Here is a 72089-nt window from a genome sequence, read left to right as displayed (position 1 = left end):
CAACATCCCACTCAATATGGCTTATACTAGCCGAGACTCTTCTTTATGTGTACAGATGTGTGTGTGTACAGATGTGTGTGTGCAGATGTGACGTAATGACGCAAAGACATGCTCGAATCTCCCGAGGAAATCCACCAGTACCACTGGAGTTAAAAACATTATTACAAGCTTACCGCTTTGAATCGAGCTACGGCAAGCAGAGAGTTTTGAACACTGGCTGGTTATGTATTTGCTCAATTTTATTTTTGGATCATTTTTAACCCAAAAAAAGTTACAGACTGCAGCTTTAAAGATGCCTCTAGATAAAAAAAAGTGACTTGCTATCAAAAGCCATGAAAAAGCATTCCAAACAGATTTTGAAACTGACCTAGACCATTACAGATGAAGACTGCATAAGATTTGGTGCATAACAAAGATTTGTGTTGCGATGAGAATCAAACTGTGAAGGGTGAAGACCAGCGTTGAGGTTAAATCAGCTCTGACACTGTGTGTCGGCTCATTAAACGTCCAGTCTGTGGTCATCCGGCTGATCCAGATGATGCAGGTGCAGGTCACTATATAGTGAGTCAAGCATCGATCTGCTATGATTGTGATTCATACGGCAATTTCCTGAGTGTATTGATGCAGCGTGAAAAATCTGTGTTGCATTGCGGGTGAGATGAGTAAAGAGCGCTTCCGTATAATCTATCACAGACTGGTGAGTTTATGATTACATTTAGCACACGGATACATGGATCCTCCACTCCATTTTAAAGTAAGTCCCTTTGTGAACAAAGTCCTTCACAGTCTACGACAATCTCTGTGTTGATGCACTAGGAAACCAAAAAAAAAACGTTTGAAACGTTGTACTGGTCGGGTCAAATCACACGGTCTCGTGCTTCAGCTTAAAGCTGTGTTATTTTAGTATTATTATAGACTATTTTGAATATGCTTTTATTTTTTTACATTTTCATTTACAATTCTATTTTTAGTACGTTTGGTAACACTTTACTTGAAGGGGTGTGCAGACTAACATGACACCTTCATAATCATGACATGACACATGTTATGAATATGAAGGAAGTTTTATGCATGTTTATGACAACTGTCATTAAGTGTCATTCGCTCAATTATGACATTTTTAATGCAAATATGACATTGTTTGAGATGTCTTTGTTATGACACCTTGACATAAACCAATACATCATAACCTTACAGTGTCTTTGTCATGACAACTTGACATTACTAAGACAACACAACCTGTCATAAACATGACATAGCAGATTAATTATCAAACTTAAGGAACCACTTAGCTTTATTGGTTAACATTACATTAAACTGTCAGGTGGTTGGTTTTGACATTGGCTGTCATGAAGCCATTATAACTGTTTAATGACAAATTCAATTTGTACCACTGTAGTTGAGGTCAAGAAAAATATTCATGACACATTTATAATTGCCTTATGACAGCCAGTGTCAAAACCAACCACATGACAGTTTAACTTAATTTAATGTCAAGTTGTCATGACAAAGACACTGACGGGTTATGATGTTATGGTTTATGTCAAGGTGTCATAAAGACATCTTAAACAGTGTCATATTTACATTCAAAATGTCATTATTGAGCGAAAGACACTTAATGACAGTTGTCACAAACATGCATAAACCCTACTTCATATTCATGACATATGTCATATCATGGTTATGAAGGTGTCATGTCAGTCTTATGTACACCCCTTCAAGTAAAGCGTTACCGTACGTTTTAGTTATTTTAATGTCATTTTTACATTTCTATTCAGCTTTATTTTATCTTTACATTAGCTTGAACGTATTTCAGTTAATTGTCAAGGCAACATTTCCCATTGTAAGTTTTTCATCTTACAGTAATAGTTTTAGTTAAAGGCACGGTTAGTAAGTTTCGCCACTAGAGGTCGCTTATTCAAAACAAAGGCGTAGTTTGAAGACACCGTGAATGAGCGTGGGATCATGGGAGTTTTCGTCTTCACCTCCACAGCCGATGGAAACATCCGACGGGACTCAACGCAGAAATCACGTTCATGATTCAGTGTTTATTAATAAACATATCAAGCTGTGTTATGAAGATTTATTGCCCATTTTCAGTGGGAAAGTGCCCAAGCAACAATTGCCAAGCAAAGATTGCCCAGCAAAATTGCTCAAAAAGTTTGAAACCTAAAGAGTCACTGAAGTTCATCAGCATTTTACAGTTTTATTTAAGAAAAACTATCGTTATATCTAGGGCTGGATATGGGGGGTAACGCGGGGGGACGGAGTCCAGGGGGAGAAGGTGTTCCAGTTCATATTGTTTAAAAGAAAAATAGGGGAAATTAAGGGATTTCTATGTTACTCTCTCAATAGACAAAAGTATTCTCGTCGCTTGATAAACTTAAGGTTGAGCCACTGTAGTCACTTGGACTACTTTAAACATTGTGTTCAGTAACTTTCTGGTTAGTTTCAAATACAAAGAAGCCTATGGAGGAGTGAGACAGCTCTCAGATTTAATCAAAAATATCTCAATTTGTGTTCTGAAGATGAACGAAAGTCTTACGGGGTTGGAACAACATGTTGAGTAATTACTGAGAGAATGATCATTTTTGGGTGAACTAACCCTTTAACTGTCATGAAAAAAGCATCAAGAGTCAAATAATGCAATGGCCCTAAAAACAGGCTTAATTTTCTGTTATGAAAATATAATTTCTTTGTGCGATTCACCTTAATTCCAGGACAGTGTGCGAAGAAGGCCTCTGGACTCTGGGAGTGATAGAGCGAGCCGTGACCCACGCAGCCCCACGGAGATCTGATGGTCAGCTTCCCACAGTCAAACATGTTCCCCGAACGGTACCGGTACTTGGCCGCTTCATTCACAATCTACAACAGCATAAAAAGATCCACGGAAAAAGGGATTTACATTTACAACTCACATCTGTGTGGAAGAAAAGACGGGCTCCGCAACGCCAACGCGGTCACATCCAAAGCTCCGCTCATAAAATGCTTTAGTTTAAAAGGCGATTTTTCCTGCCATCGTCGCCAAAGCTTTTTAAAATTAACAAAGCGTGGAGCCAGGAAATTCTCTTACAATGCTCGACAACAACGGCCAGGAAGGAACAATGTAAATGAGGGTTTTACCGACTCTAATGGAGGCATAATGATATGATAATGAAGAGAATAAAGCATGTGAAAGAGCTTCCAGAAATATCAGATATTGTCCAGACTCAAATCCTTTGCTCACTGGACGGTCAGATTTCGGATGTTGAGAGACTACGTGGTGTGAAATATTCCCCCATTATTGCATCTGGTATTCGGTTGCCTTGACAATGAAGGGAAAACTCATCCATCTTCAGTGAGGCGAGGACACACGGAAAACACCGGCACCAGACAGACAGAAGCTGGACGTTTCCTCCTACAGATCGACCAGCCAGCGTCTCACAAACACCACACAACTACACACTGACTGCCTGACCGGAAAGAGCTCATGCGGGCCACATACAGAGATCATTGCATCTTCCTATGAAAACATTAAAGCGCTTTTTCACTTTTTCTGTTTCTGTTTGAGCATAAAAAAAAAGATTTAACGTTTGAAAATTAAGGAAATAAGATTATAAATATCAACATTGTAATTTTAAAGTTGTAAAGTAAAAATCATATTTTTATTTCATCTTATTTTACAGTAAAATATCAATAGAAAATTTTTGTTTTTATGTAGTCATTTTATATACTCTTATTTAGTAATTATTATTATTATACACTCACTGGCCACTTTATTAGGTACACCCGTTCAACTGTTCGTTAATGCAAATATCTAATCAGCTAATCACATGACAGCAACTCAATGCATGTAATGCAATGCAACTCATTTAGGCATGTAGACATGGTCAAGATGACCCGCTGAAGATCAAACTGAGCATCAGAATGTGGAAGAAAGGTGATTAAGTGACTTTAAACGTGTCATGGTTGTTGGTTCCGGACAGGCTGGTCTGAGTATTTCAGAAACTGCTGATCTACTGGGATGTTCATGCACAACCATCTCTAGCAGAGTTTCCGCTAGAAAAAAATGGTGCCGGTCAAAGTGGTTTCGTGGCAGAGGTTTCGTTTTACCGACATTTTGATGATATGCCGGCAAATATCGCCTCTTAATTAGTCAAGTTTAGGAAAACTGGAGGCAGGCTATGTAACTTAAAAATTTACACAATCATGCCGTATAGAATGCAACATGTTATTATTAGCCTAACTTTCAAATAGACGGAAAAAACATGAACGTCCGATTGGCGTCAATCAACACCAATTGTTTTTTACTATGGTTTCAGACACATTCACTTTTTGAAACATTGAGGCACGGATGTACCTAATACAAATAAATAAAACATCTCCAGTTAACTAGCAGATCATTCATTTAGTTCGCTATTAAATAAGAGATCTAGCGCTAAAATCTGTTGAAATCAAGCTGAGCGCTCGTGTCCGCTGCTATCAGTTGCATGGACGACGCGCTGCGCGAGTTGCGCTATCTTCACTCGGACGTGCGTTTCAACCTATCGCCGTGGCTGAGACTCTATTCATTCCGGTGAAATCACAAAATAAAATGCACACAAACGTGTCCCTGCTTGATATAGGCTGTAACCACTGATGAACATAGGCTATTCAGTTTTGATGAGAGAAAAAAATCAAAATTGTAGCATATACGAATGCGCGGATTAGAACCACTGATCTATATAATGAGATGTTCCTGATTCACCATCGTCCGTCGCGTCTGGCCACTGAAAAAAGCTTTTAAGGGTAGCCTGCCTGGGCCTGGCCATATTTGAAACGTCTCACTCAATCGTTCGTTGTTCAGGTCTACATTACAGCCGTTTTAGGCGTGCGCTTTATTTGAAATGAGGCATGCGATTGCGATTAATAACTTTCAAACGGTAGAGCCTGTTCCTTTATAACATAGCCAAAGGTCGGTGCATTTTTGCTTTATACATTTTAGGCTTATTCACAAATTCATTATGTTAGGGGGGCGGGATTATTATGCAATTTTAATTGGACAATTTGACCGGAGAGATTGAATTTTGTCGGACATTTAATTTTTTCCCGGCCAATGTCCGGTAATTACCGGACAACGGAAACCCTGATCTCTAGACGTCTAGTTTATGTCAGAATTTGGAGTAAACAACATGAGAGTATGGATCCATCCTGCCTTGTATCAGCGGTTCAGGCTGCTGGTGGTGTAAATGGTGTAGAGGATATTTTCTTGGCACACTTTCGGCCTTTATTACCAATTGAGCATGGTTTAAACGCCACAGCACACCTGAGTCTACCTGTTGCTGACCACGTCCATCCCTTTACGACCACAGTGAACCATCTTCTGATGGCTTCTTCCAGCAGGATAATGCAGGTCACAAAGCTCAAATCATCTCAAACTGGTTTCTTGAACATGACGATGAGTTCACTAAACTCAAACGGCCTCCGGATCTCAATCTAGTAGAGCATCTTTAGGATTTGCTGGAACTGGAGATTCACATCATGGATGAGCAGCCGACAAATCTGCAGCAAGTGTGTGATGCTATCATGACAATATGGACCAAAGTCTCTGAGGAATGATTCCAGCGCATTGTTGAATCTGTGCCATGAAGACTTAAGGCAGTTCTGAAGGCAAAAGGGGGTCCAACCCAGACCTAGCAAAGTGAACTTTTTGGGTGAACTAAACCTTTAACTAACATTATAAATGTACTTTTTTAAAAGAAATATCCATGATGGTGTTTATAAAGACCCTAGTAAACAAGCTCACCTGATCAAACGCTGGGTAAATGTAGTCGGCAAACTGAATCTCTGCAATAGCGGTGGCTCCTGCGACGGCTGCACCGATCCCAAACCCCACAATGCCTTGCTCACACAGCGGGGTGTTAAATACACGGTCCTTACCTGTGAAGAAAAGTGGTAAATGTCAACCTACTCTGGACTTATACAAGTCAAAATGAGTATGTTTTTGTTATTGACATCTTCAAAACCAACGACAAGATGCCAGCTACAAGCAATTTGTCGACACCAAATGTGAAAACGGCCCATGACGCAACAAGGAAATTTTCAAATCACAGCCAATCGCGGCAGATGAACAGTTAAAACTCAAAAGACATGCTTTGTGTTTTCATGACCGCCATGATTCAGCAGACGGTTTGCTTTTAAGGGATATTTATGTGTTTTTTACATTAGTAGCTACAGGGCAGGACTGAACTAATTAAAGCACCAACCTCAAAACATAAAATCTGCTGAAAATATTTTTTTTTCATAATTGAATTATATTGCAAAACGAAACAGGACAAACACACAAAATCAGGGAAACTCAAAAACACAGCCTGTTTTTCGCCTCCCCTTTGATGCAACCGAACCACATGAAACGGACTGTATATTTAGAGTGGAAAGTTATTTTCATTCAAGCCAAAGCACATGAGCGTATCCTCCTCTGAACCTTCGCTCAAACATGAATCTACTGAAGACGTAATACTTCTGTGAAATCACACATGAAACCATTTTTATACAGAATAACAGCGGTTACAGGATTGTTCTGGGTTTAATTCAAGTTAAGCTCTATGGGCCGCATTGGTCACATGCTGCTGATTACCACACTAAACCAGTGACTTTGAGATTTAGCGGCTCCATGTCAATCTTTCTTTTATTTACGGATATGGCGAGACACGCACGGGCGAGTGCCGCAAATACGCAATTTCCCACGAAAACCATCCAACTAGATTTAAAATACAAACATTTATAATAGGCTTACCATAGTGAATTAGGGTAAGACAAAAACACATTTTGGAAGAAGGATTGATGATGTCTTGAAAAAAAAAAAAAAAAGTTAAATAGTGTACCCTTAAAGGAGCATTGCGGAAGTTCTAGGGGTGTGACGAGACGCTTATCTCACGAGACGAGACACGAGATTGAGTTCACGAGAACAAGATTTTTGCACTATTTTTCAGAAATCCTCAATGACAAAATTCATGACTGGAAAAATAGTATGCAGGTGCATTTTGCAATGTTTAACTAATAATCTTATAAAGTAGACCTGAAATGACATGCATTATGAGTACGAATTATCAAATGCATTGAAAGAAAACAAAATACAAGCACTGTAAAAGGTTTTTATTGACTGGTTTTTCTCTGTATGATTTCACATTAGTCTCTTCAGCCCTTACTGTACATTTAAGAGCTTTCAGAACTTCTGATTGAGGCTGTGTGTGACCTCCTAACTGAACTCCTTGAAGTCTTATTAAGCGCAAACAATAAGTGCAAGTGCAACCATAATCAAAGTTAGCACACAGACTCTTTATAATTGTTTTCAAATTGCTGTTTTATTTTGCACCGGCAGTTATAGGGTTAATGCGGTGAGTTTGGAAAAGGTAGAGAGAAACGAGGCTGGTGTGTTTGTCTCCACAGTTGTTCTTGCGTTCCGATTATAAGTTCAGAAACAGAGCCTCCCTTGTCTGTTGTCCTTAAGACATTACAGTACTCTCTCAATATTTTCGAAGTGCAAACTGAGACCATAGCCGCAAATAAACAGTCCAGAGATGGGTATTAGGAGATGGACTATTGTATGTTCGCGGCCTAATTTGTGCGCAATGCACATCAGGGAGCTTGTGTTTTACTTTCACTTTCGTGATCGCGCGTACTCTGTGTATAGGGAGCAGCGGTGCTGAGCGTGCATTCTACAATAATACATTTATCAGACGTTAGTCTATGTTGCGCAACGAATCCTCCGCCATCCTCACGCGATCAGTGAACTGTGATTCGTGCTGCACTGATTGCAACGGCAACTCGTGCTGGATGAGCAGAGCAGACTTTTACATTATTTTATGATTTTTTTTGTTTTTTTATAAAAACAGCAAAACGATAGTTTAGGCGAATGTGAGTGTAGCGGTGGAATATTCTATGGTAATCTCACCCTCACGCTCAGTCATGGCGATATCGCGAGACAGCTTTTTGCTCGACGAGAAATCTCGTCATGTTTTAGTCTCGCGAGATCTCGTGGCACGAGATCTCGTCACACCCCTAGGAAGTTCTGAAATTTCTAACCGTTACTGACACCAGTGGCCGTTAGAAAAACTGCAGCCAGTCTCATGCTCGTTCTCGGTGCGCACGCTCACACGCTCGTTGGCCGCACTAGATTAGGCTTTTTTTATTTTTTTTTCTCGTGGGTCTCTGGATTGTGCTGGAGGCTGGTCGCTTCTTTCCGTCCGCAGAGTCCATTTGAAACACTACTGCTAGCGATTGCCGCTGCTTACTAATGGCTGCCGTATGGATGTAAGCCCAAGTAGACGAGAACGCGCATGACGTCACATTTTGTGAATTTTCACGCCAATTCGGACCCGACTCCTCCACAGATAATTGAGCCTACAGTGGACAGTCAAGGTCTCATTCTTTCTATTACATTATGGTTGGCTCATAAATGTACAAATGAAGACTCTATCTTAGAGATTTTTTTAAGTAAAAACCTACACATAGCCCCTTTAAAGCAGCACTAAGAAGAAATTCAGTTTTTGTCAAACAGCGACCCCTAGAGTCGCTGTGGAGTACTTGTACTGTCGTGAATAGCACTCACGCAGAGATGGCTCGCACTCACGGTCGGATCCCCTCCCCCTGTACACCGGTACCTGTTCAGTAGGATGGAAGCTGTAACGAGTGGAAATAAGGTATGGCCCCTTTAAGAGCTGCGCGCGCCCTGTTTAACTGTCGGCAGTCTGTATTGTATGTGCGCCTTGAACACCACATGTATACGGCGCCGGGTTATTTCTGTTTGATGCTCATTTTTTCAGAATTTTATCAGATCTGTTTTTTGCCGTAAAGCAATTCGTTACCTCGCGAGACCTGATATCACACGATACTTCCTAACACTGAGGCCGGCGGCCCGCCGGTGTTCATGCTACCCATCGAGATTTGCTACTTACTGGTTATGCGCATGTGCAGACTCAGTTTTTTTTAACGAAAGGTAAATTCATGTGTTATAATGTAATTTCCCTTTAAAAAAATGCTAACTACCATATGAATATTTGTACGGTCAGCCAGCTGAACAAGAATAACTAAAAGTTTCAGTTACTAAGGAAAGGTGTACTTTGACAAGTCAAAGATGAATATTTGATGATAATTTTTACTTTTCACACAGTTTTAAAAATAAAAACAGTCGTCTATAGTATACAGTAGCTACTCATAAATTAGAATTGTATTTCATATAATATTAATCGACATTCTGTGATCGATTCGCGCTACGGCAGCATTTTTCGACAAGGCAGCACAAATCGTCAAAACACCGGCCCAAAGTTGCAAGGGTGGATTTGCGGCTCACAGGCACCAGGGGGGTGCGAGACGACCACCATTCAACACGAAATCAGTAATATAAACATTACAATGACTCCAAAGCTGTTCGGTTAAGGTAAAAAAAGTTACTTAGTTCACCTTTAACAAAAATACAAGGTGCACATTTCTGCTTTTAAAGTCTCCAGAATGTCTTGCCCCATAAACCTTTTTACTTGTTTTTAGAAACTGAGGAACAATTCAAAGTGATTTTGTCTGGTCACATGGGCAAATCATATTGTATTAAACCTGGAACAATTCTTTAAGAAATGATGCAAAAGAAGACGAGTTTGCTGGTTACTTCCGAGTTTCAGTTTACTGTAAAATATCGGTCACGGTCCTTGAAATGAACCGTCTTTGTTGAATCAGGTATTTTGAGGAAGGTATGCATTCAACAGGCTGCTGATGGGCATTTCAGAGATAATACAGTATTTACCAGCCGCAGTCTGTAATCCACTTCACAGAAAGCAATTTAAAGCAGTTATTGCAGACAGAAGGAGCGGACAGCAGTGGCACTGCATTACGCCCATGTGTGCGTCACTCCGCGCATTGACCTGTGCACGGTTTACCGGCACCGCACGGGGAAGAGGGCACAGACTCTCTCAAATGAGTGGCATGAAAACCCTGTTCCCGTCTAACGAGTCAGAATGGAAAATAATGATCCCTCTCAAAGGTCAACACCTGTGACGTCAATAACACACAAAAGGCACCCACGCGGCAGGAGACATATTGCAGTCGTGGATCTGTGTTTATTTCAAAACATCACAGAGTGCCTCTATATATAGAGCTTCTGTCCAAAACGAGCGGCAAACAGCAGATGTGTTTTTTTAATCATTACCATAATGTCTGTTTTCCTCTTTCTTAACTGAATATGCCACTCTCTGCAGCTGCATAATTTAACTATGTATGGCTTATGAAACCTGCAGAGGGTGTTCTGTTCAATCTGAATCTACTTCATTTACTCTTGCCCAATTAATGAAGCTGAACAAATTGAATGAGAGACATCAAATGCACAAACATTCATCATGTTCTACTGAAAGTGATTTTAAATTTGGTTTGAAGAGAGAAATCCATACATGAATATCCAGAGGAACACACAATAATCAATGTCAAGTGCATAATCGCACCACATTAAGAAACAAGCCAGTTACAACAAAGACAACCTGAGTCAATGATTATTTTCTCTGTTAAACAAGTCAGATGTGTTTTTAAATTAAAGGAGCTACATGTAAGTATTTTCATGTATTAATTACTTGTTTATTGCCAATGTGTGAACATCTTGTGACGAGACTTTCTAAGTTGTCTATGAAAGCCTGTAGACTGATGTTTGTGAGACTGCCTTGGGCTGGTTTTACTAGGAAAATTAAAAGGATGAGACGTTTACACAAGCTCTATATCGTCTTTAGTCTCAAACACTTAACAATATTTTTTTTATCATTTACAGTCTTTTTAAGATGCATCTTATGAGAGTTACAGATACATTTTTTTTGTTAAGATTTTTTCAAATGTGTTAAAGTCTCTCTTATACTAACCAAAGCTGTATTTATGTGATCAAAAACAGTTAACATTAATATTGTGAAATACCACTACAATTTAAAAGAACTGTTTTCTGTGAATATTTTTTTATGTAATTTATTGCTGTGATCAAAGCTGTATTTTCAGCATCATTACTAATTATCATTATCATTCTAATATGATTTAATGCTCAAGAAACATTTCTGATTATTATCAATGTTGAAAACAATGTGTGCTCTGTGTTTATAGTGTGTTTATGCAACGTGTGTTTATATTTTGGTGGATTTCTTTTATTTCTGGATTCTTTGATGAATAGAAAGTTCAAAAGAACATTGTTTATGTTTTGCATATGTTAATATTTTGAATTAGATTTTATTTCTTACATAAATATACATTTTTAGCTTTACATAAATATACATTTTTAGCTTAAGTTTTAGTCATTTGTTTGTGTTTTGCCATTTTTATTAGTTTTTGTCTATATAGATTTAGTTGATTTTGTTTGTTATTTTATTAAACAAAACTAAAAAGTTGTTTATATATTATTTTAATGTTTATTTTATTTCATGCAAATCAATATTTTTGTTATGGTTTTAGTTGGTAATACTTGATTATTCTCCCAAAAAGGAAGACATTTTTATACAAAATTGAAGAAAAAAAGAGTTTCAAAATTTCAAAGCATTTCGCATTTATATTTCCAAATTGATAACCGACACCCCTCACACATACTAGCTTACTCTTTACTGTGTGTAGGCATTTTTTTTAAGTATGCAGTACTTAAGCAAGTGTGTGATTGTGAACAGCCAAAGCTTCAGGCAGGAGCGCGACAGTGCCGCCATCTAGTGCGAGAACACAGGACACACAGATGAGGATCTTTCACCTCATGTGACCTAAGAGCAGACATGAGAATATACTCACCATATTTATCTCTGAGGCCGACCGTGCATCGAAACACCCCACCGAACGCCACATCCTCACCAAAAATCACTACGGGAGAAAGACATTTAATATTAGCACTTGAGACCGTTCAGTTATTGTCAGTTAGATATAAGAGAACAAAGCCTCGTTCAGACTGTCAGTCCAAATCAAAATTTTGTGAATATCCGATTGGAATTCAATCATATTTTTGGCAAGTGTGAAAGGCAAAAAAATATACACTACCGTTCAAAAGTTTGGGGTCAGTGAGAATTTTATTTTTATTTTTTGGAGGAAAGAAATCAATACTTAATTTGATCGAAAGTGACAGTAAAGACATTTATAAATGTTACAAAAGATTCTATTTCAAACAAATGCTGTTCTTTTGAACTTCCTATTCATCAAAGAATCCTAAAAAAAAAAAAAAAAAAAAAAAAAACTGTACAACTGACAGACCAACAACTGTTTTAACATTGATAATAATAATAAATGTTTCTTGAGCATCAAATCCTCATATTATACTGATTTGTGAAGGATCATTTGACACTGAAGACACTGACACTGGTGATGCTGAAAATTCAGCTTTGATCACAGGAATAAATTACACTTTACTATATATTCACACAGAAAACAGCTGATTTACACTGGAATAATATTTAATACTATAACTGATTTTTGTTGTATTTTTAATCAAATAAGCGCAGCCATGGCTAGCAGAAGAGAATTATTTTAAAAGTATTTAAAATCGTACCGACCCCAAACTTTTGAACGGTAGTGTATATATTTATACAAATTAGGGATGTCAACGATTAATCGACGATCGATTAATTGTCGATAACACGTTTAATCGATAAACCTTATCGATCATCGATTAAGCAGGTTCATGCGCATGCGTGCTGCTCAACCGCGAAACATGTAAGTGAGCGCGCCGGAGTTATGTTTGGGACTATTTTAAACCTTCATCATGACTATAAGTTTGCGTGTGCATTCGCTGCCTTTTGTTTTGTGCAAATGTAAGTTGTAATAGTTTATTTTGTGTGCGCCTATCTATATCTGATTTATCTCATATTGGATGCATTTGGTTAAGAATTGACGCAGCGTGATCTTTAGCGCGCGCAGCTCAAATGGCAATGCACGACTAATAACGACTATTGGGGCTGTCATATTATATAACATTATAAAGAGAACAATATTATAATAAAACATTGTGAATTATTTGGGTTTAGTTGCCGTGTCGCGTTGTTCCAGGAAGAGCGCGTCCACAACATGAGTCATTCTGAATGGCACGTAACTTAGTTCAAGTTCACTTTTGTATTCACGTCATTTTGTGCAGATATAATTTGTAATATTATGTTTATTTCGTATATATCTGATTAATCTCATAGGATGCGTTTCTTTGAGTTAAATAACGTGCTAGCAAAGTGCTCAATGGTTAAGTTATTCATTCAGCGCGCGCGCCGCTCAAGCAGAATGCACGACTAATAACGAGGATTCATTTGGGACTGTCATATTACATAACATGAGAACACTATTTTATTAAATCGGTGTGAATTCATTGGGTTTAGTTGCCGTTTTAAGTGCGTTGTTCCAGGAAGAGCACGCGTCCACAAGTCACACATTCTGACAAGCGCATCTGAGGCGGCGTTGGTGACACGTTGTATTAGTCGTTATATTTGATTAATAATATTTAATTTAATTCAGGGCCTGAATTTCGTTTTGGAAAATGGGGGGGAATTTTTTTGAGGGGGAGAATTTTTTTTTGAGGGGGAGAAAGGGGGGGCATTTTTTCCAATCCAAACAAAAATTACATTTATGTTGCCTAAATGTTTGCGCTCATTGCATTTTTACAAAGGGGTGATATTGTTGTTAAGACTTTACACAACACAAGGAAGCTTGCTTTAAATTGTTTAATTAAATTGAAAAAGGTAGCACAAATAAATACAATAGAATAAAGATACAAATAAACAGAAAAGTTTTTCAATGGGTCTAACTTCATAGGCCTACAGAAACTGAATAAAGTAATCAAATGGAAAATAACACTGGGTAGTATTTTAGTCCTGAATAAATTAAATATATATAGGCTAATAATCCTGATTCCTTTAACTTAAAGCTATATTTTGTTGTTTTGACAACTAAATTAATGAGCTAGTGCACGGATCCTGTGTTCATTATACTGGCATGCGTTTTATGCTTATTAAAAGACAAAACCAACTATGTTTAGAGTATACTCACGAAGACCGAAATTGACACAATTTTGCGTGTTAAAGCATATAATCCGCGAAAAATAACTTTTGTTACTGGCCAGCTGTTTTTGAGGCGGATTCTCTATGAATGTGCGCATAGAAAATCATCTCTTACTGTGCGTTCACACCGGACGCGAATAGCGCGTCAAATTCGCGTCTACCGCGTCTAGTTTGACGCTTGACCACTTTGTGTTAATTCGCGTGTCAATGGCGAAATTGACGCGCGTAACAACAAAAGTTTGAAGCGAAATTTACGCGCGTCAGAGGCGAAATCCGGAGGCGAAAGTTTCGAAACCCGTTGGCGGCCATCTTTTTAGATGTTTATCGAGCATTAGCATTAGCATTATTCGAGAGAGTCACCGCTCGTATATGCTCTGGAGAGCAGAAACAGCTGCGTAGGGGACATCGTCGCTGTACTCGGGTCCACCAGAACCTCCGGAGAGTTTCAGGAGTTTCACAATTTGCTCCAGGAGCTAGGTTTGGTGGACCTAATGGTGAGGATGCTGACGAGAACAGCGTAGGCCGTATAAGCCCTCGGCCTCGAGGGCTTATACCCGCGCTCTACAGCCCGGCGCGAGGTTACCCTCGCCCGCATCCACCTAATCTGTCATTTATTTTTGTTTTGATAATAAACGAAGCCAGCCTCCAAAAGTGATTAATCTGTCCTGTGATTTTTTTCTCTCTCTCACACATCACTATCCAGACACGAACTTATATGTTGGTTGTCTTTACATTATAATAATATTTCATATAATCTAGATATGGAATAAATAGTATTCAATACAAAATAAATATATGTCTCATATATTGAAATCAAGTTTTATGTGATAAAATATTTGCTTTGTTGTGCATTAGAACCACAGTCATATATTACAAAATAATTTATTGAAGCATCCAGATATGTGACAGCAGTAAGCAGCTAGGCTCCTGATTGGTTAACGCGGCGCGAATTGACGCAGAAGTTCAGATTTTTCAACTGGGGCGGCAGACGCGAATTTGCGTCAAACGCGTGAATGCACAAATAGCACTAACTAAATCATTCGCGCGTAACGCGCTTAACGCGCCAGACGCTCAATTCGCGCCATTCGCGCGAACTTGACGCGCGAATGAGGCGTATTCGCGTCTACCGCGCCGCGCTCTACGCCTCATTCGCGCCGCAGGAATTTTTTACGCGCGTAACGCGTCTTTGCATTGACTTAACATTGAAATCACTCGCGCCTGACGCGCTATTCGCGTCCGGTGTGAACGCACCATTAGGCCCCCACACTACTGCGTTTTCGTTTAAAAGAACGACACGAGTCATGTTTACTGTGGCGAGCAGGACGAGTGAGGGCCGCGGGAGAACGGCGCGAGTCATGTTTACTCCCAGATAGCACAAGTCTATTTGATGTTATATTTACATCTGGAAGACGTATTTTTAAGAGTGTTTGCTCATCTGCAAGACGTCTATAGGACGTTTCCTGTCAGATGTCAAATAGACGTTTAGAAGATGTCTTTAAGATGTAATGATTTAGAATGCATGTTAAACTGACATCTTCTAAACGTCTATTTGACATCTGACAGGAAACGTCCTATAGACGTCTTGCAGATGAGCAAACACTCTTAAAAATACGTCTTCCAGATGTAAATATAACATCAAATAGACTTGTGCTATCTGGGCTGTGGCGAGCAGGACGAGTGAGGGCTGCGGGAGAACGACACGAGTCATGTTTACTGTGGCGAGCAGGACGAGTGAGGGCCGCGGGAGAACGGCGCGAGTCATGTTTACTGTGGCGAGCAGGACGAGTGAGGGCCGCGGGAGGACGACACGAGTCATGTTTACTGTGGCGAGCAGGACGAGTGAGGGCTGCGGGAGAACGACACGAGTCATGTTTACTGTGGCGAGCAGGACGAGTGAGGGCCGCGGGAGAACGGCACGAGTCATGTTTACTGTGGCGAGCAGGACGAGTGAGGGCCGCGGGAGAACGGCGCGAGTCATGTTTACTGTGGCGAGCAGGACGAGTGAGGGCCGCGGGAGAACGGCACGAGTCATGTTTACTGTGGCGAGCAGGACGAGTGAGGGCCGCGGGAGAACGACACGAGTCATGTTTACTGCGGCGAGCAGGACGAGTGAGGGCCGCGGGAGAACGACACGAGTCATGTTTACTGTGGCGAGCAGGACGAGTGAGGGCCGCGGGAGAACGACACGAGTCATGTTTACTGCGGCGAGCAGGACGAATGAGGGCCGCGGGAGAACGGCGCGAGTCATGTTTACTGTGGCAAGCAGGACGAGTGAGGGCCGCGGGAGAACGACACGAGTCATGTTTACTGTGGCGAGCAGGACGAGTGAGGGCCGCGGGAGAACGACACGAGTCATGTTTACTGTGGTGAGCAGGACGAATGAGGGCCGCGGGAGAACGGCGCGAGTCATGTTTACTGTGGCAAGCAGGACGAGTGAGGGCCGCGGGAGAACGACACGAGTCATGTTTACTGTGGCGAGCAGGACGAGTGAGGGCCGCGGGAGAACGACACGAGTCATGTTTACTGCGGCGAGCAGGACGAATGAGGGCCGCGGGAGAACGGCACGAGTCATGTTTACTGTGGCAAGCAGGACGAGTGAGGGCCGCGGGAGAACGACACGAGTCATGTTTACTGTGGCGAGCAGGACGAGTGAGGGCCGCGGGAGAACGGCGCGAGTCATGTTTACTGTGGCGAGCAGGACGAGTGAGGGCTGCGGGAGAACGACACGAGTCATGTTTACTGTGGCGAGCAGGACGAGTGAGGGCCGCGGGAGAACAACACGAGTCATGTTTACTCTGGCGAGCAGGACGAGTGAGGGCCGCGGGAGAACGGCGCGAGTCATGTTTACTGTGGCGAGCAGGACGAGTGAGGGCCGCGGGAGAACAACATGAGTCATGTTTACTGTGGCGAGCAGGACGAGTGAGGGCCGCGGGAGAACGGCGCGAGTCATGTTTACTGTGGCGAGCAGGACGAGTGAGGGCCGCGGGAGAACAACATGAGTCATGTTTACTGTGGCGAGCAGGACGAGTGAGGGCCGCGGGAGAACGGCGCGAGTCATGTTTACTGTGGCGAGCAGGACGAGTGAGGGCCGCGGGAGAACAACACGAGTCATGTTTACTGTGGCGAGCAGGACGAGTGAGGGCTGCGGGAGAACGACACGAGTCATGTTTACTGTGGCGAGCAGGACGAGTGAGGGCCGCGGGAGAACGACACGAGTCATGTTTACTGTGGCGAGCAGGACGAGTGAGGGCGGCGGGAGAACGACACGAGTCATGTTTACTGCGGCGAGCAGGACGAGTGAGGGCCGCGGGAGAACAGCGCGAGTCATGTTTACTGTGGCGAGCAGGACGAGTGAGGGCCGCGGGAGAACGGCGCGAGTCATGTTTACTGCGGCGAGCAGGACGAGTGAGGGCTGCGGGAGAACGACACGAGTCATGTTTACTGTGGCGAGCAGGACGAGTGAGGGCCGCGGGAGAACGGCGCGAGTCATGTTTACTGTGGCGAGCAGGACGAGTGAGGGCCGCGGGAGGACGACACGAGTCATGTTTACTGTGGCGAGCAGGACGAGTGAGGGCCGCGGGAGAACGGCACGAGTCATGTTTACTGTGGCAAGCAGGACGAGTGAGGGCCGCGGGAGAACGACACGAGTCATGTTTACTGCGGCGAGCAGGACGAATGAGGGCCGCGGGAGAACGGCGCAAGTCATGTTTACTGCGGCGAGCAGGACGAGTGAGGGCCACGGGAGGACGGCGCGAGTCAAGTTTACTGTGGCGAGCAGGACGAGTGAGGGCCGCGGGAGAACGACACGAGTCATGTTTACTGTGGCGAGCAGGACGAGTGAGGGCCGCAGGAGAACGACACGAATCATGTTTACTGTGGCGAGCAGGACGAGTGAGGGCCGCGGGAGAACGGCGCGAGTCATGTTTACTGTGGCGAGCAGGACGAGTGAGGGCCGCGGGAGAACGGCGCGAGTCATGTTTACTGTGGCGAACAGGACGAGTGAGGGCCGCGGGAGAACGGCACGAGTCATGTTTACTGTGGCGAGCAGGACGAGTGAGGGCCGCGGGAGAACGACACGAATCATGTTTACTGTGGCGAGCAGGACGAGTGAGGGCCGCGGGAGAACGGCGCGAGTCATGTTTACTGTGGCGAGCAGGACGAGTGAGGGCCGCGGGAGAACGACAAGAGTCATGTTTACTGCGGCGAGCAGGACGAGTGAGGGCCGCGGGAGAACGACACGAGTCATGTTTACTGTGGCGAGCAGGACGAGTGAGGGCCGCGGGAGAACGACACGAGTCATGTTTACTGTGGCGAGCAGGACGAGTGAGGGCCGCGGGAGAACGACACGAGTCATGTTTACTGCGGCGAGCAGGACGAGTGAGGGCCGCGGGAGAACGACACGAATCATGTTTACTGCGGCGAGCAGGACGAGTGAGGGCCGCGGGAGAACAACACGAGTCATGTTTACTGTGGCGAGCAGGACGAGTGAGGGCCGCGGGAGAACGACACGAGTCATGTTTACTGTGGCGAGCAGGACGAGTGAGGGCCGCGGGAGAACGGCGCGAGGCCGGTGGCGTGATTACCGATGAGCGACACCTGTGAGACGCACCGGTCTCGTATCTCTCACGGAGGAGCGGGAATTTTCTTAGCAATGTTAAAACACACATAAACCGATCGCTTGTTTAGCGTTCATGTAAACACTACATTCAGATTCACCAATCGGAATGAATTCAGTTAGATTGAAACAAAAGGTGTGCATGTTAAACAATGAATGGCGACTGCAGAAAGCAAAAGCTGAATCCCGGACATCGACGGCCAGACATGTCCGGGAAAAAGAGGATGGTGACCCCTACTACTCAGCTTTCTCCACAGAACAAGAGCCTGCTAGCTTAGCTTCCAAAAAAAGATGGCTGACACTATGTGTCCATTCTGTGAGTGAGATCCCACCCTCTATGGGCGGGTTGAGAACATGCGGGACAGCCCCTACTACTGACTGTAGTCTTTAGCCTCTGGCCAAAAAATCCTCCGATGACACAAAATGGCGATTTTTGCGTCATCTGAGGATTTTTTCCAGACAAAAAAATACATAAATCTCTCGTCTCAGGGGGATATGAGGGTGGAAAGCATGGTAATTCGAAAATACTACAGGTTTTCTACTAATACAAAGCTTAATGCTAAATCCTGAAGTATCCCTTTAAAACCTTTTACACCCCATTTAGTGTCGTCCACTTGTGATCCGATCGACCAAAACACATCTTAATACCAGGTGTAAACAGAGCCAAAGTTGAGTATCACACGAGTCCACCATCACTTCTACTCAGCCTGGTCAGAATAAAGCCGCTCATGCCAGACTCCTGTGCTTCGGCCATTGCTTCATTAGACGTGGTAGTCCAGGGCCGTAATGTAAGTCAACACTGCAAACCCCTCCATGTTGTTATGGCATATGCCTACCAACCCAAAGGCATTGCCATAGAAACCAACAAAACAAAAGAGTGCCATGGGACACACAAATCATATCTCTGAACAGTTGCGATACATGGTGTGGACAGGCAATCATTTGGATCAGACTCCAACGGGACTTGGACTGACAGTGAACGTAGTCTAACAGAGAACATCTACTCGTACCTGCGGTGGGATCACTGGCAAGCGTGTTGTCCAAGGCACTGGTTACTGACTGGAATAGATTCATCTTCTGTGTGGGGCCTGCAGAGACATTTCAAGTCAATCCCACAATAATGTCTCATTTTCATAACAGCTTTAAACACCTATTCTTAGATTTAACTGCTTAAAGAGGACCTATTATTCTATACACTATTATTCATGGGGAATAATTCCCCCACCATGTCCCCTTAGGGGCTTCGTAGATGATCTATGTGTTTATTCACGATTGTGAAGAATCTCGAGACTAACAATATATAGATAAAGTGGATGTAAGAATGAAACTATCACTTTAAACATGAGTTCTCAATGTACTATTGAAATTGATTCCTGTACATTGCAAACGTCGGCTTGGGTTATGCTGAGTGTGAGGCATTTATCCCGCACCCCAGTAGACTATATTTAATTCAATTCACATTTATTTGTATAGCACTTTTCACAATACATATCGTTTCAAAGCAGCTTTACAGAAAATGCATGCGTCTAAATTACAATTTAGAGTGATCTGTTATCAGAGGTGACTGTGTGTAATGCATTTCAATTAATTGTGCAATTAAACAATTCATTAAGTTAAGGCAGAAACAATGAGCTCATTGAAGTAAAGAATACATGTTGTTAAATGATTAGGTAACAGAAAACTTTAGCATTGGTGCTTTTTTACAGACTCAAAATATGAGAATAAAAAAAGTCAACAAACTGAAAAATTAAAAGTTTTTTTTTTAGGTAATGTAATATTAAAACGGATTTAAAAAAATTGGTATCGAAAAAAGTATCGTTCAGCAACCGGTATCGAAGTCAAGGTATCGGTATCGAAAATTGTGTTACGATACCCAGCCCTATAGTTATGGTTAGAAGCATAGTTTCTTGTTAAAAACGACAAAAAATGGACTTTAATAGATCATGCTCTTGGGTACAATAAGCATGCAAACAGCTTTATTAGCATGTTATATGTTTGCAACCATGTAGAAAGACATTTTCAAGGATCAGTTTTTAAACAAAAAGAGCATGCTGATTTTGCAGTCTGGATATTTTACTAATTCAAATGGGTATGTTTTAGTTAAAACTAAAAACAAATATTGTTTTAATTGCTTTAATATGTAGAAAAGGAGAAATTTTTGCCTGTTAAATTTTACACAATTATAATTAATAAAGGGAAGTATCACAATATGTCTTAAAAGTCAGTTCATAAAGTGGCCCATTTTAGCAGGCATAGTTTTTGATAGATCCTTTTATTAAACCAGTACAGTAACTTTAAAGACTTCTGAATATCTATTAATACAACTAAACAGTGTTTTAATAGAAACAATATGTTATTTAGGATGATAAATCTCAGCATCTTTTTTTATACAGACCAGGCAGACACCAAGGTATATCATTCATGATCCCTTACTTGACCTTAGCAACTAATGAAATCAGCTCATATTTTATGTCAAGCACTACTGTGGTCACTGTTTGCAACATCATCATGCAACTATAAACAAGTCTGACAAGTCCGTTTTCCCGACGCTCGTTTCTTTCAAGTAAGTTAGTTCCAATGGCTCAATACGAGTTTACATTGTCATGTATGTTTATATTGATTTCGGTTATGATTTATTCGGTTTGTTATGAATATTAATTAATGATGGGAGCTTTTAGAGGTGAATCACATGAACAGTTCACGATCTTGTCAGTATTCCAGAGCTACTGTAAAGTGTAAACAAGGGCATTTACCATACTGAGTGGTCACCGGGTCAGGTTGAAAGGTAAAGTGCGCTGCGTGTCTCCTCTGTGTTTTCGGCTTGGCTGTGCAGTCGGGATACAGTTTAAGCAGAGTTAGTCCCAAACTGCTGTGCACGCCTCCGGTTAACCCGGTTAATGAAGACTTAACGCCTGAAGTTCTCCAGAAGAGCCGCGTCGCCGCCATGTTTGCGCTGGGAACCAAGCAGAACCTACGCTCTGACGTCAACACTCACATGGAGTCCTGCTGCTTTGATTGGCTAAACGCGTGGGAGGAGTTTTGATTGACAACCCACGTGACATACGAATGCCACGGACACCCCAATTTTAAAAGGCTCTGTCATAAACACCTAATTGAAATATTAATATTATACATTTAAAATTTGTTTCTATTAAGATAAATTATTTTCTACTCACTCACTATGGTAATGTACTATGTATTTGAAATCTTTATTTCGAACATGGAAAAGAAAGTATATAAAAATATAAAACACTGTTTAAAAACATAGGAGAAAAAAAAACAAAAGATTAGTTATTAGTTAAATGTATTAGTTATTTTTAATCAAATATTTATATTTATCGGTTTTATTTATTTAATAGATCCTATTTTTTTTAAATCACATTTTACTCTTTTATTTATTTAAATCTAATTTATTTATTTATTAATATTAACCTTATTATTTTTTTTACATTTGTTAGTTTTTTCTCTAGATGTTTGAAAACCCCGGACCTAGACAGCATTTTTAGTCATGACAAAAGTAAAACAGCCATAATGTACTAATCCATCGTAACATATTATTAAACATAATGTGAGTTTAGAATATTACATTTCACAAAAAGACTTGAAAAAATAAATCCAGAATATTTGGCCTTAATCTGATAAGTACGTATATTTGTTGATTCAGTCATTACTGTTAGGAAGTACCTTTTCCATGCATAAAAGTGTTAATATTTTGGGTGCAATATTAAATGTGAAAGCATATTAGTTCGCTTTATTTTATAACAATATCACAAACTTCTAAAATAGTTTAATTTCAAACAAAACATTTTGGGGAAAATAAAATTGCTTAATTTATTTTATTTGATATTGTATTGGGAAATAATATTGAAAACAGTCATTATGGTTTTGGGGTCCACAATATCCCTTTCCATCCCATTTTAAAAAAAAATATTTCTTTAACAAAAGTCCTTAATGACATCATACAGGAAGTGACATCATTTTTGATAGAACAACAGTATACACAGCCCTTTCTCCAGAAGGCATTCAACGCTCTTAATGCAAAAATCAATCAACATCCATTTTAATGGAAATCTATAGAGATGACGATACAGAAGCCTGTTTTTATCATTAAAGAGCACTGAAACATAATCATGCATTCTGATGAAATGGTGTCATAATGAAAGGGCTTTATGAGATATTAAATGCCCTGAAGAATGAGATGGCAGTGAAAACATGTTAACGTGTCATATTGCTGTAGAATCAGAATGACTCCCATCTCAATTACAAATAAACACTACATTTGGAATATACCTGACAAGAGGTGTTTTATTTTGTCATGTACACTTTCTTAGATTACATTAAGTGGTCAAATAAAATAGAAACAGACACAGTTAAGTAGAAATGGACAACAAACAAGCATTTCTTTAAAGCATCTAGAAGCAAGACGGCAGAAGCTCTGAGCTGTTTAGAGTTGAGAGAAAGACGTGTCTCTTGGAAACAGTGGTTTCGAGTCCTGCAATCCTCATTTCCACAGGGTCTGAGTGGATGTTTTCACACATTCAGAAACATCTAACTTCCTCCCGCTGTTGCACATCTTGGCCAGGTTCTGCAGGGGTACATAAAGACGGTTTAAATGTAAATGCTGATCATATTTTTGCTTCAAGCTCACCCAAAACTGTCAGGTGGTTGCTTTTGACATTGGCTGTCATGAAGCCATTATAACCTTTTAATGACAAATTCAATTTGTACCACTGTAGTTGAGGTCAAGAAAAATATTCATGACAGTTATGTCAAAACCAACCAGTTTAATGTAATGTAATGTTAACCCATAAAGCTAAGTGGTTTCTTAAGTTTGATAATTAATCTGCTATGTCATGTTTATGACATATTATGTTGTCTTGATAACGTCAAGTTGTCATAACCAAGACACTGTAAGGCTATGATGTATTGGTTTATGTCAAGTAGACATCTCAAACAATGTCATATTTGCATTACAAATGTCATAATTGAGCGAATGACACTTAATGACAGTTGTCATAAACATGCATAAAACCTTCATATTCATAACATGTGTCATGTCATGATTATGAAGGTGTCATGTCAGTCTCTTATGCACACCCCTTCAAGTAAAGTTTTACCCTTTCTTTCCAAAGCTGAAGAGAAATTTGAGGAAAACACTCCAGGATTTGAATCTCCATCTAATGCATGTGAATTCTGCTCAACGTGGACCATTTTTGACCGTCCAAAATCCAGATTTAGGAAGCTTTAAAGGGCTCCACTAGCCTGGTTAAAACCAGACCATTCTCAGTTGTAACTGAGTTATGGTCTGGCAAAGCGTCATAGACAAATCATTTCCAGAGGGGCGTCACCAACGGACGTCTCGGATAGACCAAACCCAATCAGAGCGATGAAGGAGATGACGTATGCAGAGCGGTGGAGAAACATCTCCGAGTGTTGTTCTTTGCTCGGTTTTTAACAAAAAGGAAACGTTCAAATCGCTTAAAACAGACGCGATAGCTGATTGGAACGAGTGATGTTCGACGGCGGCATCCATCTTTGTAATGTAGGCTACAAAATCTGCTTCAAAATCCCAGCGCTGTCCTCATCGTGTAAAGCCCGCCCCAACGTTTCTGATTGGTGCCTCGATTTCGACGGATTGGAAATGGGCTTGAATGAGCTCTTTGCCAGACTAACTTTCAATGCAAATCTAAATTTGCCGGAAGTTGTCTGGGTTTTCCCAGGCTAGGGCTCCACAACCACAGCTGACAAATAAGGGTCTATTCAAGTGAAACAATCAGTCTTTTAAAAATAAAAAAAATTCTACCTTTTAACTAGAAATGCTCTCCTTGGTCCATCTCTGCAAAGCGCATTCAAGAGAGTTGAGTTCACGACCCGGCCTCGCGTGACGAGAGCTGGACTCAAGGTGAGCATTTGTAGTTAAAAAGAACATCATTATTTCGCCACAGAAGACCCGGAGACCCATGCGGAGCCCTATGAAGCTGCCTAAATACAGATTTTGGACTGTCTAAAAGGGTCTATGTTGATCACCATTCACTCGCATCCTGAAATATTTTCCTCCAAAACCTTAATTTCTCTTCATCCGAGGAAAGAAAGTCATTCTTGGGGTGAGTAAATCTAATTTTTTTGGGAGAACCATTCCTTTATTGCACACTCATTGTGCTGATGGATTTCCTATTGAAACAGAACGTCATGGTGGAAGCTTTTTAAAATAGTCACCGGCACAATCTTGGAGGCTCTACATAGAGTTCAGCGGGAAGGAAAGAGCATTCAGCTTTTGTCAGCTGAACCCCTTCGACCTAGAATATCTATTGAAGCCCCCTGAGATTTTAAACTAATGTTTCAATAATTTACAACACATTTGCATGTTCACGGTTCTCTGATGTCAGATAAATAAAGCAAATGTAATCTTTTTTTAGCAAGTGTTTTATTTTGATTGTTTTAAAATAACTTTGTTTGAATTTTACAAATGAAGCCCAGTTTGGGAAACCCTGCAGTAGAGTAGCCATGTTTCCATCCACTTGTCAATCGAATTATCTGAAGTTCGGTAAAAAACCTCATGCGAATAAAGCTGGTGAAAGTGTGTTTCCATAAAGCGAATAAAAACCTGTGTGTAATGACGTCACATGCTGTTTTGCGATCAAATTGGTATATCGAATTGATTTGAGACATGTTAAGGTGTTTCCATTCATTTTCTCACCGAATTGCACAACATTCAAGCCAACATTTGCGAACAAAGTTTTAGGCAAAATGGATCGCACCATAATAACGTTTCCATCCACGTTTATCGCGTAAGCCGTATATCGATCAAGATAAAATCCGATGAGTTGATTTCATTTGAGTCGATATTCATGAAATTCAATCGAATTTTACTGTTTCCATAAGGCATTTTTCATTCGATATCACTTAAAGGAGTAGTTCACTTTTAAAAAAACTTTTGCTGATAATTTACTCACCCCCATGTCATCCAAGATGTCCATGTCTTTCTTTCTTCAGTCGAAAAGAAATTAAGGTTTTTGATGAAAACATTCCAGGATTTTTCTCCATATAATGCACTTTACTGGGCAGCAAACGGTTCAAGGTCCAAAAGACAGTTTCAGTGCAAACTGCAAACTGTTCAAAGGGCTTTAAACGATTCCAGACGATGAATAATGGTCTTATCAAGCGAAACGATCGCTCATTTAAAAAATAAATAACAAAGTTTAAGTTTTATAAGCTCAAATGCCCGCCTTGCTCTGTTCTGTGTGACTCTCCTGTTCGAACTCGTTCATCAAAATGAACGAATCTTTTTCCGAGTTCATTTTGTTTGTTAAATGAATCAAATGACTTGAAAAAAGATTCGTTCATTTTGATGAATGAGCGATCGTTTCGCTTGATAAGACCCTTATTCATCGTCTGGTGTCATTTAAAGCCATTTGAACAGTTTGCACTGAAACTGTCTTTTGGACCTTGAACCGTTTGGTGCCCAGTAAAGTGCATTATATGGAGAAAAATCCTGGAATGTTTTCATCAAAAACCTTAATTTCTTTTCGACTGAAGAAAGAAAGACATGGACATCTTGGATGACATGGGGGTGAGTAAATTATCAGCAAAAGTTTTTTTTAAAGTGAACTACTCCTTTAATGCGGATAAAAACGTGTGGATGGAAACATAGCTATTGTCTCAAAGCTAACCCACACGCTTTAATTTACATTTGATGGGGTCTAACAGGTATTAAACTAACAATCCAGCACACACAACGCTGCATGAAGATGTTTGAGCAGCTACGCGAGGATGACTTACACTAGCAGCTCTTGCGATGCTGTTGGGAGACTGAAGAGCCGCCAGTTCATTAAGGATTCTCTTCAAATCACTGTCACACGGTTCTGCTGAATGACAGAACAACAACAATCATGATCACATTAAAACAGACAGAATTTGCTTTATGCATGCAGCGTAATTATTGACATTCCTATGAGGATAAGACTGATAATTAGTACATACTAGGGGTTGAACGACTTGCATGAATGCATTAGTGAGGGAGCGATTGCGTGTGAATTACTCCTACCTCGCAGCATCTCTCTACTAATAGTGAAGCTGTGGGTTCTAGTTACTCAGAAACTGAAAAAGCTCTAGCATATATTTCTAAGCTATTTTATTGATAAATCACAGAACAGTGTTGACTAAGTTTCTGCGCTCCTGAATGTTTCTGTGTGTGTGCGATCTGCACGTGATGTCCGCATGTGTGTGTGTGTGTAATGCAGCAGAGCGTTAGTTTAGAATGGCGATTTACTTGCATGTACAATAAGCTGTTTAAAACGTGCATTCACCCGATCAATTTTAAGCATCTGGATAGTCTAATCAAACATATCTTGTGGAGCGGAGTATGCATATTTGTCATTTTAAATGTTAGAAACTGAGCGTAAAAATGAACTATATGCCATGAATGATCAGCGACTAGTTGACGTCAACCTTAAAGCGTCATTGCAGAGCTTTTTACCCCTTTACATTTAAGGGTGCACAAAGTAATATTTAAAATCACAGAACAAACATTTCACTTAGAAATAAATTAATAGTATTTTTGAGAAATATCGTTTTAAATGTAATTTCTGTTAATCGGTTTAATTTCAGATTAATAAACGGATAGTATTTTTTGAGATATCGGTTTAAATTTAATTTCTGTCAATTAATCGGTTTAATTTCTGATTAATATATTCTGTTAAAATAAAGGCTTAATGTTTCCTTATATTATAACAGATATTGTTTTGTTCTACATGCGCACCATGTATTCTTGAATGAATTAATAACTAGTAGTCAATTATAGGAATTATTAAAGGGGTCCTATTATGCTTTGTTACATGTTCATCTTTCTTTAGTGTGTTGCTGTTTAAGCATGAAAAAGCTCTGCAAAGTTACATAGTCCCTCCAGTGGGATTATCTCTATATCAGTGTCAGTGTTTCTGAACTCCCTGAAACGCCTCCACTGTAGTCTTTAGTTTTCTTCCGGGAACAAACACGTCACAATAATTCCTGCCTAATTCATATGCAAAAAAAGAGGCAGGGCTTGGTTGAGTTGCGTTGTTGCCATGTCCAAGAACATTTATTTTCCACCTCTGCACATTATGTAATTACGTGCTTGCGAAGGTGGTTTGTTTGATCAGCTTGTTCCGGTTGACTCATTCTCGGATTTGGGCTCGAACTGATACGGCAAAACCGATGTCATAGTTAGCAAAGTTACAATAGTGTTTACAGCGCCACAGAAAGCCAATCACAACAGACCGGTGCTGGCTGACCAAACAGAATAGACTGTGCTTTCCGGGAAGAGCGGGTTTTAAAGAAACCGAAACTAAAACAGATCGTTCAGACAGACGGTGAAAACAGGTGCTGCAACAATTTAAAATATAAGAAAAAGAATGTTTCTTGAACTTTAAATGAGAAAAACATATTCTAGTAGACCCAATAACACCATTAACAAAATTATGAAGCTGTAAATGAGCATAATAGGACCCCTTTAAAAAGAAATATTATGATATAACTACTTAACTACATTTTGCAGCTGAAGACGCTGCCATTTTGAGTGATAACGCATTGTGTAACAGAGTCAGAGCTTTCATGTTTCAAATTCAGAGTTTACAAGTTTCAATTACAAGTTCTACAAGGAAGTCGAAATCTTGTAATTACGGTAATTCCATCAAGGCATGAGCGTACTTTAAAATACTACTTTATCATGGTCATATGATCAGACATTTTTGATTGTGGAATAAATTAATCGTGCAGCAAATATACCCGCAAACAGGCTAATTCTACATATCAGTGTTGTATTAACCAGCAAAAAAATTATTTTACCGTATTTTCCGCACTATAAGGCGCACTTAAAAGCCTTTAATTTTCTCCAAAAAACGACAGTGCGCCTTGTAATCCGGAGCGCCTTATATATGGATCAATTGGTTAATTGGATCAATTAACAGAGGAGCGTTATTAACCAAGATTTTTTGAAGCAATTAAGCCCGCTCTGTCACACGGCCAGTTCAACCTCGTATAAATCAGGTTATGTGTGTAAGTCACGTGCCCGCTCACGAGCGCTCACTCTTACTAACAGACACACTGTCCCCGGCGCTGCTCGCGCGTCACAGAATGTTCATAAAGCGCTCCCCGTTCACAGTGATCGGGTCGTCTCATTCAAAACAGCCAGCTGTTGCTGTCAGCGAGCCGCCGCATGAATACTCATATGAGTCAGGCTGCGAATGTAAGTTACGTGCCCACCCCAACGCGCTCACGCTTACTAATAAACGATCGCCTCCAGCGCCACGCACTCGCTACATTCCCTTTAGCACATCTAGTGGATGCATAACGCAAACCCAGTCAAACGTTTGACTGCAGGATCTTATGCGCCTTATAATCCGGTGCGCCCTATATATGAAAAATGTTCTAAAATAGGTCATTCATTGAAGGTGCGCCTTATAATCCGGTGCGCCTTATAGTGCAGAAAATACAGTAAACACCATAAGATATGTGATTGCTTTCAGAAAACATTTGTTAATTTTCAGGAGACTGTTGTTTGCACATATTAGCACGTACCTGGCTCAGGTGCATGTTGCAGTTGCAGGTATGGATGATCGAGGAGTTCTGCTATGGAAATCCTTTCTCTAGGATTGCGAACTAAACTCCTCTGAAATCAACAGACAGACAGTAAGCACTGTACTATGAAATTGTTGAGGTCATTGATTGACTACGTGCAGCAATAATGTAATTATTTCCAATTATTTGTATTTGTAAGAACGTTTACATGACATGAGCAAACCTCTGCACTCCTATTTACATGCAATTTTCATTATTCTGATTATTTGCTAGGAATTGTGGTGTATTTTTACTGCCATTATTCACAAAGCCCAATGCACCACTCACATTCAGCAGGTTTGTCACTGGCCACTAATTTTATCTACTTGCGTCAAATGCAAAACAATTTTCTATGGACGTACTGTATTATTTTTGGTGACGCACATAAAAATGTCTTCATTTCGTTGTTTTCGACCATCAATATGTGGCATTATATTCATGTCATGATGTCACCCAATGTTGTCTGTTTCCTCTGTTTTAATTTGATCAAAGTATTGTGTGTACAATCACAATACCTCCTACATCGCACCATGTAAACGTAGTCAATGACTGTTCAGCACAGCCAAATATTCTGCACACCTTAAGTACATCAAGTAGGTCCTTTTCTGGAATATCGGGGAAGTCGATCTCATGGGACGTGTCTATGATGGCATGGATTTTGCTTATCTGATTGGTGATGCTCTGGAATGGAGTCTTTCCATAAGTCATGCAATACAGGATACATCCCAGAGACCACACATCCCCTTTAGCACTGATCTGTGGACAGCAGAGGAAGCAATGATGGGATCAGACTGCGTAATCTACCATTATACTCTGTCCCTGCATGGAACACATTAATATCAGAGTCGATAATGACGAAATATGAACTCTTCTCACCTTTGACCCATGCTTTCCATTGGAGGACGTGTCTTTAATGGCCTCTGGTGGCATGTAGTTTAGAGTCCCCACCTGACGCGCATCATAAAAAACAAGTAAATCAAGTAGAACAGACCAGAAACGACATTCCTCTGTAGATCACAGTTCTGTTCCAACCCAACCTGTGAGTCCTTCATGATGCTGGTCACGTCAGGTTGAATACGGTTGGCGATTCCAAAGTCTATTAGTTTCAGCGAAGCATCCACAATCACAAAATTAGCTGGCTTTAAATCACTGTGGATGATGCCTTCAAATGAAAAATGCAAAGAAATTAATCAATTAAAAAGTGCAATAATTAAACTAGATTTTTACATTTTGTACAAATTTTGAGTGTTTTTCTATGAAACACGCCCACCCGGTTGCTCAGAAAACCCTAAAAAGTGACGCAAAACAAATACCCAAAAATCAGTGTTCGAGATCAACTAAAACCATAAAAAAGCATTTTTGTTACTTGAAATAAACATCTGAAATAAAACAATGAAATAAAACAGAAAAAAATAATTAAAGCTGCAAGCAGCATTTAGCGGTGTTCAAGCAGTTAAGATCTTTAAGGCCGTTAGGCACAAAAGCATCAAAAGACATTAAGTTTTATTTAGCATACATTTAAACACTGACATAATAGATGGAAAAGACCATTTACAGCCAATACAGGCAATTTACCATAGGAAATATATGGTTTTAAAGCTTTTTAACAGTTATACCGCCACCTTTAGAGAGACATCTAGAGAGTCCAGAGAATAGGCCTAGACTGGTCTGGTTCCGATCGGGCGAAAAACCAGGGACTAGTTCGCAAAAGTAGGTTTTGGACAAAATTCGACATCGAAATTGGAGATATACATTTTGTCCCAGTGGGATCACAGTGGTGTAAAAAGTTTGAGGACCAACGGTCTAGGAGTTATGAGCAATTTAGTACTTTTGGTTGCTGTAGCGCCACCTATGGGCCAATCGGGGTCATACTCTGATAGGTTCTCCCCAAAAGTGTGGCCTACCATCTGGCCGAGTTTCAAGCCTCTAGGCCTTACGGTTTGGGCTACACGATGCGTTTTAGGGGAATCTTTTTTTTCAAATAGCAATTACAATAGGTTTTCAGCACTTCGTGCTTGAACACCTAATAATTCAGCTAGTTGCCAGGGCAACATTTTCATTTAGTTTACCTCGATGTATTTAAAAAAAGTTAAAACTAATAAAAATGAATACTTGTATACATGTATATTTAAAACTTTAAAGGTTCCAAATGAACAAAATTTAAATAATGAGTCAATACATCATCAATCCTTCTTCCAAAATGTGTTTTTGTCTTACCCTGATTCACTAAGGTAAGCCTAATGTTTGAGTCTATATTTTAGATCTAGCGGGATGGTTCTCGCGGGTACATGTGTCACTCGTCCGTGTGCGTCTCGTCATATCCGTAAATGGAAAAAAGTTGCTCCGGCTACTTTGACGTGTGTCTGGTGTTTGAGTGGCAGAGGTCAGTCTCACAACGAGTGAGAAAGATTGACATGGAGCCGCTAAATCTCCAACCTCCAGGGAATCACCCGTTTTAAACAAATGCTGAACAGAGGAGAGTCTGCTGGAGAAGAGAGCGCGGCAGAGCGCGGCAGAAAACAAGAATCAACCTTAGCTTGGTTTTTCGGAGATGGCGAGAACTAAAGCTGCGTTCACACTACAAGCGACTGTCGTTTGTGAGTGACATTCACAGATGTTACTCCATGTTGTAGAACAAATCCGTTTCTTGCCGCTACAAACAAACATTTCGGAAAGAAAAGTCTAAATATAAATGGAATCAGTACATAAAATGCATAATATTAAAGATGAACGAGAAACAGCGAGTGCTCTTTAACTGCAGCAAACGGGCGAATGCCGGTCTATCTGGGTTCACGAAAGCATTCAGGCTCGGAGTCGTACCACCATATGTACACGGAGACATATAAATTACAGGACCGTTTCTGACTGCTAAAATGAGCTTCTCATTCAATGGTATCGTGGCGCTTTGTCGCTTGTAGTGTGAACCCAGCTTAAGGGATTTGAAATTTTGTAAAAGAGACGAAGAGATGCCGTTTTTATTACTCAACAGCCAAGTAAGGTTTTTATTTTATTGAACAGATAAATTGCCATATGTAGCTCTCTAACAAAAGCATTATCTATTGTGAAGGGTCATTTCCTTATGGTTGTTGTGCTGAAATTTATTTAAGGAATTTTATTGTCAAAGGTATGGCGACAATATCTGTAATATTGAATGTATCGCCCATTCCTATGCGAATGGCCCTTAATGCTTAGTTGAAAATAATGAGAAATAGTAAAAGTGAGGGTTTAGAGAGTGCGAGAGGTGATGGTCACCATGTTTGTGGATGGTGTGCACTGCCTCCAGCATATTCCTCCAGTAACATTTCCTATCCAGCGGGTTGACGGACTTGCGGTTGCGTAGCCAGGTGTTGAGATCCAGGTGGCCGCACTCCATGAGCATGTAGATGTAGCTACTGGTGATCTCACTGCAAGCAAGCAGGAACACAGCTCATCATTTACATTGTTTTCCAAGCACAACACAAGGCACGTTTCCATTACAGATTTACGCAAAACCATAGCAATTTTTTCTAAATGTCGACAAAATCAATTGCGAAATGACGGTGTTTCCATTAACCAATGTTATGCGCCTAAAACTTATTTTTTTTCCTCTCGTGATAAGTCATTCCAAAAATCATGGCGACGGATGTTAATAGGTTTACGGATATCCCAGCCACTCCACATTATTATTAATCGAAGGCGATGTATGCGTGTTATCCAAGCATTAATGGTAAGGAAAGACCCTTATACTTGGAATGGCTGGTGTTTCTGGGTGTTTCTGCTCCGAGGTCTTGATTGTGGCATTTCTTTGAGCTTTAGAATCCAGTATTCTTATAATTCTTTTGTCTTTTATGAATTTAATAAAGAACTCTGTCTCGTATTCTGTCCAAACACACCGCGTCATCTAAGACTGTAAATGCGTAAAAACTGTTTCCATTGCAGTTTTGCAAAAATATTTCTTTTTCGAATTGTCTGAAAAACCACCTCATGCGAGCGGGACATTTTTTTTTGCGATAAATGGGAGTTTTTGCGAAATTGATGCGTTTCCATTGGGTGTATTTTCAATTCGCAATTAGAAGGATAATGGAAACGAGGCTACAGTCGTGATGCTGGTGAATAAAAGACACACTTACTAGTCATAGAGTTTAATGATCTGGTCACTGTACTGTTGAAGATGATTCAAGTGCTCAATCTCATTCTTATAGCTTTCCACCGCCTGGGCATCAGCTTCCTCTAGATTCACATATTTCACAGCATAAACGTGCTTCTTATGGTCAAAAACCTGATAGACCTAAAAAGAAAAATATATTATTTCTGTTACCCACAACGAATCGTATGAAATGGAGAATTATAAACTCAACAAGTCATTCTTTCGTACCTTACTGGATCCGCCTCGACCGATCATCTTGAAAATGAAGAACTGTTTGCCCTTGATTGTGATGGATTCATTTGAGAAAGCGGAGGAGGGGGTCTGAAGGGTGAAAGATTGTTACACAATTAATTATAGATCACAGAGGCAGAAATGAAGCCGAGAGCACCATACTACCCACACTTCCCTTTTATCCACCTGACTGCATACTGGTATTTTTGAATATTCAATTTTCATTAGTTATAATGGAATTCTTGATATCAGGAATGTATTTTTGTAGTAAAAAAGCATAATTCTTGATATCCACAATTGCATTTTCACTAGTTAAATTCTTCCATTCAAAGGCAATGACAGATATCAATGATTTCTTACTACTGGTAATTGAAATTCCACTTTTACAAATGTCTATGAACTGATTATTACGAGTAAAACTGTTAATTTGACCAATCGTTTTCCTAGGTAAGACCCTTATTCTCCGGCTGGGATCGTGTAGAGACTTTGAAGCTGCATTGAAACTGCAATTTGGACCTTCAACCCATTGGTTCCCGACCGTTGAAGTCCACTCAAAAACCTTCATTTCTTTTCGACTGAAGAAAGAAAGACATGAACATCTCGGATGACATAAAGGTTGAGGAAATTATCAGGAAAATTTTAATCCTGGAATGAACTAATCCTTTAAGTAAAATCCTACCGGTATATTGACTTACAAAAGTCAAATTGGCTTACAAAGGTCTAACATATTGCAAAATTTTACTAGTGAAAATGCAATTAAAGACAGTCTAAAAGCAATCTTTGATATTAAGAACTTGATTTCTGCGAGTGAAGCATAGACTGTTAAAAAAAAAAAAGGTTTCTGAAGAGCATCTTTGAAGCCTAAAGTGGGCGGAGCCTGCCATCGCCATCTTGGCGTCGCACCACTCCCGAAGAACTGAAAATGGGCAAAGAGGCGGGACGTGGGTGGAGCTGAGGTGCCTGGTTGCTGAAACCACGCCCGCCTAGCTCGACGTGATCGAGTTTGCACAGGCTAAGTAGCTAATGTTATAAGCTACTGGCACTGCAGTACCAAGTGTGCGACCGCACAGGGCCTCGCGCTAAAGTGACAGCTGACTTGATGTAAAGCCAATAGTTAAAGTTCATGTTTTGCCCTTCGAAATCCTATAATAGTTAAAAGAAATAGCTACAAGTGAGACCGTGTCGTGATGCTGTATTATTAATTTACGTTTAATTTAAAGGTGACCTATAATTCAAAATTGAATTTACCTTGGTATAGTCAAATAACAAGAGTTCAGTGCATGGACATGACATAGAGTGAATCTCAAACTGGACTGTTTTCGCGTTCTCATTTAATTCACGTTTATGAAAAACACCCCTGAAAAACGGTCGGTTCTCCACACAATACCGACTGTGACGCAATAGTCGGGATCATTAATATGTACGCCTCCAAATATTTGCATAATGCCAGCCCTCAATGCCAGGCGGAACTGCGCAGCCGAAGCATGGCAGTTGCTCAGTGTGGATGTACACATGAACACAAAAGTATTTTTTAGTTCCTTCATCTGAGCCTCTGAAGAAACAATGGGTTAATTTTATTTTCTCTGGAAATTTCCAAACATTTCACCGACTGTTTCCTCAACTTGGGCCAATACAGAGCTGGCCTCGGATCGAGCTACCAAGCAACACTTTCTGATGTGTAATTGTTCAAGTTCAGACAGGTAATCTTTCTCTCAAAATCGTTCAATACTGTTTATGCATCAGTAAGTCAAACCAGTGACTAAAATATCAGCTTCACATCGTTTCTTTTAGTAGGATGAAAATAATCATATTTAAATTGTGAACAAATTATATACAGAAAGCGATTAAGAACAATCTTTCCACACAGCACGAGTTTATCTGGACACTTGCCAAACTCGTTATGAAATCAATGACGCATGTTACTGCACAACGAAGCTCTTACTGTATTTACATCATCGTGTTTGCATTGGTGAAAGCAGAGAGAGTGCAGAAACTGCTTTGCAATGATTAGATCTTCATTCTCGCGATCAACACACAGTCATCTGCTCAATGCTCATCACGGCAACATTTTATGTGATGGGAATAGATCTAAATACTTTAAAAACATCTCACGATTCGTTAATCTCGATAGCTGTTAAAGTAAAAACGTATAATAATAGTAGTAAAAGTATTCGGGAGAGAGTTTCACATGTAATGCGTTGCTATTTCATATGCAAGCATGTCAGCCAATCACAGCAGTGGCCGCGTTTACACTGAATCCCACAGCAGACACGCCCCTTCAAACAGAGTGTTCAAATCAGAGGCTAAAAGCAGGCTAGGAAAAATGCCATTTATTTCTAAATTATTATTATTTTTTATCTAAAAAACATACTAACATTATAAGGGTAACCCAGGAAACATTATAAAATAAAAAATAAAAAACATTCTAGGGCACCTTTAACACTAAAAAGTTAAATTAGTCTCTGTTCCATGAGAGCAACGGTACCGCAGAACGAGTGTAGCCTCTAAATCTGAACACTCAAAAAAGCAACGAAATTGTCAGACATCCATGAATGCATGTTCACAGAGGAAAACAGCGCTGATTGTTCTCTCGATACTCGCCAAAGGCGTGGGCGAAGGTATAATGCGTGTATTAAATTGTATGAAATAATCCCGGAAAAAGCACAAACACGGCAGAGATGGCAAGTTCAGCAGCTGGAATTAACTGAGGTGACAAACGGCTAGTAGTGACATCAGCGGCAATCCACCTGTCACTCAAGTGGCCACGCCCTTAATTATGCAGAACTTTAAGGCTTAATATAATTTTAACAGATGACTTATAAACAAAATTCACCCCCTCACAATTGTCATGAAGGCCAAAATTAGCTATATAGACCAAAACCAATTTTGTACCAGGCTGTAAAAAAAAAAATCTGCTGTAAAGTCGGCCATTTTAACATGGGGGTTTGTGGGATTGACTCTCCTAGCGGCCAGTCGATGAATTGCAGTTTAAGTCACTTCCGTGTTGGCTTCACGAGAGAGACTGGAAGGTTGCCACTTGGGAGTGAAGCCATTTTTTTTTATATTTAAAAAACTCATTTTCCCAATTGGAAAAAGTCATTCTTCGATATCAAGCAAAATACAAATCACAAATACTTCATAAAATATTAGCAGATGTAGATAATGGAGGTCTCTTAAAAGAACTTCATCGAGAAATGTATTATTTGCTCATGGCATGTTACATTCACTTTAAACAAAAATAAAAATACTCCTTAATCTGCTCTGCTTTCTTATCCAAGCCAAAAAAAAATGTAATGCTCTCTTTTTACCAATCTCTCGATCACATATTTCTCTGCCAGTTTGATGTTTTGGAGATGTGCGAGCCTCTTTACCTGTGATGGCTGCTGGATATAGGACACCTGGCTCTGAGGAGTGCAGGGCAACTGAGCGTGACCCATTTTCTGTGCCGTCGATGGAACAGACACAATCACTGGCCGCTGCTTCACCACAGGAGTGACGAAACTATCCAAGGAACAGAAAGCATCGGTAAAGGGATAGTTCGTCAACACAGAAAGCTCTCAGGTTTCTAAAAATATCTTCATTTATGTTCCAAAGATGAACAAAAATGTCTGGAACAACTTGAGGGTGAGTAATTAATAACAGAATTGTCATTTTTGGGTGAACGAACACTTTAACGTTGAGAAATCAAGGCATGTGTTCTGCTGCGTTATTACCTGTTTGCATTTGGGTCTTTGTAGTTGGGAGTCTGACAGCTAAAGGAGGGGTGTAATCTAGGAGGCGCAGGTGTTCTCATAGCATGAAGTGAGAATGAAGAGGAAATGGGGTCTGCAGGAGGCTTACGATCCTGAATAGAACACAACAGATTGATCATGAACCGATCCCAGCTGAGTCCGCGCTGTAATCATTCTAACTCAGATATTAAACAAGCGTGAGCTGTAATCAGACCTCTGGAGACGCGTGTTTGTTAATGACAGTAGGAATCTTCCATTCTGATGAAGTCTCCTTGACATGGGACTTTTGCTGCTCCTCAGGAACCTTCGTTGGATTTTCTTCATCCATTTTGTTACTCAGTGATACATTTTCTGCAAAACCAAACCATTTTAATATCATTCTTTTCTGAACAGGCATTTTCACTTTAAAACTAGCACATCCTCAACCCTGGAAATCTTTGGTTTTATTGTAAAAAGAAAAAAAAATCTTTATCGTTGTCTTGTAGGTGTAGGGTTAAGGCTGATTCACAGACAGACGCCAAACAATCACCAAATAATACTGTCACTTCTCAGACATTCCACGACCTGATAAACGCTGATTGAACATGTTCAACGGGCAAAAACAAGCGCCGACCAACGCCAGTGGTTCTCAACCAGGGGCCCGCAAGATTACTCAAGACAAACCAAGCATTAAAAAAAAGACAAAACACACCAAAAAAAACAAGAATTAAATACACCGTTAACATTTTATATTATAATTAGTGCTGTCAAACGATTAAAATATTTAATCACGATTAATCGCACATTTTTATCTATTCTAAATGTCTCTTGATTTCTTTTTGTCCCATTATCTTCTCATTTTAATGCTCTTATCAACATGGAAAAGTGGATCGGCTTGCTTTGTGCAAATGTTTTTTATTGAAAACAACATTGGCATATACTGTGTTCAATTTCACACTAACATTCTCACTTGAAGCAAATAATCTCTCACACAATGCAACACTGTCCATCAATAAAAGGGTGAAAGAAATACTGACGAGGTCCTGATATTGACGAGGGGGCGGAGAATTCGCATCAGCTGTCTGTGTGTGTGTGTGTGTGTGTGTGTGTGTGCTTGGCCATCATCAAGTGGTATTTCAGACTGGACGTGCTGCGATGATGATAGCTCAGTTCACAACGACAAAACACACAGATCACTTTGGTCTTGTCAATGAAACCATTTGGCAACTTTTTAAAAGTAAACTTTCCATTCAGAATCTTATTGGCATCCATTTCGGCGTCTCGCGCTCGTCATCCACACAAAACGTAGCGTTAACCTACTGTTTGGCCGGCTCGCAACAAGTGTGTTTCCGGTCTAGCTAGATCCGGTGCTTTCAGACAGGACGCGGAATGCGCGGCGCTAGGCCAGTTTTCAAACTTTTTGGATGCCAAAACGTTTCTATTGGCCGCGCTGCGGCAAAAGTTTAACTATTTTGAATTTTGACCGCGGTGTGCGCGCCGCTGCGCTTGCGCTTTGGTCGACGAAGCAACAAAACGTCCTCACGCGGCGCAAGCCATTGAAATGAATAGGTTTCATAGCGCAGCGCCACGCATGCCGCGTCCTGTTGCAAAAGCATGTGAAAAAAAACTACAAAGTTTGCTAGGCCAAAAAGACTGTTAATCTCACGATAAAAAAATTAATCGCGTTAACGCCGTTAATAACACTTTTAACTGACAGCCCTAATTATAATTATTGTATTTTTTTTCCCCACTGGATAATGAGGAAGCCTAATTTTAATGGTGTGTTTTCCAGATTTGGAAAAGTCATGTAAATGAATCAGTTCTTATACCTCCATGGACATATTTATGACAAATGTGGTTATTTTTGTAGTTATGCGAACTTTTTAAATATTTTATTAAGTAAAGATTATGAGAGTAAAAATATTTTCGAAAATCTTTGTCCTTAATCCTTGTTCATTTAAATCATAAAAAACAAAGTTATGGGGCCTTCAAATATTGTTGTACTGACGATGAGGGCCTGGAGGTTGAAGACCACAGATGAAGACGATATGGTGATGCAGTGGACATACTATGAGTTATTAAGTGTATCTTTATGAAAGTATTATCTCTTCTTTTTAATTGGACAGCAATAATGTCTAGCAACTTGACAAAATATGTATTTCAATATCACTGAAAATATTTACACATTGAAATGATCTTTTAAGTATTTTGGAGATCACAGATTTCTTTGCAAACCTTTGGTGCTTGGACCACTAATGACAAAATATAAAAATGAGTAAACAACATTGAAGTCTACCTCAAACAAACTGAAAAACTCGATTGCTGTGGACTGTAGGACAGTTATAAGCAGATCTTCAGTGATTTAATCACTCTCAGTGTATACACTTAAAGAAAACGCAAAAAAAATATTGTGCGTCCCTTGGGGTTAAAACAAACTGCAAACTGACTCACCTGCAGTGTTGTCTTCATGCTCACCAGGAAGCAGATGAGCTTTACCAGAGTTCAGATTTCTGATCGCAGTCTGCAGCAGTTCAACAGGCCGTGCGTTCGAGCTCAATGCTTTCTGAAGAATCAAATTACTCTTCCTAGAATTTCCTGAGAGATGTTAACAACACATTATTATGCAGGTTTTTAAACAGTTTTCTTCCATGTTGACTCATGCTGAATGACCATGTTCTTACCAAACCAGCAGAATGTCATGCATTACCTTGTGAGAGCTCAAACTGAGCATGTGCTATATGCACAAAAGCAAAAGCTTTACAGTGTGATCTGGCAATACTGAAATGATCTTGGGCGTCTTCTGGGTCTTCAATTCTGTAGAGATGACAAGGAATAAATGACTCAAGATATCAGCTGCTATTGATACTCAGAGTAATCTACCATTGACTTACCCTTTCAACTCCGCAAATCGCACCAGCATTTGAGCGTAGCTTTCAGTTTTGCAATGTTTTGCCAACGGAAACCTGGCGAACACTTTAGAGTAGATGTCCAGGAGTTTGGAGAGAAACGCGGAGTCTGAACAAGGGTCTCCTCTCTTCTCTAGGCTCTTCAGGAAGCTCTGACAACCTTCAGGAGTGTTTGTGCTGATGAGCTGGTTGATATCAGTGGTTTCTATGGAAGAAAGAAGACCTCTGAAGAAAGGAGTGCACTACAACAAAAAGTTCCTTGAACAAACCCAAAGTCATATGATGGCTTTGTCTGGGGATCAGACTAAAATTGAATTTGACATAACACATTTTGGGTGAACTACTCCTTTAAAACAGTTAATATCTTAATTAAAAATTACCTTCCATTCTTGCAGTTTCTCTTCTTTCTGCTCTGTGTAGAAGTGCTGTGATGGTGTTGCCCTGTTCAATGTCTTCCCTCAGATGATCTGGACTAATCATGGGTGGCTGCATAAAGAAGACACTATTCAGTACGGTGAGGACTTGAAATAAAACTAGTGATGTTATTATGCCTCATAACTCTCAGCACTAGTGAGTTTATGTCTATAGTAAGGTCAGAGGAGTCTTATACCTTCAGGTTCAATAAACTGTAGGAGTCTCCATCTGGAGTGCCCTTCTTTGAGAAACACATCGGGAATGCGGAGCGGACACTTGAACCACTTGTTTGCCTGTAGAAAATCAAACATTAAGGCTTTATAAAGAAAAAGGAAATTTGACACAGGGTCATATCCCAGTACATAGGCCTATTGTGTTTATTAAATAAAGTTATTTGATCTAACCGTGATTATAACAGACAACCACGACTATTGCGCTCTTTTAGAGGGCACAAGGGGAAGTCATATACCAAAAGACATAGACAAGGGGTTGAGTACCAGCATGGGAAACTATTTTTTCCCCACCACCCCCATTCAATATGACTACACAATAATATTAATTGCTCACATTTTATAGTAGGTGTCCTTAACTACTATGTACTTACAACATATTGCTGTTCATATTGCATTGCAAAACACTTTTGCTGTGATTGAGGTGGGATACGGGTAAGGTTAGGACGGGTTTGCTGGTATGGGTAGGTTTAAGGGTGGGTTAAAAATGTAAGGGAAGGTCAACAGTGTAATTATAGATACATTTACAGAAATTAATTACTACTGTAATTACATGCAGGTATTTTTAAATCCAATGTAAAAACATGTATGTACACTTAGTTTATTGTATCAAATGATTAATTTAAGTGTTAGTAGTTAAAGACACCTAAAATAAAGTAAGACCTTATAATTCTTCAAAATATTTGTATTATTTAAATACTACAAAAAAAAAATCAATAAAGAAATATTACCATTGCAAACACTGTTGTACTGTTATAAAGTACTTTTAAAATGCATGTTTTTTTTTTTTTATCTAAAACGCATCTAAAAACTCCCAGCAAACTCATTCTTCATTCTGTCATTCTTCAGGTCGGATAAAAATCTATAAATACAGAAAAATTAAATCCCAGAAGTACATAATTAACTGGCTTATAGTAATAATCAAATTAGCAATATTTGCTTTTGGTCATATCACCCACCCCTTCACAGATTCACATTTCTCACCTGGAGAAACTGTAGGTAACAGGAGCTTCCGCTTTCTGAACACCGTCACAGTCATTGCTCTCGTTTTCAGGGATAGAGAGAGGCACCATGGGCACTCGTTCTGCCTGTAGGAGTGAACAGAAGTACAGTCCAGTCCACAATTCCACTTTCAAATGTTGTTTGCTGTTGTTCTCACACCTTACCATGACCATTCTTCTTTGTTGTGACCCTGTTCTCCATACAGGCATGTTCTCATCTTGTGGACTGAACTTCTGATCACTCCTGGAATTCAGAATGTGTAACATCATCAATTTCTTTACGGTAAATAAATAATTCTGTCTTGTGAAATGGGGATGTTACGGTGAAGAAATTTCGATAACACGCAATCACATGTACATAGACCTTTAATTTGTGGATATCAGAGAGCCCCTATCAATATGCGGGGTATTGAAATCGCCTTTTAATGTGCGTTTGTTTGTTCAAATTCGCAGTCACATGTAGGCTACTCTGTGTAGGGGACGGCGTCCAGTACCGTCCGCACATTTTACAAGATGAGATATTAGTCAATGACGGTCAGGATCTAATGCGCCCAAATCCTCCACCGTCGTCCTGTAAGTCATCTCTCCTTACGATCTTCATGTGATAAGTCAAGCATTTGAGTCAAGCAGTCAAGCATCTGACTCCTGAGCATTTATAATTGTAGCGTCTGTTGTCCAACTGAACTAAATGATTTATCTCTACAAAAGCAAAACAACAGTGAAATGACTACATTTTAAAATATATTAAAACAAATGGAAATCAGTTTATTCCTGTGATCAAAGCTGAATTTTCAGCATCATTACTCCAGTCTTCAGTGTCACATGATCCTTCAGAAATCACTCTAATATGATGATTTTCCAGGTAACAGGAAAAAATTATGCAAGTGCATTATATAGATGTGTATATATGTATGTATGTATATATATATATATATATATATATATATATACACACACACTCACCTTACATGCAAATCTGTATAAAAAAAAACTGGTTATTCCCCGGTGGTGACGTCAAAACGCAAGCATTCATGTATTACACTCAGAACGCAGATTAAGGCGTTTACATGCCAGGCAAAACTGACGCTGTGTCGATAGGTTTATTCTTAAGCAGTTTATGACCTTAAGCCAATAAAGGAAAACGGTTTAACGCGTTTACATGACCACACGTGTTGTCGCTTATTATGTGTAACCGGTTTAAGAACGTGCATGTAAACGCACTTATTGAAAATTACACTAACCTAAAGGATTATTAGGAACACCTGTTCAATTTCTCATTAATACAATTATCTAATCAACCAATCACATGGCAGTTGCTTCAATGCATTTAGGGGTGTGGTCCTGGTCAAGACAATCTCCTGAACTCCAAACTGAATGTCAGAATGGGAAAGAAAGGTGGTTTAAGCAATTTTGAGCGTGGCATGGTTGTTGGTGCCAGACGGGCCGGTCTGAGTATTTCACAATCTGCTCAGTTACTGGGATTTTCACGCACAACCATTTCTAGGGTTTACAAAGAATGGTGTGAAAAGGGAAAAACATCCAGTATGCGGCAGTCCTGTGGGCGAAAATGCCTTGTTGATGCTAGAGGTCAGAGGAGAATGGGCCGACTGATTCAAGCTGATAGAAGAGCAGCTTTGACTGAAATAACCACTCGTTACAACCGAGGTATGCAGCAAAGCATTTGTGAAGCCACAACACGCACAACCTTGAGGCGGATGGGCTACAACAGCAGAAGACCCCACCGGGTACCACTCATCTCCACTACAAATAGGAAAAAGAGGCTACAATTTGCAAGAGCTCACCAAAATTGGACAGTTGAAGACTGGAAAAATGTTGCCTGGTCTGATGAGTCTCGATTTCTGTTGAGACATTCAGATGGTAGAGTCAGAATTTGGCGTAAACAGAATGAGAACATGGATCCATCATGCCTTGTTACCACTGTGCAGGCTGGTGGTGGTGGTGGTGTAATGGTGTGGGGGATGTTTTCTTGGCACACTTTAGGCCCCTTTGTGCCAATTGGGCATCGTTTAAATGCCACGGCCTACCTGAGCATTGTTTCTGACCATGTCCATCCCTTTATGGCCACCATGTACCCATCCTCTGATGGCTACTTCCAGCAGGATAATGCACCATATCACAAAGCTCGAATCATTTCAAATTGGTTTCTTGAACATGACAATGAGTTCACTGTACTAAAATGGCCCCCACAGTCACCAGATCTCAACCCAATAGAGCATCTTTGGGATGTGGTGGAACAGGAGCTTCGTGCCCTGGATGTGCATCCCACAAATCTCCATCAACTGCAAGATGCTATCCTATCAATATGGGCCAACATTTCTAAAGAATGCTTTCAGCACCTTGTTGAATCAATGCAACGTAGAATTAAGGCAGTTCTGAAGGCGAAAGGGGGTCAAACACAGTATTAGTATGGTGTTCCTAATAATCCTTTAGGTGAGTGTGTATATATATATATATATATATTAGGGATGGGACGATTACCGGTTTCACGATAAACCACGATAAAATGTCCTGGCGGTTAGTATTATCGTTTAAAATTTAATTATCATAAAAACCGTGTTTGATTATCGTGATTTTGAAAACTCGCGGTAAATCCTGTCCAGCCAGAATCAGTCTGACGCAGGCGCGAGCAGGCGCGCAGATGCAATGTTGTTTTTTTGCGCAAGAAGACATGGCGGAAGGCAGTGACAGCGCACGGGAGATTTTTCAGCCATCCAAGAGGACAGAATCGGAGGTATGGTCGTATTTTGGCTATTACAAGAGTCCCGAGGGCAATTTAATCGAGGATGGGCACCCTGTCTGCAAATCTTGCAAGAGGAAAGTCGCTGCAAAAGGGGGAAACACGTCAACACGTCAAGTCATCTAACGTTACGTGACAACCACCCACTAAGTTAATTTTTACCTTAATACCACAACTAACTTGGGCAAATAATTAGAAAAAAAAATTTTTGGAGATGAATTGTTTCATTATGAGGACAGAGAGGACGCTGGCGCTGTCTGTTCGCCGCTTCTCCGTTTCTGATTTTAATTTCTGATTTTAATTTAGTGTATTTTAAGAAAGTGTTTTTTTTATTTATTTTTTATAGGACTTTTTTTTTATCCCCCTTGCAAGTTTCCTACCTCTCTGTACTGCAACAATCTTTTTGACTGGGTGCTTTAGCAACGTACCTGCTGCCGATCGTAAAGTAAATGTGATCACTACAACAATATTGTAGTAGTATTAATACTAAATTACTCTGATTTAATTTTCAATACAATCAAAACTGAGACGCAAGACATACACATTTGAATGAAACCAGAGATTGCGTCCACGGTGATCCGAGACAGGATGTGCGCTGTGTAGTGCGTTGCAATGTACAACAGTCATTATAAGTATTCCAGTAGTTTAGTCACCCTGACCCAACCAACATATTTTGTTCATTTAAAGAGTGTGTGCGTGCGTGCGTGCGTGTGTGTGTGTGTGAGTGAGTGTGAGAGAGAGAGAGAAAGTGATTTATTATTTATTAATAATAATACTATTCAGTCATACACACATCCATAAGTGTTATTGTCATTATTAATGATAGGGTTTAATGACGGGTTCATTAAAAACTGCACTAGGAAAACTTATACCTCTCACTCTCAAGGCTCCATGTTAATGTTAATATAATGTTTATGTTTAAAAAAGTGCATATAGCTGCTATAGCCTGCTAATTGTATTTTTTGTTTGTTGATTTTCAAATGTTTTCATGGTGAGCATCAGTTCTTTTTTAACATTTCCATCTCATTTTAACAAAACCGTGATAATATTGATAATCGTGATAACTTTGGTCACTATAATCGTGATATGAAATTTTCATACCGTCCCATCCCTAATATATATATATATATATATATATATATATATATATATATATATATATATATATGTTGAGAACAGTTGTGCTGCTACATGTGTTGAAAGATGATGAATCTTTGATGAATAGAAAGCAAACAAGATAGCATTTATTTAAAATATAAATCTTTTGTAACTATAAATGTCTTTACTTTTAATTTTAATCTATTTATTGTCTCCTAACTGAATAAAATAATAAATTTCTTAAAAAATGTTTTAATGATATATGGCATTGTAATGAGATACTTTTTTTGAACGATATGTGCACTTTTTTCGCCTTTTAATAAAATAATATTCAATATATATCAAAATATAAATATTAAATATAAATGTTTATTAAAAAAAAAGAAATTGTGATATTCACTATGTTGCTTAATTTGACATGGCCATCCCATAAACAGGGTTCGTACAGATACTGTAAGATGAAATTCCAGGACTTTCAAGCACTACTTTTTTGGTTTTCAAGGACGACAACCAGAGATCTCACTTATAAAACAATATATGTATTATCCTTCAAATTATAAAAAAAGGTATATAGATAAATAAAACTAATAAAATGGTACAAATAAAGTGCAGCACATGCAATGACTGGTTATTTTAACCACTGAAAGGATACTATATATCATTCCTTATTCAAACTGATTTTTTTTCCGCATGAATATTATTTTTTTCTCTTTGAGATTATTGATGAAGGAAGCAGCTATTTTTTGTTTGTATAAATTCTTTGATAGACTGGGGTGGGGTTTAATAAGTTTTACTTCTTCCCACTCCTTTTTCAAGCATAAGTGTATAAGTTCTTATTATTGTGTATCTTTTCTGTTTTCACACTATTTTTGCTTGAAATAAATAAATAAATATGTGATTAATTTCTCTCCTGAAGAATGAAAGCTGTATCATATACTTGGATATTTACATGAGCAATATCATGCTAGATAAGATATTTGTCAATGACAAATACATGCAAAATGGTTCTACATCTATATCAGATGGGCTGCAACTTTAATTTTGCGTGAAAAGATTGTTTTATCAATAAAATTAAACACTGCTTGAATTATTGAAAGACATAATATGTGAAATTACTTTTCAAGTACCTTTTCATATATATATATATATATATATATATATATTTTTTTTTTTTTTTTTTTTTAGGACTTAAATTTCAAAAATTCAAGTACTTCAAGGACCTTGCATGAACCCTGCATAAATGAGATAAACATGTCATACCCCTGGGGAAAAGTGCTGCTGGCCTGCAGGTCACATGTTCCATCTGATGTTCTGGAGCTGCTTCTCACAGAATCTTGAGAGATATTAGAGAGATTTCACAAGTCAAGCATGATTCATAGAAAGCAAAAGCATGCATTACATAGAGCAGTATATTAGAAACAAATGCTTACAGCAAAACTTCACAAATCAATGAATAGTTAACCCAAAAAATGACAATTCTCTCATTTATTACAACCAGGTATTGTTACTTTCTTCTGTCAATTTTTTAATAATGCAGAAATGCACTAGTCATATTTTTCAATGCAATCACAACCATGCTCCAAAATGGACATCATAAACGTAGCCTACACAAACCTGATATGTTCTCTTTATCTTCTTGTGAGAGGAGCTGGCGTTTGCCTAGATTTAGATTCTGCACGGCAGCCTCCAGAACGTGCCTGGGTTTGGCATTCATCTCAAAAGCCTTCTGAAGAATCGAAGTGCATTTCTTAAAGTTGCCTGGGGAGAATGAAAGAAACTTCATGACCGTGTGTTCTCAATTAGCAAACATTTTGAAAGAGGCAAAAGCTAAATATGTCTTATATTTGTCACTAAACTCTCCTTACCTTGTGAAAGCTCAAACTGAGCATAAGCAATGTGAACGAAGGCGAAATCCTTACAGTGGGATCTCGCTATATCAAAACTAGCCTGGGCATCATTTACATCTTGGATGCTGTTGGCAAAGAGAGACATTACTAATACAATAAAACTTACATTTAAAACTAAATTAAAAGTTGTTTATACTTATGTTTTTATAAGTGTTCACCCAAAACAAAACGTCTTTATTTTCTTATCCTCACATTATTTGCATGTGTTCAGAGAGAAAAAAAGCTATTTGAAAAATCTTCAAATATTCCCCTTTTGTGTTTCACACAAAAAAAACATTGTACATTTCTGGGTGAAACTATTTCTTTAAATAGTGTCACTGTTTCTGAACTCCCTGAAACGCCTCCATCAGTCATGAGGTTTCTTCCAGGGAACGAACATGTCACAATATTCCTTATTTAAATAATATTTATGAATAATTATGAAATGCACTTTCTGTAAAGCTGCTTTGAAACAATATGTATTGTGAAAAGCGCTATACAAATAAATTAATTGAATTGAATTAATACCCGCATAAGATATATGCAAAATAAAGGGGCGGGGTCTGGTTGGTAGGGCTGGGTATAGTTAAAAAATTGATATTGAAACTTTGACCTTTAGTTTTATTTTTTCAGTTTGTTTACAGACTCATATAGCCACTGGGAGGAGGAATATATGCCTCGCTCTCAAACACACGCTCATAAAGCTTGCCGCAAAGCACTGGCAAAAGTAGCCTAATGATTATGAATGTGTCAGGGAAAAAAATAGCAAGGAGACATTTTAATTGTTTATTAATAAATCAGTGTTGACTACAAAGACGAAGTTGATATTGCGGACTAGTAATCTCTGCAGTATAGTGAACATGCGCCTGTAGAGAGAAATGCACCTCTCATTTGGATTACATGATCAGAGAGTATTTGTTTTCGATTCAAAATTGATTTGTTTAAAAGTATAAATTTCAAGCTTTCTATAGGCCTGTTTCTCCTGTCTGAGAGGCAAGTATCCTATTCGCCGAGTTTGGTTCATTTGTGATGCGCTCCAGTTCTTCTTGAAGTCGGAGCAACTCTCAACTTTCTGCTCTTAAGTTTATTCTGTGCGCTGTCAAGTGCTTCATCAGATTTGTTGTGTTGTCGGTCTTGGCAGCAATGATCTTGTCGCAAATATTGCATCGAGCCTGGTGAAATGTAGCTACACTTTTGACCTTTTCCACATCTTTTCCATCTACTGTATAGGGTTGGGACGCTTAGTCACTTACACACTACAGCCTCACATGTGAGCCACGTCTCTGGGCATAACCAGCGTAAACTAGTGTTTTTCCGCTCACTGACGTTGACAAGATTAACCCCTTAGGTACCGAACGACAAGACATTTTTTGATACTCGATGGTAAAGATGCAATTCAGTCAGTGCCTAAAAAGTATCGAACTCGATACCCAGACCTCGTTAGTAGTGTGTTTAAGGGTGTCACGATTTCGATTTTAAATCGAAATCGATCGAAATTAAGTCATAATCTCGAACTTCGAATAAAATGGAATCGTCGATGCTCCCACGCCCCCATCACGGAAAAAAACACGCGTGTTTTTCCACTGGATTTATCTGTTAAATCAACAACTGTTTGTTTGTTTTGTGAACTTGAATGTCGTCATCTGCCTGTTTGCGAGGCGGCTTTATGTATGTGTGCAAAGAAAACCATCTCTCAGAGAGCGCACGAGTACTGAATAGTTTAAAATCGCTTGAATGTTCAAACTGGTGAGACTTAAAAAGATGTGCAAATGGTAAACTTTAGTTACTCACGATGCAATGCTGGCCCGATTATGCAAGTGACAATTCCGTCATGTCACGACTCCCGAAACGTGAGAGCAGCGCGCTTGACGATTGCCTTGTGCAACCCATTTTGAGAGACAGAGAGAGAGAAGACGCGGCACCGCTGAACACTCACGCTGTTTGTGAAATTGCATTTCGCTGACAGTTTAAAATGACTGATTTGATTTTATAATCTGCGTATGCCAGGTTATGGCAAAATATGGCAGGTTATTTTGCTCAAGTTTCCAATTGACTAAAGATATAAGGTAGGCCTATTATATTATATTATAAGCACTTTATGTTGTTAATAAATGTTTTCAATTTGACAATGTAGTGTGGGACATTACGAACAAAGGTCAGATATTATATTGCATAAAAGTATATTCTAAAAAAGGCATAGCAATCTGTGCTTAAAAAAAAAAAAAAAAAAAAAAAAAAAATCGAGAATCGAACCGTGACCTTAGAATCGAAAATTCAATCGAATCGAAGATTTGGAGAATCGTGACACCCCTAAGTGTGTTGAAACTAGCTGTTATGGTAAGGGGCGTGACATTTCGTTCACCAATCACAACATACTGGACCAGACGACCAATCAGAGCACATTGTACTTCCCGGAAGCAGGGGCTTGAGACAGGATCTAAACTTAGCATTACTGACAGATTGAAAAGAGACGAGCTGCAACAATGAGCACATTTACATACACACCAATGCGATGATAATTACCAAAAATCAGTTTATTGAAATAACCCCTTTTACTAGTTTACATGCAAATCTGTATTATTAAAAAAAACTGGTTATTCCCCGGTGGTGACGTCAAAACGCAAGCATTCATGTATTACACTCAGAACGCAGATTAAGGCGTTTACATGCCAGGCAAAACTGACGCTGTGTCGATCGGTTTATTCTTAAGCAGTTTATGACCTTAAGCCAATAAAGGAAAACGGTTTAACGCGTTTACATGACCACACGTGTTGTCGCTTATTATGTGTAACCGGTTTAAGAACGTGCATGTAAACGCACTTATTGAAAATTACACTCACCTAAAGGATTATTAGGAACACCATACTAATACTGTGTTTGACCCCCTTTCGCCTTCAGAACTGCCTTAATTCTACATGGCATTGATTCAACAAGGTGCTGAAAGCATTCTTTAGAAATGTTGGCCCATATTGATAGGATAGCATCTTGCAGTTGATGGAGATTTGTGGGATGCACATCCAGGGCACGAAGCTCCCGTTCCACCACATCCCAAAGATGCTCTATTGGGTTGAGATCTGGTGACTGTGGGGGCCATTTTAGTACAGTGAACTCGTCATGTTCAAGAAACCAATTTGAAATGATTCGAGCTTTGTGACATGGTGCATTATCCTGCTGGAAGTAGCCATCAGAGGATGGGTACATGGTGGCCATAAAGGGATGGACATGGTCAGAAACAATGCTCAGGTAGGCCGTGGCATTTAAACGATGCCCAATTGGCACTAAGGGGCCTAAAGTGTGCCAAGAAAACATCCCCCACACCATTACACCACCACCACCAGCCTGCACAGTGGTAACAAGGCATGATGGATCCATGTTCTCATTCTGTTTACGCCAAATTCTGACTCTACCATCTGAATGTCTCAACAGAAATCGAGACTCATCAGACCAGGCAACATATTTCCAGTCTTCAACTGTCCAATTTTGGTGAGCTCTTGCAAATTGTAGCCTCTTTTTCCTATTTGTAGTGGAGATGAGTGGTACCCGGTGGGGTCTTCTGCTGTTGTAGCCCATCCGCCTCAAGGTTGTGCGTGTTGTGGCTTCACAAATGCTTTGCTGCATACCTCGGTAGTGTTGTCACGATACCAAAATTATTGTTTCGATACCGATACCAAGTCAAGAATTGCGATTTCGATACTTTTTCGATACTTTTCCTGAAAAGGGAGAAACACTCTCAAATATCATTGCTGTGCTTTATTTTAAAACTGGGACAACATTCCAATCATAACACACTAATAAATGAACATTTGAACAGCAGATAGGCTATAATAACCATTTGAACAAAATATGAAATATGAAAAATATAAAAAATAAATTAGAGCAATGACATTCAAGGTAAAAAAATAAATAAATTTAGCAGCATTATCTCAGTTATCATAAGAAACATAAGATTTTATCAATATCAATGCCACTGACGATTCTGCTTATCGATCCGATTCTTTAACGATTCTCTTATCGATTCATGATAGCATTGTGTGGAAAAAAGTAGTCATATGCTTTTTCGGGGGGAAAAACAAGTGTTTTTATTTGTTTTATGTAATTTATGTAATAAATGAAACCTTATTACAAAGTGTTAACGATTAGTTATACACCGATTCAGACAGATCAGTTGTTTTAACCATTCATTAAAACGAATCGGTTCAAATGAGTCATTAGTTCGCGAATTGGACGTGTCATTATCGGACGTGTGCGCGTTGTGTGATTATCCAGGCGGTTACATCCCACTGTCATCACAGAAAACATTTCATGACTGGATAGTTTTTTTCGTTTATTTAAAGTGTGGTTTATGTCAGCTGAATGTGCGGAACGATTCAGAGAAGATAAGGCAACGTATTTTACCACAATTTACACCCAGCGGTAATTCAAAAAAAAAAAAAAAAAAAAAAAAACTCTGAATGCTCCACATGAAACTTTAGTCTCCCGACCTTACCATCGTGTCGAATTATTTTGATTAATATGTGCGAGGGAGAGAGAGAGCAAGACAGCGCTTAGTTTTGAGACGGTGAAGCCTTTATACTTTCGCCTGGCTCCGCAGAGAGAGAGAGAGTGCGCGCGCGCGACCGGGGCTCGCTCACTCTGTCTCTCTCTCTGCTCGTTCAGTTCACGCGCCCTGTCACACGCGCATGAGGAGAAAAACACAGACGTCCATTGGGAGGCACTGGAAGCGTGCGTTGCACACACCAACATGCAATACTCTCTTACAAATCTGGAACGCGGCCATTCTTAGAAGTATCGATACTAATAAATTTAGGTATCGTGAGGTTTTTAATTTCCGAGTATCGCGATACTTTTGAAGTATCGGTGCACCGTGCAACACTATACCTCGGTTGTAACGAGTGGTTATTTCAGTCAAAGTTGCTCTTCTATCAGCTTGAATCAGTCGGCCCATTCTCCTCTGACCTCTAGCATCAACAAGGCATTTTCGCCCACAGGACTGCCGCTCACTGGATGTTTTTCCCTTTTCACACCATTCTTTGTAAACCCTAGAAATGGTTGTGCGTGAAAATCCCAGTAACTGAGCAGATTGTGAAATACTCAGACCGGCCCGTCCGGCACCAAGAACCATGCCACGCTCAAAATTGCTTAAATTTCTTTCCCATTCTGACATTCAGTTTGGAGTTCAGGAGATTGTCTTGACCAGGACCACACCCCTAAATGCATTGAAGCAACTGCCATGTGATTGGTTGATTAGATAATTGAATTAATGAGAAATTGAACAAGTGTTCCTAATAATCCTTTAGGTGAGTGTATGTGTAACATTCAAGCATGAAAACCAGGGTTTCCGTTGTCCGGTAATTACCGGACATTGGCCGGGAAAAAAATGAAATGTCCGACAAAATTAAATCTCTCCGGTCAAATTGTCCGATTAAAATTGCGTAATAATCCCGCCCCCCTAACACAATATGAATTTGAGAATAATAAATTGTATCTTCATTTTAATCAATGTTTCGTCAACAAATTTTCCTGGATTAAAAAATAAGAATTTGTTCATATGAAGTAGGGATGCACGATATAGGATTTTGGCCGATATTCGATATGCCGATATTTTCAAACTAATTTTGCCCGATGCCGATACCGATACCGATATATTTGTATTTTTTTTAAGTGCAAAAAAAGCTTATTAAAGCTTCTATTAATATTCTCAGTCAAGAGCAGTGAGTGATTTTCTCTGTGTTTTGTTGTTTTATTAACATTAACGGGATAGTTCTCCCAAAAATTTAAATTGTCATCATTTACTCTCTCAAGTTTCTTTCTTCTGTTGAAATTATAAAAGTTATTTGGAAGAATGTGGCTAACCAAACAGTTGCTGTACTCCAGTGACTTCCATAGTATATTTAACAGGGTTCTTGCAGGTTTCAGTTTGTTACATTTAAGACCTTTTTAAGACCTTTTAAGACCATTATGTGTAAAGTTTAAGACCAACACGACACATAAATAGAAACATTAGAATGATCCCAGAAATTCTTAAACATATTTTAAGTTTGTAAAATACACACACTGACTGATGTCTATGGAAGCGGCAATAATAATCCTTTCCATTCTAATAAGACGACACGTTTTATTCATATCAGATACACATTGTGTAAATAGCTTTACATTTTAAACTATTCTTCTCCCAGTTCTCCGGCCACTTTCATGTATTTCGTGAGAAGTTGAGGAATTGACGTGTTGTAAACTAACATGGCGCCGCCCATCGCACAAACAGCTGATTTGTGCTGACACCTTCATAACGATCAACTAACGCGATCGTTATGAAGGTGTTTAAACAACAAAACACATCCACTTGCACATATTTGACAATCGGAATATCAGTGTTTCATGTTATAGCTAATACATTTGTGAATATTTTGAATAGAAAAGGGAAAATGACATCAAAGCAGATCATCATTCATTCAGCACTGTTGTGGTTGCGCTGTGTCACGTGACAAGCAATGACGCGTCATCATGGAAACATTAAAGTGACAGGTTCTAAATAACGGTCGCCTAGAAAAACTCACGCTGGGGGATCAGTTCGAATATTTTAAATTTACGTGTGAAAGGGTTAAATACAAAAACAACAAACAAAAATAAACACAAATTAACAATGGTAAATTATTTAATGTATTTATTCTTTTTAGTAAACTGTTGTTTTTTTGTTAGAAACTCACGCTTACGGATGACGTGGTCGTTGAGCGCCCTCAGGCGACCGTTATGATTACATTCAAATGACTACACAATTTACAGATGATTAACGAATATTTTTAAATCATCCACCAAATTATCATCTCTTTCTTGCAGTTTAATGAGTAAACAACGAACATCAAGACATACGGTCCGCTAATGGTGTTAATTAGATCTCTCTTGATGAAGTCCGCTATACCAAATCTTGCTATATAAGCGATCTTGTTCGGTCCGCACGTAAACGTTTTCGCAATGCTCGAGCGCCTTCACACCCAATGTCCCTAGCTGTATTATCTTCTTGCATATTTTTCAGCGAGCTTCATATCTATTGCTAGGGACAGCTTGTAACCAGCTGCAAAACTCACCCTTATCGAGCCAAGTCATGTTAAACACACACTTCCCCTGTCCCCATGATATTTGAAAACTACGCGCTCGACGACAGCCCCGACTTCCCCGACCTCGACGTTGCAACTTGTCTTGCACGAATTCGGCGGGCAGGTAGCTAGTGAACCAACTTCCTTCACTTTATTGGCGGCGCGGGTTACATACCGCCACCTACTTTACAGGAGTTATACCTGCAGTGATCACGCAATGGGATTATCACATGGGATTATCATCATCACGTAGCCTACTAGAAAACAAAACAACCAACATTTTATTTTCGGCGGACAACGCTTGACCACAATTAACAAAATTAACGAAGGTAAGAATTTTAAGACTTGGGTAAATTAAATTTAAGACCTAAACTTGTGTTTTTTAGACTTTTTAAGGCCTTAAATTTCACTTTCTGAATTTAAGTCTTTTTTAGACTTTTTAAGACTCCGCGGGAACCCTGATTTAAGCACAAGAAAGAAATGAATCCAGGTTTGAAACAACATTAGATAGACAGAATTTTTATTTCTGGGTGCAGTATCTCTTTAAAGACAAGCGGCAGAATATTATTACTGTCTCTTTAAGAACTGCACGCGAGTAACGCGACGCGTCTAATGCCGCGTTCCAGGCAACCCGTAACCCGTGTTTTTCCAACTCGTAACTGGGAGTACATCGATCTAGTACGAGTTCACGGATGGGAAGTCACGGGTTTGACTGCCGTTCCAGTGCACTTTCACGGGTATAAGGTTGGAAAAACACGGGTTACAGGTTGCCTGGAACGATGTACTCCCAGTTACGAGTTGGAAAAACACAGGTTACAGGTTGCCTGGAATGCGGCATAATATACACGCATTTGACAAGCAGATTTTATCTGTTTGCTTTCACTTTAGACATAACCAACTTTGTTTCTATAAACCTTGTGTGTATTTGACAGTATCAGCGCAATAAGACTCGAAAGATTAGTCTGCAGGCGCTGTGACAGGCTTTTAGTTCCTGTGAGCGTCGGGTGTAACGCGCTCAGAAAAGCGGATGTTAGAACAGCGCATCAGCACGTGAATGACATGTTTACCTAGCAAGACTTTGACGCACATGCAAACAATGAACTTTTGTCAATTGCGGTGTCCCGTGAGTGTAACTCTACCTCTGCGTTTACATGTGATGTGATGTGAATGTACGTCGCGTTGTACAGTATGTTGAGATGAAGGCGCCAGAATTGAACTGATAGAATGCACGATACTATGATTTTTCTTCAAAAGCAGATCGTGGAGACATTTTAATTGTCCACGATCAAAAACCGTGAGACGCACGGCACACCCCTAGTTGGAAGTTTAAGTTGCTGGCGCTCATGCTTCGTTCACGGTCGTCACATGCGCATAGGAAACACGCCACCCTATCGGCAAGACTCATCGGCAGAAATATTCATATTGGCCGATGCCGATGATGGTCATTTTAAGCTTTTATCGGCCGATACCGATGTTGTCCCGATATCATCGTGCATCCCTAATATGAAGTGTGCATTTCTCTCTCTAGGCGCGTTCACTACTGCGAAGATGGCGAGTCTGCATCGTCAACTTTATCAATTTATCAACAATTTAAATGTTTCATGCATAATCATTACTTTCGCCGGTTCTTTGTGGCAAGCTTTATTTCAGGTGTTGCGTGATATCTCTGCGCCCAAGTAGCAGTGCTTCGCCTGTGTAGAGTCTCCGAAACGGCGATGGATTGAAACGCGCGTCCGAGTGAAGATTGCGCAACTCGCGCAGCGCGTCGTCCATGCAACTGATAGCAGCGGACACGAGCGCTCAGCTTGATTTAAAAAACAACAGATTTTAGCGCTAGATCTCTTATTTAATAGCGAACTAAATGAATGATCTGCTAGTTAACTGGAGATGTTAACTAGTTATTTATTTGTATTAGGTACATCCGTGCCTCAATGTTTCAAAAAGTGAATGTGTCTGAAACCATAGTAAAAAACAATTGGTGTTAATTGACGCCAATCGGACGTTCATGTTTTTTTCCGTCTATTTGAAAGTTAGGCTAATAATAACATGTTGCATTCTATACGGCCTGATTATGTCATTTTTTTAAGTTACATAGCCTGCCTCCAGTTTTCCTCAACTTGACTAATTAAGAGGCGATATTTGACCGGCATATCATCAAAATGTCCGTTAAACGAAACCTCTGCCGGTAATTTTGACCGGCACCATTTTTTTCTAGCGGAAACTCTGATGAAAACCTATTCTAGTAGACCCCCAAAACAAATTCAGGACTTTATAAAAAGGCATAGCATGTTCAAGAAACTGCGATAATTATGCACATAACTTCCATAATGAGGAAAAGGATGCTATAAATAATTTTAAATCAGAGTGAAACAGAAGATGGAACTTACGCTTTTAACTCTGCAAATCTGACCAGCATCTTGGCATAGCTCTCATTCTGACTGTACTTTCCCAACGGCATGCTGGAAAACACACGCGTGTAGCAGTCGATGAGCTTAGCGAGAAGGCTGGGATCCGTTTGAGGATTGCCTTTCTTCTCCAGATTGGTAAGAAATGTCCGGCACGTCTGAGGTGAGTTTGAACTGATGGCCTGGTTGATGTAATCTGTGTCATCTGTATGGAAGAAAAGCTGTAAATGTTCTGGTCGGGGTGATTACAACCCAGAATTCCTGTTTTGACCAATGATTTTATGATTACTACTGGATCAAGATTGCTAATAAACATTTTAGAAATTGCTCTCAGAAAGATTAAACATTTTAGCGCAGAGCATAATTACGAACATTTATATTGGAATTAGAGGAATGTCCTTAACTTTATTAAAGGGATAATTCACCAAAAAATTAAAAGTCTGTCATCATTTACACTCCTTCATGTGGTTCCAAACGTTTAAGATTTTCATTCATCTTCAGAACACAAATGACTAATCTGATAGAAATCCTCAATTGACAGCTAAGCAGCTACCACTTTGGATTAGTTTTACAATCCCTTTTATGAACTTTTTGAAGCATCAAAGTGTTAGTTGTGTATCTGTCAGTGGAGGGACAGAAATCTCTCAGATTTCATTAAAATATCTTAATTTGTGTTCTGAAGATGAACAAAAGTATTAAGGGTTTGGAACGACACGAGGGAGAGTAAATGATGACAGAACTTTAATTTTTGGGTGAACTATCCCTTTAATTTCCATAACATTTTTAGAGGAAATCCCAAATTTGATATTCCCTGATAGAGCAAGGTTTAAAGTGTGCGTACCCTGAAAATATTATTTAGCAAATTCATTCCCCAATTATTCAATTTATTACCATCATTGAATAATCTCTTCATCTTGGCCAGCCGTTGACACAACATGGCAATCTGCATCTGTCGCTCAGTACTCTCTTCTTCATCCATCTCTGTACACTACACAACACAACACAACACAAACATCAACTACACACACAATTACTGAACTGCATTGACATCTGTGGAAATGACAACATGCCTCAGTCTATATATGCATGAATATGTCTCTCTGCAAATAAAAGCTTATTTTAGTGTTTACATAACCTTAACTATAAAAACGTATGTTTACATTAGTTTACATAACCTTAACTATAAAAAAAATTATTCATAAAGAAATAATTTCTTTAGTGTTTTTAAAGGTCTCTGCAACAGGATCCCCCAAAACAGATACATTTAGTTTAATTCAAATTACAATTGTACTTATTTTATTTGCATGCAGCTATTTATGCATATTACAAAACAAACATAAACACAACACAATTACTGTACAGCATTGACATCTTTGGAAATATTCACCATGCTTCAGTGAGTCTATGTATTTATGCTATAATCTGTCTGTCATTTTAAACATGTCTCATCTGACTTTTGATTCATATTGGATCTTAACGTATTCAAAGTGAACAAAGCCTAAATAACTTCCAAATGTTAGGTCTCTTTCAAAGGCCAGGATTTGCAAAAATAACATTTCAAGTTTGTTTTGATGATGATGCACCAAAACTACAAGAGTAACGTCTGATGGCCTACCAGCATCTAAGCTAGTTTTTATCCTAGACCTTAATTTTATCAAACTCATGACTTGACATAATTATTTTTGTCTTGCTGTGATTAATAACTTGAAGAACAGCTCCACCGTGTCGGGTGATTGCTAGCAGCTATCCGGCTAAACTCGCTTTACAACAGAACACTCCTCGTTGACAATCGTGCATTATTGATTACATTAATGAAAATCAACATGTTGACGCACTACATCGCACTGATTGCATTTTGGATGATGTTAAAAAAAGTATTTTAAAGCAGAACACTTACCCTGAGACGGAGAAAGGAGGAAAATCTGACGGTGTGATCGAGTAATTGTTTTGTTCAACAACCGTTTCAAAATTCGCCACTTCCCCTAAGCGCGCGCTCCTGTTGGTCAGTTTGTATTCCACGTGACCATTTTACAGCAAGGTGGGCGGGGCTTCCCTGTACGTCACACTTTCATTCTGCGCGCGTTCTGGTGAAGGATTTGGAGAAAAGAAAATGTCTACAAAAAAGCGTTTCATATAAATAATAGAATATATCCTGTAATATATGCACTAGAACGTTTTTAGACTGCTAGCTAAACAAGTTTTTTCGTTGTAGGCTAGATCATGTAAAGATGAGTAGAATTGATTTACAAAACCATGAAGAAACTAAATATAGATTTACAACATGTGGAATTGATATAATTATAGGCTTTATTTCAATGACAATTAGATGTGAAAAAAAGATAAAGCACGTTTTATTCAAATATTATTCTGTTCAGTTCCATGATCTGCCTCTGAACCATTTCGTAAATAAAATTATTCTTTGCTTTTGCTTTCTTAAACACTGACAAATAAAAGCTTACCGTATTTTATTGCTTAAATAACTGAAACCATACAAACTTGGTAAAATGTTGTTCTTAATAAAAAATATGTTTCTATATTCCCTATGAAATCAAGATTACCAATTCTTTTTTTTTTTTGAATATTGCAGTATTTATTACAAATGATTTATCCATGCACATCATATTTTATTATTATTTTTAAATTCATGTGCCCTCATAATCTTTAATCAAAATAACTTCTCCCTCTTGCAGTGACATCTCTTCTCTTCTCTGATGATGTGTTTACTGGCGTGAGGGCGGGGCAACCTGTCACTCACATGAGATCAACCAATAGCAAACCATCTAACCATCCAATCAATTCCCAATGGACAAAATCAAGACCCGTCCTACATTTTTTCCTGTTCCAGATGCTGTGTATACTGACAAGCCTTAAAGGAGCTGCTAAAAATATTTTAAAAATCCATGTAATGACCCCTTTAATGTCTCCTGCAAGTCACTAATAAGAAGGTAAATTCTAGATACTATGCACATAATATGTTTTGTACAAAAAAAAAAGACATACAACAAACACTACAGCACTTTGATGGTTTATTTATGGTAATTTAGGAGGTGAAACTTTTCTAAAGGCAGTAAAAAAAAAAAAAAAAAATCACCCTCATACACACATTATCCTCACAATTGCTGGAATAAATAAATTAAAAGGCAAAACGAGTCCCTCAACTCTTTACTTTAGAGGAGAATGGTTGAAAAAACATTTTCCAAGCACCTCGTATTACAGGAGAAATGTGTTTTTGTACACTCAAATGTAATGAACATTTCATTATTTAATAATACAGAAAGAGAAGCATATTTGTACAAGATCGAGAGTAGGCAAAAGCCTTACACAACACTTAGATACAACAAGGTATGTTTAGGAATGACAGTGCTGTTTTATTAATCATATCTGTAATGAAGACTGCTAAATGAAACATCAATCTAAGCATTCAAATCCTAATCTATCGGCGGGCCTTGCTTGGGTCCTTCCAGCATACGAAGAGTTTCATCCCACTGTGAAAACTGTTTTGATAAAAGAATCATCTGTGAAAAGGTTAAGGATACTAAGGCATTCATGCGAAAGAATGAGCATTATTGTGTGCTTTTTTTAGCCGCAGGGACTTTTGAACACATGGCAAGCAGTCTTTTTTAACATTCACTGCAAGTAAGGATACCATTTTGTTGTATTCTTCAAACAGCCTTTTCACTTCAGCAGACAGTTCTTCATTCTGGTCCTGTAGAAGTCAATCACAGATCAGATATGTTTGTATAGGAAAGAGAATCAGCACGATTCACAACATGTTCTCGCTTAGTGATGGTGAAACCAAATGCTAAAATACATGTAAAATCCAAGTAGTTTTATAAAAGAAAACCCTACTTCACTCCACCTGCAAATGTGCATAGGAAGAGAGCAGAGGTGTAAAAAGTATTGGAGTAATAGTACTTCACTACTATAATTATCATTGGTTACACTTTATTTTAAAGTGTCCTTGTTACATATGTTACATGTACTTACCACAGTAATAACAGTAAATTATGCATAATTACATGCAACTAACCCTCAACCAAACCCCAATCCTAACCCTATAGTACATGTGGTTATTTATTATTACTCAGTACTTCAATATATAAATTACACTGTAACAATGACACCTTAAAATAAAGTGTAACCCTTTCTTTTAAGGTGATCGTGTTACAGTGTAATTATGTATTTAAGTACTGAGTAATAATAAATAACTACATGTACTATAGGGTTAGGATTGGGGTTTGGTTGAGGGTTAGTTGCATGAAATAAGTTATAATCTCTAAACTATAATTTATAGTTATTACTACAGTAGCTGTAACAAGGACACTATAAAATAAAGTGTTACCTTATTATTTTTTGGAATCTGTATATTACTTGTGTTCTGTTAAAACCGAATACTTGTACTTTCACTCACATTTATAAGGTAAAAATTATACTTTTGACTCCATACAATTTCATATAGAATTTAAATTACCCAGTGCATACATTATATGAAATAATTTCTCCTTTATTCAATACTAAAAATATTCTTTTTCTTTATACTAATGCAGAGCTGCCAACTCTCACGCATTGGCCGTGAGACACAAAATTTAATTGGTTTCACACGCCACACCCCCGATTTCTCAACCTGGTCAAACCCTTTCTCAAATGCCTGGAAGATGAGTTTATCTATATATCTACCTGTTGAGCCACTCGTGATCGACTAGTTATGCCGCAAAAATTAGTTAAAATCTCCCGGAATCTAGAGCGAGCGGAGAGGGAAAGCGAGCGAGAGACCTTGTGTGAGAGACCTTGCGTGAGAGGACCCTGCGTGAGAGGACCCTAACTTTGCAGACATTTTTCGTGCTCAAACAGCAACATTACACACTAAAAAATGTTGAAAATGTCAAACAAAACGTAATAGGCCTTCTTTAAATACTTAAGTACAATTAAAGGTACAGTAAGCGATTTTTTTAAAATGCTGTTGAAAAGTGGACAGAACACCAAACCACACTTGTAGCCAATCAGCAGTAAGGGGCGTGTCCACTCATGATGGGGGAGGGGAGAGAGATCAGTGCTCCAGACATTAGCAGAACGACTATAGAAAGAGAGAGATGGCAGAGTAAATGCAAAGGAGGAAAAGGCCAGGGGAATATAACTTTTAAAAAAAGAGTTATGATCAGATAAGTTGTAGGACCCAGTTTAATATCGGAGAAGCTTTCCGGCACTGGAGAGACTTAAAGGTAGGGTATGGGATTTGCAAAACGGCCGGCAGATTTTGAAAATACACAACTCAAAAGGTCCTACCTTCTTTCCTCCAACGCTGGCCCTGACTCCACCCATTCGAAGAGCATGGACGCGCAATCATGCATCTGCAAAACTCAGATGCGCGAGATTGCACTTTCTCTCTCTCTCTGTACCGGGGCGACTTGCACTTACTGTGACTGGGTCACGAGCTTTGAGTATGCGCACGAAGGGGACACACACGCGCGAGGGGGATTGGGGGAGGGGGGGATGGTACAACCGTTTGATTGACGCATTTTCTGTCCAATGATTCTAGGTGGTCTTGGAAATGATTGGCTGGAGTTTTTCGAGTCCTGCCCGTTCCACAGATGATTAAATTGCTTAATTTTCATTGCAGTGCTTCTAACTCAGTGGCTGTAAGTGGGTTAGGAATAGGATTTTGAAAAAATGGTCAAAAAAGTAAATCACATACCCCACCTTTAGGGAGCGGGCAGGCTTGAAAACGGGCACTGATGTTGCTTTATTTCTTCTTGATACATGAGTAATGTTGGTTTTGCAGTGTTTCACAGAACTAAGTTATACTTTCTTTTGCTTGAATATACTTGTGTCATCTTTGCTTGTTTGTTCGTTTGCATTATTATTATTATTATTAGCAGCCTGGAACATATAAACCTTCTCCATCGCCTGTTTCAAGCATCGGCTCCCAAAGTGTGTCCTTTTGGGATCCCTTTTAGTGATCACTGCAAAGATCCCTTTTAGTGATCACTATAACCCCTTAATCCATCGAAGGAGTAGAGGAGCTAAATAACAATTAGACATTCGACCTGAACTATCATAGTAACACAAATTGCTTTCACTTATTGATGACATCATAGTCATACCCTTAGGCGGCAGGCACAGATTTCGCCATAGTCATTGCCTGTGTTGCGTAGCGTATATGTGAATGTGGGGGCGAAGGCATCAAGATTGGGGTGTGATCCTTTTGGGTAGGGGTGTGTTTGTTTGGGTGATTTCAAATATTAGCAGCATTTAACAGGAATCGCTTACTGCACCTTTAAATGTAGACGTTTAATTGAGTAACATTTTTGGAACATAGTACCTGTACTTTAAAGGTGCTCTATGTAACTTTTCTACTAAAATGAATCCTTTTTTTATTGCCTGTGTGTGAAGGGGTTGTAATCACACATTAAAATGATCCACTTGTCGAGTTTTGCTATTACCTCTGAAGGCCAGTATTCCTATTTCTATGTGAAGTCTCCGGGTCGGATTTACCGCGAAATCCAACGGATGTGACGTGCATGCGCGCTCCCGAGCCTCTCTCCTTATATACAGTCTATTGTAGACGGTCAGGGAGTTACGTCCGGTTAAAGGCGCACGTTTTTCGGCTTATATCTCAGTCAATCTTTGATCAATATTCCCAAGACTCTAATCGTTCGTAGTGCTGGACGGGGCCTTTCGAACGAGCCCACCCCCGAGGTCCAACTCGCCCGGCTCCCCGAGTTATAGCCGTTCGAAATCGGGGGTCCCAGCAAACGGCGATCCGGTAGGGGGCATCCCCGAGGCCCGCCACGTTCGGGCAAGGGTTCCCCTGGGACCTCCTCCCCCGAATTTGAGCTCTCTGGGTCTTTGCGTTCCAGAGATACGAGCGATTTTCTTCTGAGATCGTGACGTCACCGGCGTCCGCAATTTTGCAGCGCGCCCGATGGTTTTCTGCTAATATCTCCGCGAAAACACCACCAAAAACTATGGAACTTATATGGTTCTTTTCAGCTCGACTAGATGGTCCCAACGAGCTCGGTGCTCGCCGAATCCGTCAAGTATTCGCCGATATATTTGCGTAATAGACGGTATTGTATATGAGTTCGAGCACGAGCGCTCTTGTAAAATTTGGTTGCAATCTGAAACATCACCACTAGAGTCCGCTAAAAGTTACGTAGAGCACCTTTAACTTACAATTTCATAGTACTTTTTACACCCATGGAAGAGAGCACAGAGGATAATGGAGGTATAAAAAGTGAACAAAAAATGTGGTTACCTGCTGTTGAATGTGAATTTGTGACAACCGCTGCACTTTAGTGGTCAACTCTGGAACCGCTGTAAAAACAAGATGAGAAGGGGGGGACACACAGTTTTGTTACTAACACATACAGATAACCTCAAAATATAAGAAAAGAGTTACTTAAATATTTGAAACAAATAGCAATGGTCAGTGTTTTACCTTTAATGTGGTTGCTGTCCAGAAGAGGCTGCAGATTGTGCACCTGCTCCAATAATGTGGCCTGGGAACGCAAAAACTCTTCCTCTGTAGATAAAGGAGGAGGAGATTAATACATTGTTGAAATAATTAAATCTATACAAAAAGATATGGGCCTGGTTTCACAGACAGGGCTTAGATTAAGCCAGGATTAGGCCTTATAACGCTGACGTGGAAACCAGGAGAAACATTGTGCCATGAACAAACAAGTTATAGAAGGCTTTTCAATCCACAAATCACCAACATTCACCGTGGATTTAATGGAGCAAAGCAACGTTAACTGTAACCATGGTATTATAGCAGAAATGGTCAAATGTTTTTCCATAATTTTCAGTAAGGGTCTACAGTGCTCCTAGTAAAAAAAAAAAGTTAGTCTGGACTCTGTAGCCCTGTTTAATTTGTGTTTGCTTGTACAATACACAATTGTGATACTTTACGTCCAATGTAAAATCAGGGTCCTGAAGCAAAAACCAATTGGGAATCACATGGGTAAATAAAATGCACTAACCTGCTAGAATAAACTCCAATTTCATTGCATCTGGCACAGCAATGAAGTCTGTGAACTGGGGGTCCAAATACTTCAGCAAATCTTCAACTGATAGAAAAGATAAATTGATAAATGATGATGGAACATATTAAAACATACACAGGATTTTGATCACAAATGTTACTGATTAATTGGGAGGCTCTCACTTTTTTTGTGAAGGATCTTGACACGCTCTCTCTTGTTTGCTGTGTTTGCAAGAGCACTACTGATCCTTGTGAGTGATTCAGCACACTGAAGGAAGGAAAGACAGATTATAAATCCAGCAAAAGGTTAATCAGGTTATATATGAAGAGTTACAACTGGACATGTACTTTCCCAACCTCAAGTTTTTGGGTCAAACCGAATAAACTGTTAGGCCTAACCAATCGGAGTTTATCACTTTTGATCAAATTTTGCATACATTGTTTTGTTTTGAATGGTCCTGCAGCATTACAAATTATTTTTTAAAGTATAAATATTCCATGTAATCTCGAACTCATGAAAACTGTCATTTTAATAATTATAATAGAATTCAGAAAATGCTGTGCAAGAAGGTTCAGCGTGTCACACAGCAGGAAATTTTGCTATTTTGACACATTGTTTCCATCAGAACCTCGTAACCTGCATTCATTTTCATGGCAACTTTAAATGGTATTATACAGTATGTGAATGATAAGTGAGTGGCGGTACATTAAATCTAGTCTGTGTCTTACATCAAGGGTTTTCTATCTTTTAAATGCCAAAGACCCCCAACTATTATCATCCTTGTGTGAGGGACCCCCATCCTACATTTTTTTAAATCAGCTATATATTTCCATGTATAAAGACCCAAATGTATATTAAAAATATGTTTTAAATATTATTTGGAAGACTTTTTTTTCACTATACTGTACTCTACGGGTTAGGAACTATATTATTTATTAAATGACTTTTTAAAGCATTTATTTATTATTTTAACAATTATTTCTTGAAATCAACTTTATTCATTTCATTTAATCTTATTTATTGATTTTTTCATAGGTTTATTAGTGTAATTTGTCTGCTGCCACGCCCGCAAAGTGAACAGCTCTCAGTAACGTTACTGCATCACAACACCTACCAAATGCCAGCATGCAATTATGACAACCAATGCACATTAAAACCGTATAATCGTCAGCAAGAATGAATGCTACTATGTCGTGAATATGATCTGTCAAATCCACAACAATAAACACTCGCAGCTGACACTGACTGACTGACTGACACACACACACACACACACACAGAGAGAGAGCGGTTAGAGGGCTTTAGGCGTGACTGAGGCGAATCACCTTCACTGGCTTATTGTTTTTTCCTCCTCTTTCCCCATGAACGCGTTTTTCGAGAACTTGAAGGCGAGCGTCCAGATCGTCCAGATTGTTTTTCCCTTCCATTTTGTTGTTTGCTACTTGGTAGCACTTCTCTAAACCGGAAATGACGCTTCGGACAGCCTCTTCTTCTGCCCGTCACAGCGCAGTCCGCCACCACACGTTTCTCCTGTGAAGATAGATGTCTAATACAATGTCTAATAGTTTAACAAACACTATGCGCAAAGACAACATTAGAGTCACTAAATATTCAACTTAAAATCAAAATCGACAATTCATGTTTTTTATGGACCACATTGGGCTCCGGCCCCGCCTTTACCCGTGTGCGTTCGGTTGATTTGTCAGTTATATGCCAGACAGTCAGAAATTAGCCGTAGCCTATTCCCACTGTGAGGCCAAGGCATATTTCTAAATTAAAAAATGTTAATATATTTAAACATTAATTTCAAAATTATTTATGGAATTATAATTGTTGTCTGAATCTGAATGTATTCATGCCATGTGTCAAAGCTGCCCAACAGTAGCCTGTGTAAAACCATTTTGTTGATACTGGATTCATTTAATTGGTAATAGCCATACAGTGTCTTTTTATTCTCATTGAATTTATTGATAATAATTAGGACACTATTATGACGATACATTTTAAAATACTGTTCATCTCTGGCTTTATTGCTCTGTGTTATTTCAGATTTTCAATCGAGAGACCACATCCTGTGTTTTATTGTATTATAATGACTATTTAATATTACCAGTAGCATAGCCAGGACTTTGGTATAGCTAAGCTAGCCATGTTGCATATTAATTGTTCAAGGAATCTCAAAGCATATTTTAATTTGTGTGTATTTTGTGCTACTCCATAATGATGTCAAGGTCATAGTCAGTGCTCGAAGTGGGAAAAAAGTTCCGGTGCTCCCGAGGGATGCTCACATAATATCAACCAATAGCAAACCACAACCATCCAGTTCCTCAAGTCCCGCCCTGTTTTCTTGTTCCAGAAGCTGTTTCGGATCAACAGCATGTGACTATATAGACCCTAAAATCTTATATTTGTGCTGATGTTATGCCATAGAAGATTTGACCTAGTAGTATTTTGGTATTGTCATTGTTTTTAAATTATTCCAAAGTGCAGATTACGTTATTTTGACACGCAAATAAAATGATTCACAAAAGTTGCATGCAGGCTGCTCTGGTTTTGTTTTAATAGTAAACACATATGATATTTACTTTACCTTATAAATGTTTTATTTTGGTTACATTATTTCGTAAGTTCTTTGGTCAAAATATAACATTGTAAAAAAAAAAAAAAATAAAAAAAAAAAAATGTTTGCTGGGTACCACGACTTATATAGACCCAAATCCATTTCCAAAAGGGGACAATAGTTACAAAACATATGCATCCATAGCCTATATCTAATCTAATAGTTCCCTTTCAGTTGCTGATGCTTTAGCCATGCAGTGTCTGAGGCACATGAAACTTCACGCCAATACCCCACAGTGCGCCCGAGCGGATAAATGAAGTGCCTGCAAACATGTCATTAGCTTCTTTGTCTTCAGGAAGCCGCTTGTGCTGTGTGACAAAGCAGTGTGAATGTGGCAGTGAAGTCTTGTTCCTTGTCCGGAGTTAGTTCATTACAGCATGTACAAAGATTGTCTTGTGTCGTGTGATAGGCAAACAGTTTAAGAGATGTGTTCCCCTGCGTCCAGCTTTACTCCTGAAGATTGAGAATCAACCTCATTTAATCCAGAATGGTAGCCTGGCTAACGTCAGACCACGTCTCATTGACATTGAGACGTGGTCTGGGAACCAAATGTTCATTTTCTCGTATTTGAGGCGTGGTTTACGAATGCCCAGAGCCGTTTATTGGGTGCTATGAATGTCTATCAAATGTGCCTGTACGTAGCTCATAGCCAATCGTTTCAATCATACCAGATGACGCATGTAGAGCGAAAGAAATTAGACGAGGAAGAAGACGATGGGTCAGAGATTTATTTGCGTTCTAAACTACTTAGAACAATATCTAAGGCTGCATCGAAAGGTAACTTCGCGTCTGCTGCCATGTTGGATCCATAGGTATAAAGAAACTGCTTCGGTGTGTCGCATAGACGTCGTCATCGTCTTGCTGCTCCCTCCCCGTTCTGTGATTGGTTCCCTAGATGAGGCGAAAATCTGGTCCATGGTATCCAGACTACCTAGCAGCGTGAATAAAACCGCGCTGCGCAAAGGCAGTATGAGGAAACCCAGGCTACCGGAATGGACAAAAGAGCACAAATTTATATCAAAAGACGGTGCAGAGGGTGAACTTCTTTGTTAAGAACTGAAATGTGTATTTATTTATTTTTCGCATTCATTATTTGTTTATTTATGTATATTTCTGTTATTTCCAGAAGTCCAGAAATGTTATGTTTTGCACTTTGCAAGACAGGTTCGTCTCAGTGGTCAGTTTTTGAAACAGACATCACAATGTCTTGAATAAATACAAATACTGTAAACAAACACTTTTTTGCCTCTTCTGTTACACATGGGTCTACATCAAGATATTGTAGATATACCGTAGATCAAACTGTCTGGCAATGAATAGAGTAGGCTATTTCAGAATCACTGTATCATGATAGCATCGATATGATGGACAAAATAGTATTGTAGTTGCGAGTACACCATGCAATTAGTCTTGCCTCACTAAATGCCGCAAAGTGTCCTCCTTTTTGGTGTTATGGCCACCCTACTCCTGGATGATTCACTCACTGCAATACTTTCTCGGTTGGACATTTGCTTGGCTCTCTTTACGAGTAAGAGGAGTCAAGTCTCTGAGCCCCGCGGTTCTGGTCCTGCATCTGCGATGTAGTGTGACTGAGGTTTTTAAGGCTGCTCTCCCAAAGTTGGCTGCGAGCTTGAGCTGGGCTAGATGGAAAAAAAATGTGTTGCCCTTCTTAGTTTTATAGGAGTTGATATTTTATTATGCTCCCGGGCGCCCCAATTTCTCCCATTCTATATAGGGGCCAAGTCTCCAGGGGCTACAGCCTTGCAACCAACTAATTTTCATCTTTAATAGGAAATTGATTGCTAAAGCAGCAAATTAATGAATGAAACAAATTAAATGTTTTTATGCAGGGTGCATTACATTTTGAAAAGGTGATTTTTAAAGTAAATTTACATAAAAAGTGTGTTAAAGTGCTAATAAATTGTACCAAATTAATGAGCTAAATGATTAAAATTAGTATGCTGGGAATGTACTTGTGGATCATGGAACATTTCAGACAAAATGGCTGCTGCTCTCCCATCACTGTTATTAGCATTCAAGAATGAACTATAAAACCACAGTTTTTTTCTGCCTGTTTTATGTGAGGGTGGATATGTAATTCCTAATGAATTTGGGCAAACATACGAACACAACAGTTTTTTATCAACTTGCCCAAATTAAACAGTAGGCCAATCCAATACTTATAGCTACATTATATTAATATGCATCAGATATTAATTGATAGCTATTAATTGATAGCTACATTATATTAATATGCATCAGATATCTGCACTTCACATAAAATTATCATCAATGATTGTCTAGTCACTAGTGTTTTATCAAACCTCACATCATCAAAAATTGAGGGCAGAGTAGAGATTGAAGGTTTGAAAATCAAGAGGATTGCACCTGTTTCTGCGCATGCGCAGTTGAGCAGCGCTCACTCATAGCTGTGAGAGTCTAGGGGAGCGACCCGAGAGCCGCAGTGATGCCAGTAACCCTCTAGGATGCTCTACACACCGATGCTTTTACTGCCGTCTGTTTCAGCCACAGGCCTTTGAGCAGATCCGGATAAATCCGGGAAGAAGGTGTTCTTCCCAGCACGGAATAACGGGAGCGCGCGACCTTGCGCTGAATGTCATTAGAAAGAGATTTTAATCTCGCTACGGTAAGAACGGAAATCATCATTACCGTATTCGGTAACGACGCTAAATGTCAGTTTAATGTTGAAGTCTGTGATGTTGTTATGTATTTTAGGGGTAGCCTATACGAGAGAATAGACTGTAAACGCAGGGATATTTCGCGTTTGCCGCATCGAAACGTTTGCGCGATTGATCCCTGAATGTTTGCCTCGCATATTTCGTTAACCTGTCGTCATTTAGAGGAACTAATGATAAAAGCCTTCTGGGTTCTTCTAATGGTGATTTGGGAGAGGCTGGTGGCGTTTGATATGCAACGACATATTTGACCGAAACCTTCATATAGGCCTTCATACAGTGTGTTCAATCGGATGCAAGTGTATCTCTTCATGAATAATGTGTCATTTATTACCATCGTAATTCAGATCGTGTTGAGCAGATCTGTGCTGCTGACACGTGCTGTTCTAGTCTTTGTGCTGATGCTGAAATACACCCCACCCACCTCCTCCCCATCATAATAAAGCCTTTCCCCATCCCCACCATCACTGTAATAAAGCCTTTCCCAAACTACACACCGATGTATTAAAGCATGGCCACATGGCTTTCCATTGTGTGCTTTATTTTTACCATTGCACCAACTCATTTTTCTTATGTGTTCTCAGACCATTCAGATTTGAGTCTCAGCGATGGATATTTTAAAGCATATAATCAACGACACTGTGGAATTCTACAAATGGAGTCTCACTATTGCAGGTAACCGGTCTCGACTTCAGTGATCTGAATGTGATGCATGATATCCATGCGAATAAATAAAGCCGGGAGCAGGAAAGGCCTGTTATTAGATTAATTTGACCATAAGACACGGCGACTGCACACTCTAAAAAATGCTGCGTTAAAAACAACCCAAGCTGGGTAAAAAATGGACAAACTCAGCGATTTGGTTGTTTTAACCCAGAGGTTGGGTTAAATGTTTGCCCAACTTCCTGGACAGTTTTTTTAACCCAACTATTGTTTAAAAATTACTAGCTTAAAATGAACGAAGAATAGGTTAGAAATTAAAAATCTGACACATAATAACTAGAGGCAACAATAATAATCACAAGGTGAACATTTATTAATAAGCAATTAAATAAATGTTTATTGTTTAATTATTAATCATTAAACCTATTAATAAATGTTCATTTTTATCATACTTCGGGTTCATTTTAAGCTAACAATACAGTAATTTTTAAACAATAGTTGAGTTAAATAAAACTACCCAGCAGGTTGGACAGACGTCTAACCCAACCGCTGAGTTAAAACAACCCATTCGCTGGGTTTGTCCATTTTCAACCCAACTTGTGTTCTTTTTAACCCAGCCTTTTTTAGAGTGCAGGTTTCACTTTTGGTGAACAAGAACAGACTTTAACGAATGTAAATGTTAGAAATTATAGGCTACAATGCTGGCGATTATTGATCAGACTAGAAGTAGAATAGATACAATACCTGTCAAAAGTTTGGAAACATCCCAATTAATTCATGTTTTTTAAAAGTGTCTTCTGCTCGCCATGGCTGCATTTATTTAATAAAAAATAGAAGTTAAATCAGGAATATTGTAAAATATTATTACAATTTAAAATAACTGTTTTCTATTTGAATCCATTTTAAAATGTAATTAATTCCTGTGATGCAAAGCTGAATTTTCAGCATCATGACTCCAGTCTTCAGTGTCACATGATCCTTCAGAAATCATTCTAATATGATGATTTGCCTGGAAACAGGAAAAAATGATGCAAGTGCATTATAGAGACATTTGTAGATTACAGATAAAACCC

The 72089-nt window shown here is 39.3% G+C and overlaps 4 protein-coding genes across 5 annotated transcripts in view; 1 reads left to right on the top strand and 3 right to left on the bottom strand.

Moving 5' to 3' along the window:
• bckdhb (branched chain keto acid dehydrogenase E1 subunit beta) overlaps positions 1-21586 on the bottom strand; it is a 92726-nt gene extending 71140 nt beyond the window's left edge. Inside the window, exons 1-5 of the mRNA XM_056258183.1 lie at positions 21357-21586; positions 19614-19691; positions 11749-11817; positions 5765-5898; positions 2710-2865 (exon numbers count right to left, since the gene is read on the bottom strand). Of these exons, the coding sequence (XP_056114158.1) occupies positions 2710-2865; positions 5765-5898; positions 11749-11817; positions 19614-19691; positions 21357-21549 (630 nt within the window). The 5' untranslated portion in view covers positions 21550-21586. The remainder of the gene's footprint in view (positions 1-2709; positions 2866-5764; positions 5899-11748; positions 11818-19613; positions 19692-21356) is intronic.
• Positions 21587-23068: 1482 nt separating this feature from the next.
• ttk (ttk protein kinase) lies at positions 23069-59071 on the bottom strand. 2 transcript variants are annotated; one of them, XM_056258161.1, is made up of 25 exons: positions 58950-59071; positions 57944-58040; positions 57035-57257; positions 47536-47642; positions 47285-47428; positions 46931-47003; positions 41980-42058; positions 41798-41901; positions 40780-40876; positions 40550-40655; positions 40155-40374; positions 39971-40077; positions 39715-39858; positions 37499-37635; positions 37267-37397; positions 36925-37054; positions 33551-33643; positions 33306-33463; positions 32449-32600; positions 30234-30358; positions 30073-30144; positions 29776-29952; positions 29158-29248; positions 26383-26468; positions 23069-23188 (listed from the first exon to the last, which is right to left on the bottom strand). In XM_056258161.1, exons 2-25 carry the CDS (start codon positions 58029-58031, stop codon positions 23105-23107), a joined length of 2928 nt encoding a protein of 975 aa, XP_056114136.1. In that variant the 5' UTR covers positions 58032-58040; positions 58950-59071; the 3' UTR covers positions 23069-23104. The 2 variants fall into 2 exon arrangements, with proteins under 2 accessions (XP_056114136.1, XP_056114145.1); XM_056258170.1 differs by having other exon boundaries at positions 26383-26465.
• Positions 59072-60446: 1375 nt separating this feature from the next.
• On the bottom strand, positions 60447-66513 carry dctn3 (dynactin 3 (p22)). Its single transcript, XM_056258534.1, has 7 exons — positions 66363-66513; positions 65220-65304; positions 65035-65121; positions 64491-64574; positions 64308-64366; positions 60699-60758; positions 60447-60567 (listed from the first exon to the last, which is right to left on the bottom strand). Exons 1-7 carry the CDS (start codon positions 66462-66464, stop codon positions 60481-60483), a joined length of 564 nt encoding a protein of 187 aa, XP_056114509.1. The 5' UTR covers positions 66465-66513; the 3' UTR covers positions 60447-60480.
• A 3552-nt stretch (positions 66514-70065) lies between these two features.
• Positions 70066-72089, top strand: part of elovl4a (ELOVL fatty acid elongase 4a) — a 13171-nt gene continuing 11147 nt past the window's right edge. Inside the window, exons 1-2 of the mRNA XM_056258148.1 lie at positions 70066-70304; positions 70938-71028. Coding sequence (XP_056114123.1) covers positions 70962-71028 — 67 coding nt within the window. The 5' untranslated portion in view covers positions 70066-70304; positions 70938-70961. The remainder of the gene's footprint in view (positions 70305-70937; positions 71029-72089) is intronic.

The sequence above is a fragment of the Rhinichthys klamathensis genome, unplaced genomic scaffold, assembly GCF_029890125.1.
Source record: "Rhinichthys klamathensis goyatoka isolate OS25496 unplaced genomic scaffold, OSU_Roscu_1.1 h1tg000006l_1, whole genome shotgun sequence".
In the NCBI taxonomy this organism is placed as follows: Eukaryota; Metazoa; Chordata; class Actinopteri; order Cypriniformes; family Leuciscidae; genus Rhinichthys; species Rhinichthys klamathensis.
The sequence above is the reverse complement of the archived record's forward strand: the minus strand, read 5'-3'. Positions and strand labels throughout refer to the sequence as shown.

Bases quoted from the DNA above. Each gene is read 5' to 3' on its own strand.
- ttk (XM_056258161.1), bottom strand. From the start codon at position 58,031: ATGGATGAAGAAGAGAGTACTGAGCGACAGATGCAGATTGCCATGTTG. The intron at 39,859-39,970 runs GTAATGCATGAC...AACATCTCTCAG, and splicing joins TCAGTTTGAGCTCTCACAAG to GAAATTCTAGGAAGAGTAAT. The intron at 37,636-39,714 runs GTGAGTCAGTTT...TTGGTTTTGCAG, and splicing joins GCATGAAGACAACACTGCAG to AAAATGTATCACTGAGTAAC.
- dctn3 (XM_056258534.1), bottom strand. From the start codon at position 66,464: ATGGAAGGGAAAAACAATCTGGACGATCTGGACGCTCGCCTTCAAGTT. The intron at 64,367-64,490 runs GTAAAACACTGA...TTGTTTTTACAG, and splicing joins GGACAGCAACCACATTAAAG to CGGTTCCAGAGTTGACCACT. The intron at 60,568-60,698 runs GTATCCTTACTT...ACCTTTTCACAG, and splicing joins TTGAAGAATACAACAAAATG to ATGATTCTTTTATCAAAACA.